Source organism: Panicum virgatum, chromosome 7N (genome assembly GCF_016808335.1).
Source record: "Panicum virgatum strain AP13 chromosome 7N, P.virgatum_v5, whole genome shotgun sequence".
Taxonomy (NCBI): Eukaryota; Viridiplantae; Streptophyta; class Magnoliopsida; order Poales; family Poaceae; genus Panicum; species Panicum virgatum.
Window position 1 is genome coordinate 45143541 of NC_053151.1, and position 67504 is coordinate 45211044.

Sequence of the window (67504 nt, forward strand, 5' to 3'; positions counted from 1 at the left end):
TCTTCCTCTCCGCCATGCTCTCTCCTCCGCCCGCGCCGCCTTTCCCCTCCACGCCCGCGGCGCCTCTCCCCTCCCCGGCCGCGCCGCCTCTCCCCTTCTCCCTCTCTCTCCCAGACCAGCCGCCGCGGCGGAGCTCGAGCTCGCTCACGCGCGGCGGCGGCCCCGCGCCGCCCCGTCCAGGCGATCGCCGCTGCGTGCAGGGTCGTCCGCACGAAAGCAGGGGCGGCGCGTGCAGGGCACCGAAGTGCGGGAGGCGCGCGGCAGCGGGCGGTGCATGCGTTCGGCGGCGGCTGGCGCGCGCGGGCGGCGCGTGGCACCGGTGGCGGGCGCACGGGCGGGGCCGCGTGCAGTGGTGGGGCGGCCAGCTCGCCTTGTTGAACTCGCCCCCGCGCCGGCAACCGCACGCCGGCACCTCCTCGCGGATCCACCACACGCGGGCGGAGCCGGCGACAACGGCGCACGGCGCGCGCGGAGCAGCGAGGCGAAGCAGGACGGCGGCGGCGCGCGGGGAGCAGCGAGGCGGGGCCGGCCGGCGGCGGCACGCGCGGAGCGGGGTGGTGAGGCGTGGCGGCCGGCAGCATCGAGTTCCGCCGCCCTCCTCCGGCCACCTCTCTATCTCTCTCTCTCCGTCCGGGTGCTCACCTTTGTTCATCCTCTCTGGCGCAGGGTGCTCACCGCCCTCCTTCCTCGCGGCGGTCCGCACGCCGCGCCTCTCTCTGTCGCGCGTCCCTCCTCCTGCTCTTCCCTAGCGGCCCCGCGCTGAGCGGTTGGGACGCGCGCGGACGCGTGGGCCCTACGCCACAGAGGCGCGTAGCAGGCGTCCGCTCTCCCCGCTTGATTTGGCATGCGTCCGGGCATCTGCAAGCATAGCGTAAGCTTTGCAGGACACCGCTGCAGCGATTTTTCACCCCACCGCCTACTCCAGGGAACTTTACAGTTCCCCGGTGCTGATAGTCTGAGAACCAGATTCCCCTTTCACATCGCAATACGAGCAAAACGTTGCACTGGATCGATCGAGCTTGGCGCCCGGCCGCCCGCGCCAGCATGGTCGTCGTCGACGACGAGAGATACATGGACATGTCAGGATGAGAATGGGTCGGCCCCAGTGGCGGATGCAGGATTGGAGGCAAGGGGGGCTGAAACAATAGAGATGTTGATTTGTGTGAAGATTTAATGGTGATTTGGAGGTCTTGCTACAGTGTTTTACGTGTAATTAGGGGAGCTTAGGGGGGGTTTGAGCCCCCCTAGCCACCCTCCTGTATCCGCCCCTGGTCGGCCCGGACCTGGCCTGTATGGCCTCAAGGTCAACTTCTAAGGTCATAGGTCGACCCAAATCAACGTTTTGCCTATGGCCTTGATGGCCCAATGAGCATCACGGTTCGGCCCAATCAAACTTATGCATATGCAATCATTTCAGCAGTATCGTTCATTCGTTTGGACAATTGATTTCATCTTTGATCCTAGATTATTGATTATTCACAAAGGCGACATGCCAAAAAAATGGATTAACAATGGAACCCATTTTTTTTCTCATGTTAAGAAACCACAGATCAGGTAGCTTGCAGTCGCGCGGAAGAAAATGCATCCTTCATTTTCAATCGAGTAACCATCATGTGTGAATGCAAGACTGTCAACATGCATAGTATTCTGATTAGAATTTAAGAATGTACCAGCAATGCCAGCTGCTAGATGAAATGTATACATGCGCTGCTAGTATACATATCATGTAACAAATGGTACGCCAAATGCATACATGCGCTGCTAGCCACTGAAACTTGTAGGTGCTCTTCAATTTTTGCTGGTACGTTCAGACAGTGATACGTGTTGACAGTGATCATCTAGGACCTGATCATCTAGGACACTGATTAGAATTTAAGAATTTAGCTTGCCATAGTCCGGGTTTATCCTTAGCTCAGTGATAATCTTGGACCCAAGGTAATGATACGGCAACGGGGAGGAGCCTAGCGGCACACGCACTCGTGAATGGGGTCGTGGGGGGAAGTGTCACGCCACGATCGACCCTATTTACCCATCGGGTCAACAGGTACCGGCTCTAAATGGACCGTTTCTCATTTGAGGCCGACCCGGCTGCCCACTGGCCTCGCTATCATGGGTCGGGCAAGCGACCCAATGGGTCGACCCGGCCCATTCTCATCTTGATCGACATGGCATTGGCAGAACTGGGCAACGGAATCAAGTCCCAGTCCAGTCCAGAGTTGGGCGAAGAGTCGCGTGGTGACGGCATAGCACAACAGCTGTAGTTTAGAGAACACAGAGCATGAGCCACTACCGGAGACGGTCTATTTGCCGTGTGCCTGGAGCACACGGCAAAGCCATAAAAGCGCACGGCAAAAATTTTGCTGTGCGCGACCAATGGCGAAACTCCCACGGCGAAGAGGTGTGACGGCAAAAACGGCTTTTGCCGTGTGTTTTTTGTCGAGCACACATGTTTTTTATGGCGCACGGCAAAAAAAAAGCGAGAGACAGCGCGGGACAGTGACGGCGCGCGGCAGACGGCGCCGGTAACGGCTTTGCCGTGTGTCTTCCGTTAGGCATACGGCGAATTTGTGCCACTTTGCCGTCGTTGGCCATCGTTCGGCTGTTAGGCCGATGCACGCGCTGCGCACGTGAAGAGGGTTTACCGTGTGCCTAGCTCAAGGCACACGACGAAGAGAAGAGTTTGTCGTGTGCCGCTGCAGGGCACATGGCAAAATAACCCTTTTGTCGTGTATCTGCGCGTTGTCGTGTGCTTTATTTGCAACGCACGGCAAATCGCCTTTTTGCCGTGTGCTCGATAGAAAGCGCACGGCAAAACTTTGGACACGCGACAAAGTATGAGTTTCCGGTATGAGCAATTGAGTACCTAGTATCAACTATAGAATAATAATGCATGGTATCACCTGCCCATCGGACGACGACGATATTCACTAGCATGTGTTTGGTTTGTAGATGAGTTAGGTATATTCCTGTTTTTTATGGGTTGAGTTCAACCTATACATTGTTTGGTTAGAGGGATGGATTCAACCTAATTTTTTAATTTTTTTTGTTTGGTTAGATTTTAGTTACCGTCATTCACGGGACCTACCTGTCACTCTTTTTTTTTCTGGTGTCCCTCATCTTCTTCGTCACGCCTCTACTCCCTGCTCCTCCGCTTTCAATGCCCACACTGCTCGAGCTACTCATGCTAATGGGGCAGGGCTTGACGGGTTTTTTGGGTGGGTTTTAATACGGATACTATTGGATGGGTGGAAACGGGTGACACTATGAAATGGGTTGGGGCGGGTTGGGTTGACGACACAGACGGGTTGGGACGAGTTGGGGCGGGTTGAGTTGACGACACAGACGGGTTGGGACGAGTTGGGGCGGGTTGGGTTGGGTTGACGACACAGACGGGTTGGGACGGGTTGGGGCGCTATGGTAGTAGATCGGCGCGTAAGTCGCATATCATCTTCTGTCGTGACTTCAGATTGGGGCGGGTTGGTGCATTGGGTCGACGGGGTGGGTCGGGGCGGGTGGTAGTTATGGCTCTTGAAATATGGGTAGGGGCGGATTTGGGGCGGGTTCAACCCCATTAGCAGGCGTAGCTCGAGCTCCCTATTGCCCCGCCATACCTACGCCGCCTGAGCTCCCCGCGCCGCCACGAGCCGACCTTAGCCTGAATCGCTACTCCACCCGAATTCCCTATGGCTGATCTCACGATTCCCTACGAGCTCAGCTATGCCGCCCCCCGACTGCTCCTCACTCCGTGCGCCGGCGCTCGACAACACGTTGGAGCAGACCTACTCGTCGGGGCTCGGCTTCAAGCTGGAGCGGCCCTCTGCGCTGCTCACCACCACGCGGCCTTGCCCCTGCGCGACCCGCTGCCGCCTGCGTCGGTCGTTCCTGCTCTCGCTCCCGCGAGACGGAGCGCAACGACATCAAAATGGGTTGGGGTGGTCCGCTCAATTTGCACTGCTATAAAAACGATTTATAGCAGCACCTTAAATTTTTTTCAAAAGCGGATCAAAAACTCACTCGCCCCTGTCCGGTTACTGTAGCAATATGACCCCCTCTAAAAATATATTTGTATGGAAGGATTATGCCATCAGCCGCCCCTAAAAATAAGTGATTTTTAGAGGCGGATGATGGTACCACCTGCCCCTATAAAAATTATATTTAGAGGCGGGTGAGGCCCTCACCCGCCCCTAGAAATGGACGCCTAAAAAAATTCAGAGGCGGGTGACAGCCTCACCCGCCCCTATAAAAATTGAAAAGCCGAGTCGCTAGATAGGTCCTCTCTTTCTCTTCTTATCTGCAGCAGACCATCCCCCATCTCTCCCCTCCACCGCAGACCCCCCCATGCTCTTATCTCTCGTCTCCACCGCCCAGCACCCATCTCTTCTATCTTCTCCCCATCTCTCCTCTCCCCCACGAGGTCGACCTGGTGGCCGTAGGGCGGCCATGGAGGAGCTCCGTGGGGGTGCTTGGCGCGGCGGCCGCGGAGGAGCCGGCGGCAGCGCTCGTCGAGGCGGCCGCGGAGGACCCCGACGGGGCGCTCGGCACGGCGGCCCAGGAGGAGCTCGGCGGGGGCGCTCGCGCGGCGGCCTCGAAGGAGCTGGGGGGCGCTCGGCGCGGATACGGCGGTTGCTCTGGCGGCACGGCCCGGGTCTATGGATCTGGCGGCGTGGGTGTGGGCCCGTGGATCCAGGGGACCTGTGCTAGATCCAGCGTCGGCCTGCTTTTTTTTTGTTTTTTAATCGATTTTCAGGGGCGGGTCATTCCCTCACCTGTCCCTGCAAATCCATTTCTAGGGACGGGCAGTGACGTTACCCGCCCTTGAAAATGGGTTTGTAAGGACGGGTGAGGGGGTGACCCTCCCCTACAAATAGCTATTTTTAGCTGCGGAAAACAAGACGGGTGAGACATCCGCCCTTAAAAATATTTTTTTACACGCTCCTACAAACCATTTATGTAGTAGTGTTGGGCTTACCACTCTGACCCACATCGGAGGGGAATATACTCCTTTGGGTTGAACTCAATCCACAACCAAACACTCCAAAACACAGGTTCGACCCAATCCAATCCACTTCAACCCCGAACCAAACACATGCTTATTCAGCTGGTCCTTCCATATGGAGACATTGAACACGTACAAAAGCTTAGGCAGGTCGTAGTCATGTCGTGTGCCGGTATTTCAAATTTTGGTTGGTCACGGCCTCACGGGGCAAGTGCGAGTCGTCGGGGCCACGCGCCTTGCGGGGTCCGTTCGTGAACAACGACCGTGTGTGGCGGAGCCAGCGCGCGCTGAGTTATAGGCACATGTAACACGTGATACTATATTCTATCTTTGTTTCAAAATATAAGAATTTACAGATTTGATCAAAGACAAATTTGTTCAACTTTAATCATTAATATTCTTATGAATGAGTTGTTTTAAATATAAAAATTTATATATTATGATAATTGCTTTCATAACAACACTAGTAAAATTATTTTCATCTTATAGATCTTTATAAATTATTTATTATTTATAATTAAAATTACACAAATTTGACTTTGATTAAATCTAAAATTACACAAATTTCATCTTATAGATCTTATAGTTCATGGTGAGGCGTCGCGCGTCGACGAGGGCGCCGGGCCGCATCGCCGTCGGCCTGTCTCGGGGCGCCAATTCGAGCACGGAATCAAATGATGGAAATGATTTTTTTTCGAATCGAGGCAGGCCCCATTTCCATTAAGAACGAAAGTACCGTAAAGCTTACAAGAGTTTTAGGTGGAAAGAGGAGTAGCAAAAAGGGATAACAGGAGCAGATAGGAAAGGAAATACCACCACCTGACTTTCAAGCAGTGGCATACGCAACGCCGGACACAGTACCCATCTTGGGATTCCCAAGAGAGCCTCCAAGAGAACAAAGCTATTATTACAGAGCCAACAGAATCTAAGTGATTACGGCAAAGAGCTAAAAGAAGCATCGCAGATCAACGTAACCACCATTGGACGCCAACATTCAGTGTCTTTTAGTTCTCCTCCTCTTCATCACCAGTCGCTTCAGGTGGAGCATAAAGCAGGGGTGGAGCTGGGCGTGCTTGCTGCATCAGCACCTTGTATGCACAGGATAGTACTAGCTTGACGCTGTCCATAATCTTGCTTTGTAGTTCAGCATCGTATAAATCTGCCCAAAAAGAGATAAGAGCACAAGCATGTATTACAATCTCAGCTGGGGTTTTCAGTTTTTTGTTGTCAAAGCACGTTTTGTTTCTGCACTTCCAAGTAGCCCAACAGATGGCTGCCATAATAAATGTTTAGATAAGATCTCCCCTAGCCAGCCAGATTTTTATCCAGAGCTTAAATTGCTCGGAGTTTCTAGGAGTGTTGGTAGCCCCAAAGCAGCACCCGACTATTGCCCAGACAGTTTTGGCCATACGACATTGAAAGAAGAGGTGATCGATTGACTCAGGACGCGTTTAGTTACCAAAAGTTTTTGACACCTTTTTAAACACTAATTACGAGTATTAAACATAGACTAATTATAAAACTAATTACACGGATGGACAGGAAATCGCGAGACGAATCTATTAAGTCTAATTAGTCCATCATTAGAGGTTGTTTACTGTAGCACGATATTGTCTAATCATTGCATAATTAGATTCATTAGATTCGTCTTGCGCACGATATTGTCTAATCTGGGGTTATGAAATGGGTTTTGTAAGTTATCTTTATTTAATACTCCTAATTAGTAATCAAACGTTCGAAGTTACTGTAGTGCAGGAAAAATTTTGGTAACTAAATAGGGCCTCAGGAGAGTTGCAGAAATAGCAAGTAGGATCAACTGACCATTTTTCTTTTAATCATATTATCCTTAGTTAGGACAGCACCATTCTCCAAGAGCCACATGAAAATTTTTAATTTTGTAAGTATTTTAGCTTTCTAGATATATTTAAAGTTGTTGCCCTCATCATCCGAAGAAAGATGATCATACGTAGATTTTGTGGAGAACTTTCCGTCCATAATCTCCAAGAGCGATGGAAATGATGATGGCAGGACACATGTGGCGCTAGGTACTCGACACATGTGGCGTTGTACGATCGAGCGGCTCACGGCCACTTGCTTTCCTTGCCCCAGCGGCGGCTGGCCGGGGCACACCATGCCAACACTGCTTGCTATACCTACCTACGGGCTACCGCCGGCCCGTGCACGTAGGCCACACGTGAGAAGGCTCGATCGAGCCCTCGACGACGACCACCTCCCCCAGCTTTTCCCGGCCCGTCTCCGGCATCGCCTCCGGTCGGTTGCCTAGCTACTTGGCAGTAGGTGCGTGGAAACGATGGCCAGGGCCGTGAAGCTGCTGGCTGCTGCAGGTTCCCACCCGCTGAAGGCCTGCCTCGGCTCCGGCGGCGGGCAGCGCTTGGGCTCGTTACCGCGCCGGACGACGACGATGCCGACGACGAGACGAACCAGAGCGTCCCGTCCGGGGGTGAACGGAGGTATTATTATATTTTTTTTCCTTTCTTGTTAAACTACTCCTAGGACGACCGTAGGCATGCACCTAGCACGTTACACTGACTAAGAGGCGATGGAGTGCAAACGAAAACAACACCAGCTAGCAACTCGTCCTGTAATTGAACACCAGCCTAGATATCCAGAATTGATCGGTAATGGCCAACGCCGGCAAGCTCGCCGGCCGTTCCGGGCCCAACGATTCAGCTCGTCGCCTTACGGCCCGGGGTTGTCCATAGCCGTTCACCTTGCTGTGGTCACCAGAGGTATACAATCCTGCCGTGCGTTACACCCTCGAAACCATAAGGTCAAAATTGTCCGGTTTCAACAGTTAGATGATTTTTATTATCTGATTTTGTAGTTAAAAGTTAAAAATCAGATTTTTGCGATACTTCAAAAGTGTAAACCGACTTTTTGCTAGCAGTAGGATTCTCCTCCATTGTTTCCCCTGTTGTTTAATTTGTTTCATCCAGAAAGTCGTGTGCCTTCCATTTCAAAGTGTACGTCATTCTAGTAATTCTAGATACATAGTATCTAGACGTAACGTGGTGTGAATATGTCGTATCCTTCATCTCTCTTTTTATATATATTTTTCCAACGTCAGTAATGTACATGCTAGTTGAAATCTCTAGCAGTTCATTTTTTAATGTTTTCTTTTCTTTTGTTATTTACGGAAAGAAAACGAGACTGACACCCATCTCGATCTCGTCTCTTCTTTTCTTCAAGTGACCCAGGCTCACAAGACGTTTGAGGTAGAAGAACATTCAAACAGTCCTGCCAAAAAATGTAAGAATTTAAGCTATCTTTGCGTCCAACTTAATCTGATTAAGCAAAAAGACTATTGAAACTCAGCTCTTGCTTCAGTTAGTAGCCATGGCATAAGCAGACAACATAACAAGGGCACATCGTCAGATACTGCGATGAGGAAACAGCTCGAGCAAGTCGACGTGCTTCAGAACATGGGAATTTCCCGGCATTTCGATGGTGAGATCAAACGTATCTTGGACATGACATACAGGTACCAATATATTTAGTAAGCATTAACCGTCAATGATCTGATGATCCTCTTCAGCTAGCAACTCGTCCTGTACTTGAATTTGACGGCTTGACGCTAACCATTGTACGTACAGCTGCTGGTTACAGGGAGATGAAGACATCATACTGGATGCGGGAACTTGTGCTATGGCATTTCGTATTCTTCGTATGAACGGATACGATGTTTCTGCTGGTATATTTATTTGCTGGAAATTACTACCTCGGCTACATATATACTACCTTTGGTCATGCACGAATAATTGACACCTTTTCTATCAAGATTTGTTCAAACATTTGGAAATTTAACTGCCAATATACCTTTCAGAACATTTAGTTTGGAAACACAAAACTCATATATATAATTATTAGGTGCTAATTGTATAACAATATTATAATAGAAAAATAGTTGTCAAAATTTATCCGCGAATACTAAAAAATAAACAATATAATATTTTTTCCATGGAGATACTTTTCATTTTTTTATTTTCCCTAGCTACTTGCAGGTTTCAACACGCTGACCCACATGAAAATGTTGTGCAGATGAGTTGCATCATGTTGCTGAAGCACTCGGGTTCCATCCTTCACTTGAAGGATATTTGAATGATACAAGATCCCTATTAGAGTTGCACAAGGCTTCAAAAGTCAGTATCTCAGAAGATGAGTCTATCTTGGACTTCATAGGCTCATGGTCAGGCTGCTTGCTAAAGGAACAGCTAAGATCTGGTGGACTGCAGGGAACACCACTTTTTAGAGAGGTAAACAATTTAATGATCAATATATATACTGTACTACACTATTGTTACCACGTTTGGGAGTTGGCGATTCAGCAGATTTTAATGAGGTATTGTGTATTTTCTTTCTTTAAGAATAGATATTGTGTATTTTCAGGTGGAACATGCTCTGGAATTTCCTTTCTACACCACATTGGATCGTCTTGACCACAGGTGGAACATCGAAAACTTCAATATCACAGGAGAAAAGATGCTAAAAACATCATCCATGTAAGTTACTTATCGTTCCAAAAGGTACAGTTTTATTTTATAAAACCATTTTAATTAATGTATACTTAATAGCGCCGCTATGGTATATTCATTGAAACAGGTTATGTTCTACTAACGATGATATTCTAGCATTGGGTATCCGAGATTTCAGTGCCTCCCAGGTTACTTACCAGGAAGAACTTCGTCATCTCAAAAGGTAATAAATTTGTTTGTCCAGCTCTATTATGGTGCTGTGCAAAACACCAAACAATAGTTCAACTTATTTGGGGTGCAAAATTTGTCATCGCAGCTGGGTGAAAGAGAGCAGGCTCGACCAGTTACCATTCGCAAGGCAGAAGTTGGAGTACTTCTACCTCTCTGCTGCTGGCACCATATTCACTCCTGAACTGTCAGACGCTCGCATTCTTTGGGCCAAAAACGGTGTCCTCACAACCATTGTCGATGACTTTTTTGATGTTGGAGGATCAAAAGAAGAATTGGAAAACTTAGTCACATTGGCTGAGATGTATGATCTTCATCTTTTACATCCAATGAGTTAGCATGTGATGGTTTCTTGATCTAATTCTCTACCTCTCTTTTTTTATGGTTTTACAGGTGGGACGAGCACCACAAAATTGAGTTTTACTCCGAACATGTAGAGATCGTTTTTTCTGCAATTTACATTTTAGTAACCCGTCTTGGAGAAAAGGCTTCTTTGCTACAAGACCGTGATGTTACCAAACACCTAGTAGAAATAGTAAGTCCCAAGTGCAATTTCGTTTGTCAATCTTCTTACTTATTTATTTTCTGAGTTTTTGTACTGACAAGTTCAATGGCCTTTGTAGTGGCTGGATCTGCTGAAGTCTATGATGACCGAGGTAGAGTGGCGGATTAACAAATATATCCCAACAACAGAAGAATACATAACAAATGCAGCTTTGACATTTGCACTAGGCCCCATTGTGCTCCCAGCATTGTATTTTGTTGGGCCAAAGATCCCAGAATCTGCTGTTAAAGACCTAGAATACAACGAGTTGTTCAGGCTAATGAGCACATGCGGCCGTCTTCTGAACGATGTTCAAACTTATGAGGTATGTTGCATTCCAAATTTGAAACTTCTGTAGAAGTACGACACAAATTGTTGACTGGTGTACTAATGCAGAGGGAATATAGAGAGGGCAAGGTGAACAGCGTTTCTCTTCTCATCCATCAGAGCGGCGGCTCCTTGTCCATAGCGGAGGCCAGAAGGGAGATACAAAAGCCCATCGACACCTGCAGGAGAGACCTCCTAGGACTGGTTCTCAGGAAGGAAGGCGTCGTCCCTAGGCCCTGCAAGGAGCTGTTCTGGAAGATGTGCAAGGTGTGCTACTTCTTCTACTCTCGGGGCGACGCGTTCAGCTCGCCGGATGAGAAGGCTAGAGAAGTGGACGCTGTGGTCAACCTGCCGCTACTGCTCAAGGGAAGTAGTAATGTGTCGCTGCCTATCTTGTGGGAGGGATCAAACCAACATGCATGATCTGATGCTTCTTGAATTGTTTGGTTGATCGGTCATGTGGCCGGCTTCTTTTTAAGGCACTTGAATTGTTTGGTTGATCGGTCATGTGGCTGGTTTCTTTTTAAGGCACAGTAGCTAGAAGCAGATACCAGACGCTGTAACTTGATGGAATGCCATGGTGTCATAGGAAATTTGGGGAGTTTTAGAAACTCGCGGAGACGAACTGAAAGAAAGGTCAATGTTTGCAGCAGAACTTCTGCTGTGCTATCTCATTTTGATAAACAGGGGATGGAAGTTATACTCACTGCTTACAGTCTATGTACTTATTTTGATGCAAAGGAGATAGCCATACTGTGTAGTTCTGAAGGCCAATGCTTAATGCCATTTTCTTTTATTCATAGAAGTTTGAATCATATTTTAGCAATTACCGTGACCATTCCAGAATAAGATTGCTAGTCATATTTGAGGCCCTAACTAGTTAAACCTCACATGGTTTAGAACTTCAGACAGAAAGTTTGCTCCACGCATGTGCCATACCATAACCATACACAGGCCCATGTGCCATGCACACTATGCCACATATCTGACTTGTATGCACCAGACTACGTTTTTATCCCCGCTTCATGTAAAAAGGTTAGCTCAAGGTTGCAATGCTTCCTAGAGTTGGCTATTTAAGTTAGCTTATCCCCCTCTCAACTCTCCATTTAGAACTATTTTTAAGCTACCATGCCTCACGCATGGTACTCCAATTACGGTCCAACTCGCCAATAAACTGGATGTTACAAACACCATTCAAATAAATCAAGACACAGTAGAAAAGGAAACTACATATTGCGTGATTCCTACTTGTGAAGCATGCCAACGAATGCTCAGGAAGCAGTGGGCAGAATATTCTAAATGAACAACAAATGCAGAGAGTAGTAAGGCCCTATTTAGTTCCCAAAAATTTTCCTACAGTACTAATTACATCGAATCTTCGGACACATGCATGAAGTATTAAATATAATTAAAAAATAACTAATTACACAGTTCAACTGTAAATGATGAGATGGATTTTTTAAGCCTAATTAGTCCATGTTTGGATATTAATTGTCAAATAACAACGAAAGTGCTACAGTACACAAACCCAAAAAATTTCACGAACTAAACACAGCCTAACTGAAATTATCTAAGCAGAATATGAGCCACGCGTACAGATCACCTGTGGACTGTTACACCCGATTTTAAGAAGAAAACCGAATGCATAATTATATGTATGCCATGATCAAGTTTCATACATATAGAGACATTATAAGTGAATAATCAGTAACAGTATCACGTAAAAGAGAGAATAAAACAATTAAAAGACTATCAGAGTTATACAGCTTATCCTGGAAACGAAGGCTTCAAACTTCACAGGCAATCGACTGGGGGTTGCGCATGCCTAGAACTCAGCATCATCTTCAAAATACTTCTCACACCTTCTCCTTCTGAGCAGCAGTAAGTAAGGGTGAGTACACTTATGGTTGGTACTCAGCAAGGCCACAAGAAATAACCAGAATGTGATTTATATTCATCTTTAAGTTTATTAATCATGTGAGGGTCCAAGCCGCTCTTGACCGTGAGCACGGCTAACCGGTTAGTTTTAACTCTGCAGAGGTTGTACACTTTCACCACAATTCGCGTAAAAGTTCTGAAGAACTTTGAACCCAACCACGCATGTGCTAGCTAGGCACAATACCACACTTTCGAGGTGTGATTGCATAGGGAGCTACGAGGCCTTTCCGAAGAATCCCTATATGTATGTGTTGGTCCCTGCCTTTGCGGTCCCTCAGAAGACACAGCTTCATTCACCCGCTCCACAACACAAACTCATAACCATCAAGCAAAACAACCCCAACACAACATATAGTTCATCTAATTACTTAGCCAAGACCAGAGCCATATAGTATTGTGGTTGTACGGTTTTCTTGGGTGGTTCTCCATGTTCCAATTAAATCAAGTATTCTTGTAAATAAGCATAGACAGAAGTATGGTTAGGGTCACTTGCCTTTTTCCAATGATAATCTACTCTTACTGCTCTTCAGCTTTTGCTCATACAAAGTGTCTTGATTCTTCAATCTTCAAACAACGATCCTTCTACTCGAAGCAAACACCGCGCAAACATACAAAACAAATAAAAAGTACAACTAAGAATAATACACCAAAACAAAAGAAAGGCTTAAAAAGAACGCACTAAAGGATAGTGCTCATTGTTACAGTTATGACAATGTAAGAAACGCAGAAAACGGAGCTAAAACGGCGATTCTATGGAAGAAACAAGGCTGCAGGGACCTAAATGCGATTTAACTATAGACGTGAAAGGCTAGCAAAAAGGATTTGCGAGGCACAGTAAAGTGTGCTCACAAAGGATAACAAGGTGATAAAGCTATTGCACCCGTCACAAGGATCACGTGAGTGCAAAAATTGATGAAAACGGAGCTAAAATGGAAAATTTATGGCTAAAACAAGGTTCTAAGAACATGTTTGCGATAGATTTAAACTTCCAGGGGGCTAGCTCTAAAGAAACTAGGGACTAAAACGAGATTAAACCTAAACTACAGGGGCTAGCAAGCAAAAACTAAAGCTTTGGACAGCGGGCTCGATTTTAGAAAAACTCGAGGTGTTTTCTGTAAAGATTTGGACTAAAACAGAAATAGTTTTGAACTGCGGTGGACGGCGGGTTGATTTAGGAAAAACCTAGGGTCCTTTTTGCAAAATGTACTAGGGTTGACCGGTACTTGTTTGATTGACTTGGGCCGGACTCGATCTGGACCGTCAGATTCAGATCCGACGTCTCAGAGTGGATCGGGCGAAGGGCGGCGGCCCTTGGCGCCGGCGGCGAGGCTGGGCGGCGGCGGAGCTCGCCGGCGTTGACCGAAATCACGATTCCGGCCACGATTTCGACTCGGGTTGGGCCTGGGAGCGAACTGGGGCGACGGCGAACGTGATAGAGGGGTCATCTCGGGGCGCAGATGCGGCGGAGGGCAAGCTCGGCGACGAGGGGTGGTCGGGGTGCTCCGGCGAGCAAATCCCGGCGATAGAGAGCGAAAGAGAGGGGGGAAAAGGGCCGGCGAGTATCCTCACCACAGATCGGAGCTCTTGCGGCTGCTGGACTTCGAAGAGAGGCGGCGGAGCGGGTAGGGGCAGCGGCGCGGGTAGAAGGGAGGTCGAGAGAGCGGCGCGACACTTATATAGGGCGCGGGGACCGGGTGTCCTTGGCGTGCGGGCCAAGGAAGGCCGCGGCGGCGCGTGCTGTACCCGAACTCGTGCTGAGTTCGGTTCAGCCCCGGGGAGGAAGGCGACCCCGACGGGCGGGGCCCGCCTGGCGGTGAGGGTGAGAGAGAGGAGGGCGCGAGATGGGCCAGAAAGGAAACTGGGCCGGCTCCTGGGTTGGGCTGAGCGGAGAGAAAGGGAAGGAGAGGGAGAGAGATTTGGGCTGGGCCAAAAGCAAGGGAAAAGGGAGAAAGGTTTTGCATTTTTTTAATAGAAGACCAAAACAAATTTAATTCAAATTCAATTTCAGAGAAATCAAATTTAAATTCAACAACAAGCAATAAAACAATACAAAAGCAACATGAATGCAACACAAGAAGAACAACCTCATTTAGTTTTTTTTAAAACAACATCGAATTATTTTATTTTCTTACACTAAATTCCTTGTAAAGAGAAATAAATTTTGGGAAATTTTAAAATTATGATAAAAATTATTGTTTTATTTTTACTTTTAATCACATCCTGAAATCTAAAAATTTCAGGGTGTGACAGACGAAGACGTACGTGTCTGACAGCAGCCTGTATCGAGGAACATTAGTTGGGCTCGGAAGAGCGGGCGCCGGTCCCTCGAGTACAAGCGCGGACCCTGGATCAGCAAGCTGGCGCTGAGGTGGCTGCCGCCATCCTCCACCATGGTTGTCACACGGACTAATTAAAATTAATCTAAAACCAGAACTTGTAGCTAATAATTATAATAATTTATCTTACGCTTTCTTTTATCTATTAAATATTTTAGCATATACTTTAAATACATATCTATCATTATCTAGTTGCAATATTTTTATTTTGCATCACACTCTCCACGTGTCTTTGATATATATTTTATTGAACTATTTGTTTGTGAATTGGTATTCTTATATTTTTCATCATTCATAAATACATAGCGACACAAATCATTGATGGTATTTTAATTATACAAACAATAATATAAATAATATATTAATAATGATAGAAAAAGTAATTTAGAATTTATATTGATGCATTTTAATATTTTTTATAATTATATACTTTAGATTTAGATTTAGGTGATTATTTTAATTTTTATAATGATATAGTTGGATAATTTATATGAAAATTTAGGGAATTATTTGCATTATTTTTATAATGATATAGGTGGGTAATTTACACGGAGATTTGGGGTCACTTTTGTTTTTGCTATAATAGCTAAGGTGAGTAATTTATTAGGAAAGATAATAAATCCAATGGCTATTATAATTAGAGTTTTCAAATTGATGGTTGATTGTTTCTGATTTTCATGAGAATTTCTCTATTTTTTTAAGTATCCACGTAGAATCCTAGATTGCTTCACGCGAGGTTTCAAAAGAAGCGTCCAATTACTAATAGTAAGATAATATGAGAATGGTGGTGCACTGCTAGTGTTGCAATGCATTGTCATATGTGCACGTCATCTTACATTCTTACCAAATGACACCGGTTGAACAAAAAAAATAACGCAGGACTGTTTATTGTCACGTTCACCCAGATGTTTCATGGAAACACAATGCTCGCATTGCAGAACTTTGACAGCAGGACCGTGTTTGGTTAACTTCGCGATTTTTTCGCGAAGGAATTTTGTATGCACGACATATTAAATGAAGTCTATTTGAAAAAAAAATCACAGATAGGTGCAAATTTGCGAGTCGAATTTAATGAGTCTAATGTGACCATGATTAGATACAGTAATGCTACAGTACTATATTCTAATCATCCTCCAATTGTACGATCAAAGATCTTATTAGATATAGTAACTGCTACAGTATTATGATTGCGAAGGTGATTTTGTAGTTAGACTTTATTTAATACCTCTAATTAGTGATCAAAACTAAAAAAATCACCAAAATTTTTTCACCCCAAACCAAACACCTGAAACGGCCAGAGAGGAGAGGACGGCACCTCATCTCGAGGGCGCACCAGCCGCCGGCGCGCTGCTGTCTTTATCTTGCGAGCGGACAAGTACGCGCCCGGACGGATCTCCCGACTAGCATCCCCGCACAGTCCAGCACCTTCACTTCACTTCACCAATCACGGCTGTGTGTGCTGGACGTGGACAAAACCAGGCTTGGGAGGATCTCCCAACTGGCACCGTCAACTGCTCCCCCTCCCGTCCTATCGCCGGTGCTCGCCGGCGTGACGTCTGTTCCTCTGCGACAAGAAATTCCTGCACCTGGTGGGAGTGGGCACGGACAGCATGCTCCGATGATCCCTAAAATAGTGCTTCTTCCTCTTCCTTCTCGATCGGTCCAGAAAAAAAGTGGCAGTGGGAGCGCTTTGGTGTGGGGGCGAGCAGGGCGAACGTGACAGGTGTCCTCCTCCTCCAACGCCGCCTCTGCCTCGCTTTCCTCTTTCTGCTTTCCTCTTTCTTCCTCCGATTCGATTTCTCCCCCCGCCTTCCTCCTCTCGCGCCCGCACTCCTACCTTCCTTTCGACGGTCTCACTACGGGTTCGGCGCCTGCCGCCGGAGCCTTGTCTCCTCGACAGGTGATTTCCTCGTTTGCCCGTGGCTAACCCCTGCCTTTTCTTGATTCTTTTTCTTCAGGAGATGCGAGAGATCAAGTTGAAACCTTTAGGATTTGCTCGCTGTCTGGCGCCCTACTAATGCAATCCGTTCATCAGGCCCTTCTTCAGTGTGCAAGATTTCTCTGGTGAGGTTTCACCGCGCCACAATGCCCCGCGTTACGGCCGCCGCCCCAGCCAGCTGCTCACCGCGCGGGGTGATTCCGCTGCGATCGAGCCGAGCGTCTTGTGACTCTCGTCCTTGTGCCGCTGGAGGTGCGTACACGTCGTCTTCTTCGTTCCGTTCGCTGTCACTGAATAAGCACAATGCAAATGGCACCCTACCATGTGTTCTGTTCAGTGGTGAAATGAGGATGCCAATGCGTAATATCAGTATTGAAAATGTGTGATTTGTCGTAACTTTGTAGTACTTTGTATTATGCCTTTGAGTAATTTTTCCATGGCTTGTCCCAACTGCCTCATTTTTTTTCTTCGAACAGCATATGCTGGCAAGAGGTTGATAGCAGAAAATACAAGGGTGCAAAACGTGGTATGAGCCTCATTGCCCATTATTATATCTGTGCAACTTGCCATGGACTTCAGTTAAATTAACATAAAAGTACGATGCAGCGTAGGATGGAACTGGAGACTAGAATAAGGAATCAGCTCCTGAGACCCGAATTGCCACCTTCTTCATATGACACGGCATGGGTTTCTATGGTGCCCTTGCGGGGTTCTCATCAGTCTCCATGCTTCCCACAATGTGTTGAGTGGATATTGCAGAACCAACAGGATGATGGATCTTGGGGTGTCAACCCATTTGACTCATCAGTCAACAAGGATGTTCTTTTATCCACTTTGGCATGCGTCCTTGCATTAAAGAGATGGAATGTTGGCAGGGAGAACATCTGGAGAGGTATAAATTAAGGTTACTCAAGACTTGAAGGTCTTCTTGGTTCAGTAAAAGTGATGCTGGCAGGTCACCTTTTTTTTTTTCGTTTGTGTCCTGAGCAGGACTGCATTTCATTGGAAGAAATTTTTCTGTCGCTATGGATAAGCAGACCACTGCTCCTATAGGTTTCAACATCACTTTTGCAACTATGCTTAGCCTCGCCATCGATATGGGTTTAGAATTTCCTTTAAGGCAAACTGATGTCCATGGGATTCTTCACCTCCGTGAGATGGAATTGAAAAGGTTTGACCATGAATTATGCTCTCCTGAAAAATGGTGTTATACCTGCTTTGTGTTTGCAAATCATGGGCAACTTGTTTTCTTAAGTTTGTATTGATAAATTTACCATATGAACAGAACTTTAGTCTTGACTTAGTTTATTTTACTTGTTTTTGAAGAACAAGATTTTGCATTAGTAGTTTTATGTTTTAAGAATGTCAGATAACCATGATTTTGCTGGAAAGGAGGGCTCATGATGTTGTTCTTGTTCTCTTTTTTTGTTAGATCAGAATTTGACTGGTACCTGTGAATAAAGTACTGAAAGTCCTGATAGTTGATTTAATTTAGACAGGCCGTGTACGGTTCTTGTGGAAGAAAAGCATATATGGCTTATATCGCAGAGGGGTTAGGAAACATGATGGACTGGGATGAAGTTATGAAGTTCCAGAGGGAAAATGGATCATTGTTCTGCTGCCCTTCCACAACTGCAGGTGTATTAATCCGCAAATACAATGATCAAGCCCATCAATACCTAAATTCACTTGTCAGTGAATTTGGTAGTGCAGGTGGGTCGATACTTTTCCTCGTCAAAATCTTGCTAGCACTTAGACTGTTGGTCAATACCTAATGGCATTAGAATTTTGCAGTGCCAGCAGTGTATCCTTCAAAACTACATTGCCAGCTCTTAATGGTGGATGCACTTGAAAGAATGGGAATTTCCCAGCACTTTGTCAATGAAATAAAAAACATCCTGGACATGGCATTCAGGTAATGATCTTGTTTGAAAGTTTTATGTCTTGTTTTAGTAACTTGTATACTTGACTATATCCAGCTTGCAGTCACTGGTTACAGAAAGACGAGGAAATCATGATGGACATAGCGACATGCGCGATGGCATTTCGCCTTTTAAGGATGAATGGTTATGATGTTTCCTCAGGTACTACACAACTCACATATCTGGAATTCCCTACTGCATTATTTTTATTTTTGATTTTTACCTAACTAATGCAGTAATTTACATCTGGAGCAGATGAGCTGTCTCATGTTGCTGAAGCCTCCACTTTCTCTGATTCACTTCAAGGATATTTAAATGATACAAAATCCCTACTGGAATTGTACAAGGCTTCAAAAGTCAGCTTATCAGGAAATGATTCAAGCTTAGATTGTGTGGGATTATGGACTGGCAACTTATTGAAGGATAAGTTGTGCTCCAGTACGCTGCAAAAAACTCCGATTTTTGGAGAGGTGCTGCATAAAATTTAAAAGTCATTTGACCTGGGAGATTCGATTTATGTTTAATTTTATGTTTTGTGATTCAGATTGAGTATGCTCTTAAGTTTCCCTTCCATGCGACACTGGAGCGTTTAGAACACAAGAGAAACATTGAATATTTTGATGCTTGGGGTTCTCTGATGCTAACGACAAAATGCTCGTAAGATTCTAGTTTTGCAGAAGAACATCCCATCAAATATGATCAGTTTAGATTATTGGTATCAATGTTATACATGTTTTTGTACCAGGTCTTTTCATGTTAATCAAGAATTCCTAGCTTTGGCTGTCAAAGATTTCAGTTTCTCTCAATCTGTTTACCAGGATGAACTTCAGCATCTTGATAGGTAATCTTAATGTGATGTTCCCTTGTCTTTTTAACCTTTTAATCACTTTGGTAAATTTCTTAACTTTGTTGCAGCAGTTGGGTGAAGGAGAACAAGCTGGACCAACTACAATTTGCTCGGCAGAAATTAACATATTGCTATCTGTCTGCTGCTGCTACCATATTCCCTTCTGAATTGTCTGATGCTCGCATTTCATGGGCCAAAAATGGTGTGCTCACAACAGTGGTTGATGACTTCTTTGATGTTGGGGGATCAAAAGAGGAACTAGAAAACCTGATAGAATTAGTTGAGAAGTACTGTCCTTCAACTTGATGCCTTTGTCTAATCTTTGAAATAATGCTGATCTCTTATGCATGACTAATTGATCTCCCATGTTTGGCTAATGGTTTTCATAGATGGCATGAGCACCATGCAGATAAGTACTACTCAGAGCAAGTAAGAACAGTATTTTCTGCTATTTATGCAACAACGAACCAGCTTGGAGCAAAGGCTTCTGCAGCACAAGGCCGTGATGTTACAAAACACCTAGCAGAAATTGTAAGTCTGATGTGTGTCCCAATGAGCTTGCATTGCGTTCAGTTCAGTACTGACGACTTGAAACTCATATACAGTGGCTAGATCTGTTGAGGTCTATGATGATGGAAGCAGAATGGCAGAGAAGCCAACATGTACCAACAGTTGAAGAATACATGACAAATGCTGTTGTCTCATTTGCACTGGGCCCCATTGTACTCCCAGCATTGTATTTTGTCGGGGAAGAGCTCTTAGAGCATGCTGTCAAAGATCAAGAGTATGAAAAATTATTTAGGCTAATGAGCACTTGTGGCCGGCTCCTTAATGACAGCAAAGGCTTTGAGGTATTCAGGCCCCCTTGACATATAAGAATCACTCCTTGCAAGTAGCACACATATCTGTCTGCTCGATTAGCATATCTGCTTGAAATTTTCCAACAACAATAACAATAATAATAGATTTATGCTCTAATAATTCACATATCCTTGAACATAGAGTCCTTTTTAATGCCTACAATTTGTTATAGCTAATATGTTTGACAAGACTCTTTTACAACCACGATTTATATTCATGATAAGTTTGTAATTGCATGATCTTTACAAACCATTGATCCATGCAGAGAGAAGGCAGCCAGGGGAAGCTGAATAGCATTTCGCTACTTGTTCTTCACAGTGGCAATTCTATGTCCACAGAAGCAGCTAAGAAGGTGATACAAAAGTCCATAGACAAGTCTAGGAGGGACTTGCTAAGATTGGTTCTCAGGAAAGAAAGTGTTGTCCCTAGGCCATGCAAGGAGCTCTTCTGGAAGATGTGCAAGATTCTTCACTTGTTCTACTTTCAGACCGATGGATTCAGCTCTCCAAAGGAAATGGTCGGTGCAGTGAACGCAGTCATCAACGAGCCACTCAAAATCCAAATGAGTGATGCATCCTTGTTCATTTCATCAGAAAAATGAGGATCTCCTGTAGTCTGTCATGTTCATATCAATCACAATCAGAGGCAGCAGCAGGCCAAACAGCTAGTATCATACAGTTTAATTTGGCTGATGTAGTGATGAACAATGTAGGTGTTGTACATGACCCTTTTCCAAAAAAAAAATTGTGTTGTACATGGATCATGGTCATAGGAAGAACTGTAACTCTCTGCTAGTGAAATTTCGTTGCCCTCTTACGCAAAATTTGTCAAGAACTTGCAGTATTCTTTGAGTTTCTGACCAATTCCAATACCCTATTCGTGGTCTTACTCCTTTCCCTTACCATCAGTTGTAATGTGTTATTGGGTTGTTATCCCAATATCCCATTGTGATGAGGATTATCTTGTGTCACACTTTCAGCTACAGATGCTTTGATCTCTTTCTCGACTTGTTTAGTGACATTCAGACAACAGAGATGCTCCGAGTTGGCGTGAGCACTAAGTTAAGCATATTGACTTAAACAATTAGCAAAGAAAGTTGAAAGTGAAGAGGGCAAGGAGTAGCATGTCTAAGAGCTTGTGCAACAAACATGTCAAGGAATCACCTTTCAGCTTTGCACAGTATTAGTCTTACAAAATTCAAAATAAGACTAGTGAAGAGGAGCTAGTTACAAAATCTGCAACTGGTGTGCCCTAGAAGCTAAAGGAACAATAACCCCCAATGAACATGGTGAAAAAAATGCACATCTGCAGTCTGTTCTCCTGCTGTTTGTGTGCCCTTATAGAAGGTCGAATTTGCACTTCTCATAGCCTGCAGACAGATAATATGGTTAGAATCCATCTAAAAGGACTAGGAGGAAAATGTCTAGTGCTGAAGTCGCACCTATACAGCAAGAGTATAAAGAAATTTCAAAGAAAACAACATGATTCCCCAAATTCCTATGTTCTAGATACTCTCTCGTTTTCTTTATGTAAGGCGTATTAAGATTTGGAAAAGTCTCAAGTCTACTAAACTATTAAACTTTGATTATTATTTTTCTTAAAATACATTATCATTTGTGTGGTAAGAATCTAAGTTCAGTCAGGCTCAGAGCACTTCACTAGTCCTAGTCACACTAAGCACTCTAGTTTATCAAAAGTTAAGTGTGCATGTTTCTTGTTTACTGCAAATAGATCATCCCATAATAACACCATTGGGCAGAATTGGCAGTGGTCAGCAAAGGCTGGACAACACCCTTGAGTCTTTGCTGATCACTGCCAATTCTGCACTTGGCAGTTGGAACACACATTGGAACTTTAACATTGGTGCCATGGAACACACACATCAGCGAAAGTCAAAAGTGGACAAATTTACCATGGCATGCACTTGGCAGTTGGAACACACATTGGAACTGAGTTGCTGGTGCTTACTTGGGTCTCTGGTGACAATGGTAGCGGTGCCGCCGAAATCGCAGGTGCCCCACGTGCCCTTGGTCTGTTGCCAGTAGCTGTTGAAGGCGAAGGATGCGTGCGCGAGCACGGTGTTGGGGTGGTAGCACGCGCCGCTGGGCTGGATGGAGTCGCACTCGGCGCCGGAGCCGCAGGCGTAGTCCATGGCCTCCTGGATGATCGGGTCCGGCACCGTCGGCTTCGCCACGCACCACAGCGTCTGCCCGGCCCCCGGCGGCAGCGGCGGGGCCAGCGGAGGCGGGTAGATTATCGGCGGCTGGAATGGGCCGCCGCCGCCACCGCCGCCACCACCACCACCACCCGAGCCACCGCCGGAGCCTGAGCCGGGACCGGGGCCGAATTCCGGCGGGCTCGGCACCACGACGATGGGGCTCGGCGGCGCCGACCCGAACGGCGCGCCCGGGCCGATCTGCGGCGGCGTGCTCGGCGCCGTGGAAGCCGGTGGGCCTTCCTGACCTTGACCCCCCTGGCCGCCCTGGCCTTGACCTCCACTCTGGCCACCCTGGCCTTGACCTCCGCCCTGGCCTTGACCTCCACTCTCGCCTCCGCCTGGTGCGCCGCTGTTCGGCGGGCTGGGCTCGAAGGACGGCGGCACAGGGGTGATCGGCGGCAGCGGCGGGGGTTGGTCCGGCAAGGACGGGGTGAACGGCGTCGAGACGAAGGGAGGCGCCGATGTCGACGACGGCGGCGCGTCCGGCGGGTTGACGCAGAACGGCGCGTTGGTGTCGCCGGCGGCGAGGCTCTCGGCGTCGGCGGCGGCGGTCGGAGGCGGGCGTAGGCGCGCTGGCTCCACCGTCCGGATGAAATTGAGCTTGAAGAGCGCGCTCAGCAGCGAGTTGCTGCTCCTGCCCTGCAGCCGCCTGCTGATGGCTCTCGCTTCTGCTCCATCCATGCATGAACAAACACGGCTCTTGTTGCTTAATCAGCATTACGATGATTGAGCAGAATCACATTGACCACTGGCCTCTGGCCTTATGATCACTGATCATGCATTTATGATCACTGATCATGCATGTGAGTTACATAGTGAGAGAGTGAGTGAGTGAGTTTGAGTGATGCGCACTTACCACACCGAGTGGAGCAGAGCAGGAGCAGCAACGCCGGCAGTACCAACCCGAGACTGATCACTCTGCCCTCGCGCGCCATGGCTGCCTTCTTGCTGCCTTCTTACTGATCAGTGATTGATCAGTCGCCACCGGTGCAGCCAGCAGGGCCTGTTTATATCCTTGGCTTTCGCGAGGCTGAACTGAAGGGGGTAGCAGCAGCAGTGGCAGTGTGGATCGGCCATGGATCTCCAATGCAAAGCGGCGCAGCGGGGGAAAGAGGGGAAAAGGGGAGGATCGGCCGCGGTGGCGGTGGTGGACGAGATGATCCCGTATGCGCTAGCCGGCTCCGTCCCCGCTTTCGCTTTATTTCCCAAGAAAAAACCGAAGAAATCTCTCGGCATCGGTACCTTTTTTCCCTTGTCCATCGACCGCGCCGGCGTCGACTCCAGCAGCCAGCGTGGTGCGCCGGGGTGGGGGTTAGTTGTTGCAGTGGCCGGCCATGGACGGCCGGCCGCCGCCTTTCTTGTTGTTTAGTCTTGGTATCTATGCTTGCTTGCCGCTAGGGAAAAATGCTAGTACGTCGCTCGAGGTCGCCGGACGGGGGGGACGTGCGGCGTGTCTGCATTTTCCGGCGGTTTGCTTTGCGCTCAAGGAAGGGGATGCTCGCCTCGTACTGCATGCTGTGGAGTGTGACTTGTCACTAGTAGAGTAGTACTGTAGTAGTACTCCGGAGCTGCCTCCTGGTCTCGTTGAGAAGCTGCAGTGGACGAGCGCAGCATCAGAAAAGGCCCGGTGGAAGTTGGTGACAGCGACGTGCCATGGTGATGCCGCGACGTAGTGTGCTATTACTACTTGTTACTAATTGGCTTCTACCGGATCAGATACGCGCGGTGCTTTTGTCTTCGTCTGCTGATGAGCCGAGGTTGACCGGAAACCTGAGAGAGAAGTCCATGTATGTCCTTTTTTTAATTTGACTTTTCCTGGACGGGCCGTGGGAGAGGGGTGTATCTGATTCTGAGCTGAGGAACCCTAAAAAGAAAAAAAAACTATTCTTTTTTTTGTTAGTAATTCCGTTGAGCAAAAATGAAATGGAGAGAAGACAGAACTAATAAATAATCTTAGAAGATGGGCCGGGCTGCATTCAAGTGAAAACAGAAACAAGTAAATGCAACCAGAAAAAAAAACAACTAATGGACAGAATAAAAAATGATTGACGACCGAGAAAAAAAACACTCGAGTGATGGTTAGGAATTCCGTTTTCTTAGAGAGAGAGAGAGAGAGAGAGAGAGAGAGAGAGAGAGAGAGAGAGAGAGAGAGATGAGAGGAAGAGGAAAACGACATGATGGTGTATCCATTCGGGTTCGGGCCGGGACACAGGCCAAGCAAATCGGGGGCAGAGGAGATCGCGCTTTCCTCGGTTCACTCGGCCCGACGGGGAAAAACGCGCGGAACGCTGCTGGGCCTGCACCGCAATAGCATAGTAGGGTTAGTAGCATCCTCAAAGTTTTTTTTTTTAAAAAAAAGGCTAAGTAGCATACTAGCATGTGTGTCGGTCTCGTTCCTCCCGCTCCTCGGACGACGCATCTCTGCTTGCCGGTTTGGTGGCGTGCAGTGCAGGTGCAGCCGCGGTCGGCGTCGGCCGTCGCCGCCTGTAGTGTAGGGCGGACGCGGTGGCTCCTGTAGATGCCCCTGGTCCGTGGGCACCCTCGCTCGTCGTCATCGGCGCGCGTTCAGCGTTCGACGGCGACGACAAATCGCGTTGACAAATCCAGCTAGCGGTGGCGCATGCATGCACGGCCACCGATCGATGCACGCCCTGCCCGCCGCCGCCGCTGATATGTCGGGTCAGGAATACACACCGCCGCCACGTCCTCGTCGAGAGCCGGGACGGCGACGCGCGCGTTGTCCCGGAGTTCCCTCGTTCCCAGGGCAGGCAGGCCGGGCCGCCGGGGATCGATCATGAGGCCCTATCGCAAATTAAGGCCTTGTTTAGTTGCAAAAAAGGTGAACCTGTAAAACGCTGTAGTATTTTCGTTTGTATTTGATAATTATTGTTCCGTTATGGATTAATTAGGTTCAAAAAATTCATCTCGCAAATTACAGACAAACTGTATAATTAGTTATTTTATTTAGCTACATTTAATACTTCATGCATGCGTTAAAGATTCGATGTGATGGGGAATCTTGTAAAGTTTTGGAATTTTGAAGGGAACTAAACAAGAGCTAAACAACACAGCCTGCGACAATACCCTCCACTACAAAAGATATAGGGGAATCAGAGTAGGGATGAAAACGGTCCAGAAAAATCCCATTCTATTCCACCATGATTTATATTTTACCCGCTTGTTTTTATATTTTCGAACAAATATAAAATTGGTACGAAATATGGGTTGTCAAATTCGAAAACGGGACGGAAATAGTTTGGCTTGTATCCCAATCGTTTCCGTATTTTATTGGGATATCCTGTTGTAATGTGCGCTCCGCCAACGAAACATCGAGGGAGGCCCTGCATGTATGCCTTCTCCCATCACACAGGTGACAGGTTTTTTAGATTATTGAAAAAATTCCGATCTTGAATATTCACCGTTCACATGTGAATGACTACAGCCAAAATACAAGTGACAGGTGGTGTACAACTGGAGTAAATTATCTTGGCAGCAGATATGTTGCGGGCAAGCCAGTATATATGTATAGCATACACGTGTTTATTAGATTCTTTTCAATGAAATTTATCCAACCTGCCAAAATATAATCTTTCTACTACAGGGGTAGAAAAGAAAGCAACCCTGATTAATTTCTCAAAAAATTTGCACAGTACTCGTCACATCGAATCTTTGAACACATGCATAGAACATTAAATGCAGTGAAAAAATAACTAATTACACAATCTAACTGATTAGCACGAGATGAATCTTTTAAACCTAATTAGTTCATAATTGAATATTATTTATCAAATAACAACGAAATGTGCTACAATACCAAAACCCAAACTTTTTCACCAACTAAACCCACCCTAAACAATCGCACGACGGCCGGAGGACAGGAAGATCTATCGTGATCTGTTTGCCTTGTACACAAGGGGGCTGGGGCCACGACAAAGTTCTCCCTCCTCGCAAAAGAAAAACGACAGAGTTCTCTCGCCAATGCGCACAAACAGGAACGGTGAGTTGGCATCCAGAGAGCAACAAAGAGGCAGCCACGTATTCGGTCCATACATGTGTATAGCTATTCAGTATCGTACATGCACGCACTGTGTTCAGATCGAGTTTATTTCAGACAGGTCCGTCGATCCAGCAAGTGAATGGAACCAGCACTGACGAATGAAGAGACGGAGAGATGCGTATGCATGGCTGGATGACGGGGACATGGAGGTCGGCAAGGGAAGGCGCCAAGCCGCGCTGCCCACGCCCTTCCAACGGGCAGCGCAGCCAATGCTTGATGTCGCCCGGCTTGGATCATTTGGACGGGGGACGCCGTCGCCTCCCTGTCAATCCTGCACTGTGTTCTTATTGGAAAATCCTTCGCTTATTAGTAGCTTATTAGTACTGTGCCCTGCTCGTACGGATGATAGGAGGAGGTATCCGTCCATGGATTTGTTCGATCCACTTGTAGCTGAACAAAGTCCAAGAAATGTGGCCCGGTGGATGTGATCCACTCACCACTGGTGGATCTCTTGTACTAGTAGGTTGCTACCCCTCGGAACACGGCCGGTGTCGGAAGCAAGCAAGCGCTGGTAGGCCTAGCTTAGCTGATCAGAGATCGAAATGTTTGGCTTATATACGCTTAAGAATATTCAGATTAAAATATGTAGTCTTATAAAATATGTGGTTTGATTTTTTTTATACGTAAAATTATTTTTTTGTCCTTTTGGGATTATTGAAGATTTTGTTTTATATGCTCAAGAGCTGATTAGTTTTATATTTGCAGGATCGTTCTAGGTTGTGAGACCAACACTACATCAGGTGTGTTTTGTTGATGTAATATCCTACTCCTCCATACCAAAAAAGAATGTCGCTTTGGACAAGGTTTGGGTCAAACACTGAGAACATAAATCATGAATAACTTTTAAGTTGTTGGGTTTCAAAATACAAAAAACATATGAATAGATTTGTCTTGAAAAATACTTTTATAAAAATATAAATATATCACTTTGTGATAATTATTTTTATAAAAATAAGAAGTCAAAGTTAAGCTTTGGAGACCGTGTCGCTGTCCAAAACGACATTCTTTTCAAGTATGGAGGGAGTACTCGGTACTCACCATATTTATCGAAAGTCTATTTTTAATAAGCAACCTCCTTACTCGAGATATCTATGGTCGTGACTGCGGCCTAAAATTTTGTCGTCTCCTCATGTAGTTCCACATAAAGGGAACACTTCTCTACGGCTACAATATTCTCTCAACTATCACATACGGTTTCAAACAATAACTACCATAAAGGTTTCTCCTATAGGATTCTTAGCACAGAGACTTAAAGCACACAACCAGACCAGCAGATACAGAGAAATTAAAGGAGAACTACTTTATTAAACAAACAAGCATATATATGGTTTTCTCTTTCGGAAACCCCCAACTCTTCAAACAAAGGAAAAGATTACCTTACAATAGGTATTTTACAATGGACTTGGTGGCTATCTTACAGGGATGGTACTAGGAATTTTATGGGTTTTAGGAACTCTCGCAGGAACTTCATTCTTGGAGGCTCTGGCTTCTCCTTCTGATGCCTTCGTTTTATGAAGCATGTACTCCTTATATAGTGCTGCGAAGAGCGCTGAGGCTTTTGTTGCTTCTTATCTTTTTTATCGAGCTTATCGTTCTACGGCATGGCGCTGACTTCATCGGTATGGAGGGAATTTCTTTTTCATGGCGTTAACTTGCACGGCGCATGACCTTAATTGGAGTTGCTACTTTAGTTTTCTGCAATAAGTTCCCATGTAGAATCTTTCAAAGATCCGAGTGTAGGCTTATCCATGCAATGCACCTGCGGTGCTTGTTATATCACAATCTAAGTTATTTTATTTTATATGTGTGTTCTGGATTCAGCAGAAATTTTTAGGATATGTCTTCCACGCTCAAAAATTTGATAGTAACACTATCAAATTAAGGGAATGGCGCGAAGGGGCTCACGGTGCAGTGGCAAAACCCACTGGTCGGGGTGCTCCCACCCAGGGTTCAAACCCTGGGTGCCGCACCTAATTAAGCTTTAGGGATTTCTCTTTAAGTATTTCTATCAAAATTTAAAGGAATGACAATGTCTCTCTCGTTTATTCCTTCTTGAAGAGAGAAAAATACGATGCATATATGGTTCATGGTTGAAACGAATGCAATATAGTCCTCTGAAAAATATCTGAAGATAGTGCCGAACTGCCAATATAATGACGGAGTAGGGCCCATATGCTACCATGCAAACAGATCACAAGCATACACTTGGTGCCTGCGTGTTGGAAAGAACAAAGAACATGGTGCTGCAAGACATTTGCGTTTTTTTTTTCACTTGAGACTTGAGAATGTGAGATTATTGTAACTGTTCGTTCTCTCTGTGTATGCGTAGTATGCCGCTGCTAGCTAGCTGCTAAAAGTGAGGTAAGGTTTCTCTTTTCTTTCTTTCACCCAGCCGGCCGTATGCGTGCACCAACGCGCTTGCTGCCAAGTTAACGCGTCAAGGAAAACGCAGAAAATCGATCGAAACTACAAGTCTACTCGTAGTCTCGTACAACAAAACAACCGCGCGAGTGTACGGCCGGGACGGGCCACAGTCAAAACCCGGCTGTGCGCCTCACTCAGACTCAGTAGGCTGCTGTCGATTCAACCGCGACATGGGGCGGACCCCGCGTCCTCTCAACTCTCACATGCGCGCGCGATTTCAAAGAACGAGAGGACAACTCGCCCTGACTTGGGCGTCGAAGCAACAACGACCGACGCCAGCCACAACCATGGCTGCCGAGACGAGACAGTGAGGCATGGCACCAGCTCGGCCATTGCCATTGCCGCTTCGATCGCAGCCTCACGTACGCCTATATAAGCGCTCCCCACAGCTCGCCCTGCTTCACTTGCACCACTCAAGCTGAGCTCGGTTCGGTTGTAGCCTGTAGCTTAGCTAGGTCCCCGCGCGCGCCATGGCGAAGAACCACCACCGCATTGTGGCGCTCCTGCTCTTCGCGGCCACGCTGCTGGTCGCGCAGCTCGCGCCGGCCGTGGCCTGCCCGTCCTGCCCGGCGCCTAAGCCGCCGCCGCCCCCGCCCCCGACGCCCGTGCCGTGCCCGCCGCCGCCGTCGTCCGCGCCGCCGTCCACGCCGAAGGGCAAGTGCCCCCTGAACACGCTCAAGCTGCTGGCGTGCGTGGACGCGCTCAACGGGCTGGTGCACGCCGTGGTCGGCGCCAAGGCCAGCGAGAAGTGCTGCCCGCTGCTGCAAGGCGTGGCCGACCTCGACGCCGCGCTCTGCCTCTGCACCACCATCAAGGCCAAGGCGCTCAGCATCAACCTCGTGCTCCCCATCGCCATCGAAGTGCTCGTCAACGAGTGCCACAAGAACGTGCCCGCCAGCTTCCAGTGCCCGTAATCAAACTCAACTCAGCTTCCATGCATGCTGGGTTAAGGTTATATGGTATTTGATTGATGATAAACCAGTCAAGCATTTACATGCATATATAATTTGTTTTTATAATTGTGTATCAATATTGTAACATGAACCAGTGTGAGAGTTGTGGCCTTGGGGCTTGTAGTGACTAAAAAGATTTATATATGAATAAAGCGTGTGTGTCATATATATACGAAGTTTACGGTGTAAAGTTCACGAAAATTTGTTACAGTAATATTTTTTGTACTGAGCCAAAGTTGTCATTTATTTTCCTGTAATGTACAATGCAACGCTCCCTGTTTTGTTAAAAATGTTCATTCATCCCGCTATGGAAGTATTGTGGCTTATTTCTGGGGCGACATTGAGCAATTCCAGTCTTGATTATTGGAGTCTCTGTTCATTTTCGTCTTGTTCTGGGAGACTTTTTGCCCACGAAAAGAGTAAGAATGGAGATTCTATTATACAGAAAAAGGCAACATCTTTTACTCAGCGGATAAAAATATCAGCTAAGCTGTCACTAGCAACGGTGCTACAGCTATACATTGCGCAACTGCACTGCAGCTATACATCAGGCCCTGTTCGCTTCTCTTTTTCCGACTTATTTCGGCTTGTTTTGTCTTATTTCTTTTCACATGGTACTATTGAATCAGCCGAAATCAGCCGGCTTTTAAATCAGCCGAACAGCCCCATAACACGAGGCAGTTTTGGGTTAAGCCTATGATGCAATGCTTGCCCCTTTTCCTAATCCTAATAAAAGAAATGCAAATAATTGTCCTGAAAGGAAAATTAATATGGTTCGCATTTTATGTGCAAAATGAAATGTTACACACAACATTATTCAAGATCCATTAGCAATGCAAATAAATGCGTAACAACCATCCATTGGCTCCAAGAAGCCAAGAACAATCAACGGCAGGATCAAGCAGCAGGGCCAAATCAACGATATGTTAATAAGACACAATAAGAAGCAGAGGCCAATCGTCTGCCCTCAGCTTCAGTGTTCCTCTAGTAACAAGCGTACGGCTGGCTAAGCTTGTCCGACAAGCATAAGCAGACCACCACCACGAAAAACGTCAGAATTCAGGCAGCACAGAAGACAATCAGCGTGAGGTCCAGGACGCATGAGCAAGCTGCTTATAGCCTCGCCCACAACAGGGGTTGGCAGTATTGTTCATCTGGCCACATAGCAAAATGCTGACGTTGATGACAAAAAGTAACAAATCCATATTCTACATATCTGTTTATACAGCAGTTGTTCCGGTACAGGATTGGCCAAGTAACTTTACTAATTACCACCGAGGAAATTAGACAAACAGAACCACCACTCCACTGCGTTAACACACAACAAATGGGAAACGGGATCAATGTGCTGCTTTCTGTAATCTGGATGCAGTTTGTCGTGCTCAAGCAACGGCTTGGAGGGCCCTCTCGAAGTTTGCTTCCGACGATGCTGAGTTCTTCACTAGCACATGATCAGGATGCGATAGCTTCAGCTGGCTGCAAAAAGTAATAGGAAAGTTAGAAGCAAACCACACTTGTCTGGGCACTAGTGTGCTTGCCACTGAGCAGGTTTCTAAACACCAAAACCAAGCAAGGAAAATTCTACTTGTAATGTCCATGGTGCACCAGGAAATGGTAAAAATGAATCCACCCATTAAGGATGTAAGTGGGTACATAATGGTGTTTTTTGGGTCAGCTAATTAATTACGATGGCATGCCACTCTAGTTCATTTCTCCTCCTAAATTATTTACGCATAATGCCATTCTAGTTCATTTTGTCTACTTTTTGGGTCGACCCAATGACCCAAAAATTATCTAACTTGCATCCCTACCACCCATAGTAACTATGGCCTTGATTTTGCCCTCAGCTCTTGAACATATCAATCTTCTGCGTCTTGAATATTGCATAAATACTAAACGTATTAAAATTTTAATGAAGCTTATGGTGACCCTATGTGATTTATAACACCCTTCAAAGGCAATAGAGGATCCTAGCATGATAGCCAACCACTTATTTTTCATACTACATTGGTGGCATGTAAAGCAAGTGGAGCATTCTTCTTGAATGCGCGTGAACCAAAAGTTGGACTGGCAAACACAGCCAACATACGTCAGTTTCATGTTGCTGTGGAGACATTCTCAGGACACATGAGATCAGGAACAAGTGGCTGTAAGATGTTAGTCCCAGATATGCAAAATCAGGATCAGAGGCCTATTGCCACAGCTGTGCTGCAAAAGACTAGAACAGAGGAATTCATCGAATGGAAAAAAAATATCTCATGACAACATCCCTGTGGTTCTGCTCCCAGCACGTTGCAATACGCCAAAGCCCAAAGCCCAGGTTGCAGGTTGCAGCTCTTTGTGTGACAATAGAATAAAATATTGCACCAGAATGCTAGCCTCTGATGCCTAAGTGAATTCTCACTTTATCTGCTTGACTTGAAAGTTTAAGCCTCTAAACACAAAGCTTAATACAAAGTTGACACATTAATTCTACAATCTCGTTTATCTGGAAGCCAAGCTAGTCATTTCTATGTAAGAAAAATTGTTTGCAAATAATTCCAAGAAGTAATCAGCTGATATGTTTCTAAGTCCATCAGATCAGTTTACTATGCATTTACTGGATTAGTTCAAATTCACAAGAGAAGGCATACACAATCATACCTGAGGAACCGTGATGATGGTTTGCCAAGGTGGAGATTACATACAATGAGATTGGCAAGAGTTTCTGGATCTTTTGCATCCTACAATAATAGAAAAGAGGGTTAGAGATCATTTACCCCATTATACATTTCCAAAGAAAATGAAAATAAAAAACAAGTGTCGCGTGTTTTGGAGTATCCATTGCTGGAAAGGTGGGCAATCAGTGCAAACCTTGTTTAATGCTTCAAGCAATAGAGTTTCAGCCTCCTCAAAGCTTCCCATGTGCATACAGCAAACTGCTTTCCCATTCAGAACCATCCCTGTCATTGGGTACTTTTCAGCAAAGTCTTGGAATATGAGGTAAGCTTCACGGATCTTAGAGCCACCCTGCACCATTGATTAAAATGATGTTAATCATATTGTTTCCGGTAAAAGATCAATGTGGATCAAACTTCAGTATTAATAACATTGGGCTGTGAAATTACTTACAACAGCAATGTCCAACCATGCGTTTGCAAGTTGTGTCAGTGTATGGTCTTCATCAATTTGTTGCATGATCTTCAATTGCTTCTCAGCATAGTCTGAACGATGCATCTTAATGAAGATCTGCACATTCAATGCATGCCTATAACCAAAAGAGAGTCCCATCAACAAACAGCTTTAAGCATGATAGATGCTAGACACAAATGAGGTTCAAAGCTTCACAGTTAATTTACAAAACAGCAATGTCAAAATCAAAATCACTAAAGCAATATCCTATATAACTTCCAATCACAAAATCTATCAATGATAAAATGAACATCTAAATGGCCAACTGTCACCCATTGCAATTTCAACAAGATAACCATAAAGAACATATGGGCATGAAAGGTTATAAGCACGAGCTATTAAGCACAGGAAAAGCTTCCAACGACATCAATCGCTCTGTTCAGCTGGCTGTGGCTGGTGCTGATTTGTTGTGGGAGAAAAATATTGTTGGCTGGTTGGTGGCTGGTGCTAATTTGTTGTGAGAGAAGTACTTCTGACTGACTGATGCGAACAGAGCGAATGACGTAATGAACAGTGTGAAAGAAATTGTGGTGTTTTAAGTTACTTTTTCAATTAGTAAGATTTTCAGTTTTATACCAAACAGAAAATAAACCTATACAGCATTCCCTATGGCAATCAAAATTTGAAAGTCTCATCAATGTTTCAATACTGAAAGTCTAATCTAAACCATCAAAGCACGGAGGGAATAGGTAAACATACAAATCCAGAGTTCCTCCAGAGTGTGTGTGCTTGAGGGCCTCATTATAGTCCTGCTCATGCATAAATATAATTCCAGCAATCAATCGAAGAACAGGATTGCTCCCAATTGCTGAATCGCTCAACCATTCCTTGAGACTGGAGATTGCACCTTCCTTCAGAATTGCACAGGAAAAAAAGGCATTTAGAGTGCAGAAAATAAGTATTCTATGGTAACAACTGCCTCAAGAAATATCACATGATCTAATCTATAATCTACATTATATAGTAAACATTACAGGTGGGTTTCACAAAGAAATGCTTCCAGATTTTTCTTTGATAGCATTGCATCATCAATTAAAACTTTGTTATCAAGATACGAGCTGAATGTGTCTTAATTTCCCAAATATTATACCAAAAAAAGAGGTCTGAAATTTGTAACTAAATGTCCCATTCACATGCTTTCCCCCCTGAGAGCTCATATGCAAGCACAGGTTGCAGAACAATTTGCACCCAACACATGTCTTACACCGACAAACTTGAATGGCTGATAGTGTTGAGTTAGTTTTAACTGAATCATATTTTCTATGCTATATTGTAACCCGACGGCCCTAACAGTAAGGTGAGATAAGAGAGGGCAGTTCCTGAGAGCAGTGTACACATGTTACATTATTGAAATGAAACTACTTCACACTTCAGAACGCAATCCAAACAGAGGAGCATAGTACCCATTGCGCACATGAGCTAATGCATTCAATTGAAAAATGGCACTAGCAACCAATCATCAACGACCTCATCAGTCCTTAGCCTATAGCAGTGCACATGATGCATAGGATCTAACCCCAGATCACTCTACTCAGTGTAGCAGTGACAGATCTAACCCTAGCACCACAACGATCCCGAACTCAACGACCCAGATCCAGACCCGCAGCGCACAATCAGGAAGCAGATCAGAGGCGACATAGGTCAGATCCAGCGCGCTAACCTTGTCCCCGGTGAGGTACAGCGCGAGCAGCTTCACGGCCTGCAGCGACGTCGCGGCGGAGGAGTCGATCTCGCTGATCACCAGCTGCACGAAACGAAGCACAGGGAGGCACGCGCGATCAAGAGCCGGGACAAACCGCGGCGAGCTAGGGGTGAGAACCGGACGCCACTATCGATCCGCCCGCACCTGGTAGGAGCCGAGGGCGATGTAGGAGCGGAAGACGATGGCGTCGCGCTCGGCGGCGGCGTCGGCGTCGAGGCCCGGGACGTCGCTGTTGTTGATGGCCGCCTGGTAGGCGCCCAGGTAGAAGAGGTTCCGCAGGTTGAAGAGCAGGTCCGGGGTGGCCATCGCTGCGGCGGCGGCGACGCGGAGGAGGCTGGCTGGAGATCCGGGAGGTTGCTCAACCCCGCCTGTTTGGTCTCCTCGGTTTGGTGATTCGAGTTGCTGGGGGAGAGAGGAGGAGAATGGAGCTATATTTATAAATGGGCTCTAATTGGGCCTCAATCGGAGGCAGCTGGGCCTGAGATAGTTGTTGGGTCTCGGTTTGAGCAGCAGCTGCGGTGGGCTCAGACTGTTAGCGGACTCATGTATTCCAGCCGGGCCCAAAGCCTGACACTGACGTCATGCTCGGCCGCGGCGCGCCACCGCGATGCCTTGCGAGTTACCGGTCACCGGTCGGATGTCGCTGGCGCTATAAAGAGAGCGGCCGGCAACTCATCAGAGGAAGCGTCGATTTCGACGCCACTGGCAGCAGCACCGCCGCTCCAGCTCCTCCGTTTCTCCGGTCGAACCCGTCGCCGCCCACCTCAGATCAAGCCACCGCGCGCGCGCGGCCTGGCAATGGCACTGGCACGAGGGGCGGATTCAACGTGGGGGCAGGGGGGCTAGAGCCCCCCCAACCCCCCTGAATCCAATAGAATTTTCAACCATAAATGAAGAGGAGAAAGAAAAAAAAAGGAGGAGGAAGAAAAAAAAGTGAGGAAGGAAGAAGAGAAAGAGAAAATTAATTCCTTCTAAATTGAGATTCTAGATTCGCCACTGATGGGCACCGAAGCAGGCGGAGCAGCACCCACGGAGGGCGCTGGCGCTCGCGGCGCACGACGCCTCCGGCCGGGTCACCCCCATCCGGATCCCGCGAAGGTACGTGTCATGGGTGTTGCCAGAATCTGCCTGCTCGTCGTGCTCGGCCCTAGCTAGTACCGTAATAATGTAGTAGCGGCATTAACAAATTTGAGGTTGGGGATTGATGTTAGCGCGTTTGAGCTAACATGTCGAAATTCTTATAGAGATCGATTACCATCTTTCTTTTCGCCCGCTCAATTTCAAGCTGAAATTTGAGCAACAGTATGCGGTTTTAAGCTTAAATATGCATGGCAACATGAACTGTCCCCGAGGTTTATGTGTAGTACTGCACTTCTCAGTTCTTACAGCTGAGAATACTTAACTTCATCCCTTCAGTTGCAAATAAACCACAGTTTAATCCTCTAGTCCAGCAGTAAAAAACCTTCAAGCTTATTTGTTGTACCCTTGTAGTTTTAGGTTTTAAATCCAGCAACTCGATCATTCCTGAATTGCTCTGGAATAATGGATTTTGGTGAATGGTAAAATGGCAGTATCTCAGAAAATCGACTTACATAAACATGCTTTTACCCTTTTATCCATCCATGATCCATCTATATCTATGGTTCATCCACAACTTCCTTCTACTTAAAACTGTAGGCGTGGCATAAACAGTGCACACGAGGTCTGGCCGCATCCCAACTGCATGTACCCTTTCTTAAAACTGGTTGCTGGTTCATCAATACTGGCGGTGTTTGGTTTGTGCTACTTTTGGAGTAGCACAAATTTTGACCGTTAATTACTAGTATTAAATGAAGATAGTTTGCAAAACTAACTTCACAACTCCTGCGCTATTTTGCGAGACGAATTTAATGATGCATTTGACCACACGATCCAATCATCGATTGATTATCGTCATTAGATTCGTCACGAAAAATTACACACATTCTTAAAAAAATTTTACAAATAAATTTTATTTAGTACTTCATGCATTGAAGATTCTCTGGTTGCGCTACTCGTGCCCGTGGAAACCAAACAGGACCCATGTGACAACGCCACTCCTGCTCCTGCAGGAATTTATTGAGCCCACTCTCCTTGCAGACTGCAGTTACCCTCCTCACTGTCTTCATTGTTGTGCAACCTTTTCTGGTTTCTGGTTGCTACCGTCGCAGTCACCAAGGCCTCTCAGCTCTGAGCTGCCTTCTGCTTCTGGAGCCTCGACCTCCTCGTATAGTAAATTAAATACATAATTATTCATCACGAGCGCTGGTCCGTGCGTGGATGGATCATGTGTCAAGTGTCAACTCCTAGGGCCTGACGCACATGGAGAGTTTTATGTGGGCTGCATCTCCATATTCATGGTGACTTCTTTTTTTTACTCTATCTATGACACGCGTTCCATGATGATCATTGATCAGCAGTGCTCCCCTTCGGGTCCGTGAGTTGGTGGCATCGGTGGCACAGGTGTCGAAGACGTTGCCAGATTTTGTCTGTGCAGGCCTTCCCAAATTTTCACAACCATCCAACGATCAAAATTTTCCCAAATTGTCTGTTTGTGGTGAAAATTGAAATGGCTGCTTGCCTCCTCCTCTCTGCCTGTTGGTCTCCTATTACTGCAACGATGCATTTCCAGATTTCCTTTCGGCTAAAACTTTGTAATTTATAATTTGATTGGTTTGGAGGGGCATTGTCAGATTCTAATACAAGAGTTAAACTGAAAATTATCGCAAAAAAAACGAAAACTGAAAATTGTGGTTGTCTATATTTGGGCTTTTGGGTGTCGAGCTGCCACTTCATCGCCCGCAGTCAGTCTAGGAACATAGCATGAAAGATTTTCAGACAAACATGGTAAAGCAGTCTTCTATTCTTGGAGGATCAGACTCTGATAACTAGTTGTTTTCTGACTTAAACCTTCAAATAGACTGGACAGATAGGGAGAACGGCCTTTGTTTTATACCACCTTGCTGTTTTGCAGGGACACTGGAGATGACGATGTCGCTATACAGGTACTGTACTGCGGGATATGCCACTCTGACCTGCACACTGTTAAAAAATGAGTGGAGGACTACCATCTACCCAGTTGTCCCCGGGTAAGTGTTACCACGGATTGACTAGTGCCGGACGCGCGCTATCGCGCGCGAACATGGCTTCAATTGTTTAGTTTTTTGCGTAAAAGTGGAATAGGATGGTATGCTTTTGGATAAGGTGCAACAGGCAAATAAAGGAGCTGAGTAGGAGCCGTATATTAGTTCAGCATTAGATTGTACACAATGTCCTGGAAAGTCTGCAATACAACCTCGACTGGAACCACAATTTACAGTACAATCATTAAGCGGTCGCGCGCGCGCTCAGTGTTTCTTGAAAAAAAAAATGTTTGTTGCTGGAAATGATATATCTGCAAAAGAACAATATACAAAAGTTACCCGGTCAAGGGGAATGCGTCTTGCAAAAAATTGGAATGCAAAGACGAACGGCTGTAGATAATACTGCAAAATAAAACAGATGACCTCTGCAAAATAAAACAGCTGACCTCTTTCAGCTAGGTTAAGGTTCAAATCTGAACCATGCAGACATTTCAATTCAAAATAATCTGCTTTAAACAGTCACAGCCTGCAACTGTTTGTAGGAGCATAATTGTAAATAAATAGCTCCCAAAAATTGGTGCTATGCTAAGCTTCTTATTTGGTCGTTGTGTAAAGAGCTGCTTGTAGCATAGTACCCAGCAATATGTAAGCACCATGAAGGCATCAACTACGATAATATTCAGGCCTGTTATAATGTAGAAGGTACAAATGGAAGTGGTTAGAAAGTAACACCAAACAATAAGAAGAAATTCATCTATGAAAATCATAAGCAATTGAATATGTCGCACTACTGAACAAAAGGCATGCCTTGTATGGGTGCTAGCTGAAACCTATTCATATACAATGCTTAATCGCAGAACTGGAAACTGAATAGGAAGCATAAGTTCTCTTTGCCGAGGAAACTTACAAAGATGCTGTTGCGATGGAGCTGTGGACCACGATTTCATTTGCAAGCTAAGAAGAATACAACTGCAGTAAAGCACATTAAAAATAGGTAAAATAGTCAAATAATCCTTCAACTTTGCTCCAAGGCTCAAATTAGTCCTTAAAGTATCAAATAGGAGCAACACCAATATATGTGAGATTAAGAAAAAAAGGAAATAGAGGTGCTGGATGTATAAAGGAGGAAGGTGGGCATCTGTGGTCGAGTCAGAAGGAACTTTCAAACTTGTTTCAGCATTGAGGTTAACGGATATTTCTGCTTGTCCGGTTACTAAATGGGTTTTCACGGACCTGGAAACGAGCCGCTGCGAACATATACCTGAATGGAGAATAAGTCATGTAAATGCTAGGACGAGGCATTCTTTTCTGGTTATCTGAAACATTCAGAAGGAAAGAGGTATGGCCGAGCAGGAAGAATGAACAGCATCAGATAATTTGGTAACATTGCATTCCTTAGGCAGGTGGACTAACTGAAGCTTAAATTGAATTCTGGCATATGTATTGAACATATGAGGAAAATCCTGGGTCTAGATAGTTTAAAAGTGCAGTTAACATTCTATCATTGAAGCATAAAACACAGAAAAGGTAATTCATGTGAGATTGGCACTTATAGTAAAGGTAATTCATGTGAGATTGGCACTTATAGTAATCTAGTATGCATGCAGGCCTAATGGAAGGGGAGTATCAGGACAACTGTAATTTTCTGAACCTGTGTGCTTAAATCCTTTATCTGTGAGTGACAACTAAAGCTTGGGAATATAATAATGAGGTGAGGATGTAATAACCTGTGAGATGCTGCTTAGAGGAAGATGTTGCAACTGAAGCACTCAGGGTAGGAGTTTCATATTCAGACACAGGGAACAGGTGAGCATCTCCTGCAACCTGTCAATGGGTACTATTTAGATCCAGGGCAGACAAAAAATGGAACTCAGCATTTACTTCTGCAGCGTTCGTGGGCTAATGATTTGTGAAGGAAGTATCCTATTTCAGGTAGTGCTAGCTGCATTGGGAAGGATTCGTACCTTGCTGGTCGTCTGCTGCAGCAACATGGATTCTTCGGTTACTGAAAGTTGGTACCTGCATGTGTTAACCTCTTCTGGAGGATGTATTTCCTACGTTTTTTTGTCGATTTTCAGAAGGATCGGAGTTAACAGGGATGTACGAAGAGCCATTACCTAGTTTAGGAAAATCTTAGTCGGCATGATGGGGAGGTAATAGGCCTATGTATAAATGATTTGTGATTTTAAGTCAGCATGAGAACATTTGTAGAGGAGACATTACAAATCGTGGCCACAAATGGCGAATGCACCATCAGTAAAAGATAAGACTTAAATAGGATGCAGCATTTGCTTACTTTTGGCAGCGTGAGGGAACAATGGAATGCTTTAGAAGGATCAACAAGAGCGTAGCAGTAGAACACACCTTTTTTTTTCTTTCCTGGCAGCGTAAGCAAATCTGAAAAGGAGTCCACTGGGTTCACTCAACTTCGTCAGCCCTTTTCAACCAAGCGGAAGGCAAAGTCAACTTGATACTATGTAGAATGGCATAGTTTAACAGCTCAGGAAAATGGCATGGTTAGACATACCGGAGCAGGATGAGGATTCCACAGCAACGCGTACAAGGAACTCTGTATTTGCAGAGGCATTGGACGATATTTCATTTTTTTTTGTTTGGAATTAAAAAATTGAATCCAAATCGGCTTGTACTCGCATCCAATGGAGTACAGCTTGAAGCTGACCATGACAAACCGAAGAAAACAATGGGTAGCAATCTACACAAGAATTTTTTTCCAGTCAGAAAACACTAAGGTAAGAAAACTGATGGAAGAAAAAAAACGAGCATCATTTGTCAACATTGAGTTGCTATGCAGGCAAGGAAAGTATGGAATGATTCACAGTGGCCACTCAACAGCACAATCCTTAAGATTGACACATGCAAAAGCTGCTGCTTCCAAGCAAAAGAAAGAGCATCGAGTTCAGAGATACAGGCTAAATAATTATTTTTGACAAAAAGACACATTTATACTCTATACCTAATCTACCACTACAGGAGTACACGAAGCAGCAACAAAAAGGCAAAACGGTACATGGTTTCGATCTGGTCCCATCAAATGCCATCCATGAGCATATAACTTTGTCACTTCGCTACAAAAATTCAGAATCGGCTCAGCACTTTAGCCTGTGTAATGCATATTATATGAAAGTCATAGAAACATCCGTTTTGCTGATACCTAAATATCATGAAATGCACATCTTTAAGAGATTCAAAGGTGCATGTGAGGAGATTCAGAGGTGCCTGTGCATGCAGGCAGTAGCATTCAGAGATTCAGAGGTGCATGGTGGCCATGGCGGACGATCCAGCTGGAGAATGCCTCGAGCATCCTCATGTCCGCCCTGTAGTGCCTCATGGTGAAGTCTAGCAGCGCCCGCCACATGAAGTCCGGGTACGCCCGCGGGTTGCGCGCATCCACCAGCTCCCCCGGCGGCCGCACCACCTTGTCATCTCCGGGCAGAGGAAGAAGGCCAGCGAGCGGTGCGGTACGCGGATGTTGACGACGGCCTGGTGCAGGCAGCTCCTGTAGCTGACGTTGGAGAGCGCCATGAAGGTGTCGCCGATGTTGACGACCAGGGCGCCGGCGTGGGGGCAGATGGAGCGCTAGCGTCCGGCGGCGCAGACCTGGAGGCCGCCGACGTCATCGTGGTGGAGGATGGTGAACGAGGTGGGGTCGCAATGCAGGCGGTGTCCATGGCCACCCCGACCGGAATCGCGTTCGCCGACGAGAGGAGCCGAGGCGCCGCTGGATCCGCTCCTCGGCCGCCACCAGCGTCTACACGGGCTGGTACACGGCCACGAACACCGGGCCCCCGCGGTCGATTGATCTGCACAGGGAGCCGCCGGGGAGCCGCCGGGGAGGCCACTGGATCCGGAGCAGCCGGGGAGCCGCCGCCGTGTAGGCCGCCAGCGAGGCCCCTGCCATATCGCCGCAGGCGGCTCGGACACGGGCGGCGCTCCCGCGCACGCCAGCCTACTACCGGATCCGCGCCGCAGCGGCCTCCTGCAGCGCCACCGTGGGGCCGGGGGTCACCGCGCGTCGCCAGGAGCCCCTGGAGCCCCTCCCCGTCGCGCGCCGCCGGGTCCTCGCCGCCGTCGCACGCCGGGGGCCGCAGCCGGGATCCGGGATCCGGGCCGCCGCGTCCATCCCGCGCCGACGCGCGCCCACGCCGGGCGGCCGCCGTCGCCGCGGAATCCGGCGCTGTCGCCACGGAATCCGCCGGGGAGGGAGCTGCAGGCAGTGGACCGCGCATGTCCACCACACGCCTGCCCCGTCACGTGGCTGCCGACCCGCGCCGCCGGCGAGGGTTCCAGGGGGCCGCGCGCGTGGGAGCAGGGGCACCGGCGCCGTAGTCGCGGAGAGGGAGGGACGAGGAGCCGGCCGGAGAGGGAGGGGCCGGCGGGAGGGAGCCGCCGCGCCCCATGTGGATCCGGCGGCCGCCGCCGTGGACCCGCGCGGATCCGGCGAACTCGAGGCCGGATGCGCCGGAGGGAGGGAGGAGGAAGGATGCTACACGGGCTCGCAGAGGGAGCGGAGTAGGGAGAGAGGGGCGCCGCTGGGGAGCTCGAGGCCCGCACTTCGCCGGCCGGAGACGCTCGTGCGCGCGCCATGGCTAAGCCGGTGGGCGAAGGGAGGAGGAGGGCGGCGCGGATCGAGGCCCGGTCGCAGCGCGCCGCGAGGAGGCGCGACGAGGTGGCTCTGGCCCGCGAGGAGGAGAGGGGCGGCCGCGAGAAGGAGGGGACCCCGTGGCCTCCGCGGAGTGGAGGGGCGGCAAGGAGGCCAGAGAGAGAGGCGGAGAGGGAGAGAGACCCAGCCATGTTGACGAGGGAAGACACAAAGGGTGTACAGAGAAGCAGGCGACGGACGTCGGGAGCCATCAGATGGCGAATCAGACGCCGCAAATAAAAGGATGACATGGACGGCCTCCCTATGCGCCGTGGGAAGGAACTTTCATCTATAGAAATAGTTAAGCACTTCAATCATTTTAAAAAAATACTTGAGCAATCTGGGTTATCCTCACAGCAATCCATACTTGCATGATATCGAAACCTTCCATTTAGGAGTGGCCAAAATGATAATACTCTCGGAATCTAATGATACCCTGCCTGAGTGCCTGACATGAGGCCGGCCGTCTGAAGTTTGGTGCTCTCATTTTTCAACAGGCACCTCTGATTGGTTGCGCTGCGCACAACAAATAATGCTTGTTCATGGATGCAGGCATGAGATCGCCGGGCTGGTCACCGAGGTTGGCAAGAACGTGCACAAGTTCAACGTCGGCGACAGGGTCGGCGTCGGGTGCATGGTTAACACATGCCAGTCCTGCGAGGGCTGCGAGGCAGGGCTCGAGAACTACTGCTCCCAGATTGTCTTCACCTACAACTCCCGTGACCGGGACGGCACCGTCACCTGCGGTGGCTACTCCGACGTGGTCGTCGTGAACCAGCACTTCGTCATCCGGTTCCCTGACGGCATGCCCCTCGACAAGGGCGCGCCCCTGCTCTGCGCTGGGATAACCGTGTACACCCCCATGAAGTACCACGGGCTGAACGAGCCCGGCAAGCGCATCGGCGTGATCGGCCTCGGTGGGCTTGGGCACGTCGCCGTGAAGTTCGCAAAGGCGTTCGGGATGAGGGTGACCGTGATCAGCACGTCCCCGGAGAAGAGGGAGGAGGCTATGGAGAAGCTTGGCGCGGATGACTTTGTTGTCAGCAGCGATGCTGGTCAGATGAAGGTAAGAAATGTCTGGTTGGGTTCATGAGGCCTCAAGCAGTTCAATTAAGAGATAAACTGAATGTGCAAATTGCAGATGTGATCCTCGTGTACTGCTCCGTCCATCACAAATTATTAGTCGTTTTAGCTTTTCTAAGTGCATAATTTTTATTGTGCATTTAGACATATGTTATGTCTAGATGCATAACAAAATCTATACATCTTCTTTAATTGAGTATCTACGCATGTATTTTGATCCGTGCTTTTACAGGCTGCGAAGGGCACAATGCACGGCATTACAAACACGGCCTCTGCAAGCATGTCCATGTACCCTTACCTCGCTCTCCTCAAGCCCAGGGCAAGATGATCTTGCTTGGCCTGCCTGAGAAGCCTCTGCAGATCTCTGCCTTCTCTTTGGTTGCTGGTAAGTCAGTCTCCGAATTCTGATGCAGTTCATGCAGAGAGCACTTCAGCAACATTGCACACGGCACACTTCGAACTCTTGGAAGAAAGAAAGATGGCACTTCATATAGTTTGAGCAATGCTACTCCGAGGATCTTCCATGGTGGTGAATGATGAGAATTGCTGCGTTAATCTGTGCACACAGGCGGCAAGACTCTGTCCGGGAGCTGCATGGGGAGCATCAAGGACACTCAGGAGATGATGGACTTCGCCGCTAAGCACGAGTTGATGGCAGACGTTGAGGTGGTTGGCGCCAATGATGTGAACGATGCACTGGAGCGCCTCGCCAAGGGCGAGGTCAGGTACCGCTTCGTCATCGACATCGGCAACACCATTGTTACGGCGTGACTAGCGACCTCACCGGTCTCCGCCTTATAGCTAGCTACGATTTACGACACCTGATTGTAACACCCAGACGTAAATCCTTGGTAATTAAATTAATTCAGTCATTAGTTTTAAACTCACACGGCAAAGCACAAAACCAAAACATCTCCTGTCAGCCTGAGCCGGACCGGTCTGACCGGTCTCGGCAACCGGTCTGACCGGTCTGACCGATGTCAACCGTTTTGGGTCCCACAACATTTAAATCTCTCTCTCACTCCCAACGACCCATTCACCCTTCCCAGCTCTCTCAGCTCGCCCTCCCGAGCTCTCCCCCTCCCATGTTCTCCCCCAAACCCTAGAGCCCAAAACCTCCCCTCCATTTGATTCCAAGACCTAGAACGGATCAAATTGGCGTGGGGAAGCTTCATCTCCTCGATTCCTCCCCTTGGGGTACTGTGGATTCAAGCTCTCCACGTGGGAAATCTTCTCTCAAGGTATTTTGCTTGATATGAATCGATCCCCTTTTCTAGAAGGTTTTAGGTGGTTTCCTCTAGTCAAAAGCATCATCATGAACCCCTGAACTAGATCCTAGAAGGTATTTGGCGTTGGTGGGCGATTTTCACCGCACCAAGGTTCCTAGGTTCTGGTCTAGCTAGGACCGGTCTGATCGGTGTCACGGTAGGATGAGTAGGACCGGTCTGACCGGTCGGGTGGACCGGTCTGACCGGTGCTAGCAGAGCTGACATGGTTCAATTAGGGTTAGTTGGTGCAAATAGTTACAATTTAATTTGGCTAATGGGTACTTGTAATTTTATGAAATCATGCATATATTTCTCATGTCATATGCATATGCATACGTATAGCAGTCGCGGCAGAGGAGGTCGTATACGAGGTGGTTGTGGAGCCACAGGAGCCCCAGGGGCAAGCCCCGCAGCAAGAGGATCGTGGGGAGTCGGCCCAAGGCCCCATTCACCCCAGTGTTGAGCAGCAAGCGCAAGGCAAGCCCCGGTGCACATCCTTTTATTTCAAACTATGACACCTATATTTATGTTGCTATTACTTGTGCATTAGGTTTAGGAATTGTTTGGAACCCTAGTTGCATGATCCCTAGGTTTCCTCGAGTTGTACTAGTATGTAAAAGACGATAGAAATGCTATGCTTAATAGAACTCGGTAGAAGTCGAGTGACTTCGGGTCACTCGCGAGATATAGGGCATTTAGTTAAGTTAAATATATGGAATGTTAAATTAGGCAAGAAAGGAAAAGAATTTGGAGACCGGGCGGGGAGAGGTTAGCCCCGTCTGTGTCGGTTAAGGACCATTTGTTGTCTGGCCCTGTGATTGAGTTTGAGCAGTACTAACCGCATACCGGGAGTAGGAGGTAGTCGAAACCGATAAGCCGAGTACTGCTTTGCTTCGAAAGTACAGAAATCCGCACCCAACTCCTGGGGCGAGTCGAGTAGTCGCGGAGAATTGGGATGCATATGTTTACTTTTGGTGGTCTCACGTTGAGCTCGGCTGACCATATGTCGTTGGTCTGGTTCCTGTAGTTCGAGGCGGGGAGGGGAAATGTTGGTGCGTGGGGTCCGACAGGGCTTTTGCGTGCCGTGTTGGTTAGGTCCACCTTGCAAGGTTAAATCGGATCGATTCGCCGTCAGTCGCTTTCGGATATGAGCACCTTGATCGCAACACCGCATCGTAGTAATGTCTTATGGAACTTATGTGATGATTGGAAATGACTACCATGAATTACTACTCCATGTCTGTTATGATTTCTTAGCAGGTGCAAATACTAGTTGAGAATGATAGTATATAGAATTGAGAGCTAAAAGTGGAAAAATAAGGACTCGTTTTAGAAGCTTTTTATGCAAAATAACCACCAGCCAGAAAGCCTTGCATGTCTAGATATGTGGGCTAAGTTATACCCACTGGTCGGGTAAGTCTTGCTGAGTATTAGAATACTCAGAGTTTGTTGCCACCATTATTATTACAGGACACCCAGACGTGGACTTCTGCCCCTGCTGTGTCAAGTTCATCCGCCGGGATGCAGAGGGGTGGGAGGTGGTGGAGCGAGACCCGTAGGTTAGGGGATTTTCGGGTTGAACACTTGAGGGCAGAGTGTTCAGCCTTTCTGTTTTGCACAAACCGGTCTGACCGGTCCGTGGGACCGGTCTGACCGGTGGAGGCTTCAAAGGAGAGGAGACCGGTCCGACCGGTTGGATAAACCGGTCTGACCGGTCATGAAAATTCAGAACTGGTGAAGGCTAATGTAGTATTAGATTTCTTTTCTTTTTGGACTTCGGTTACCTATATTGTAAGTTTTGTAAATTATACTATCATGTGTAAATTTGAACTCAGTTTGTAAAACTCTTGTTTATCGGTTCATTCATCCTTGTATATTTTCAAGTATTTTGTCGTGTTTGTACCATCTGCGCCCACCATCGCGTGGGACTACCGGTGTTGTTCCGATCGGGCCGTGGGTTGAGAAAGGATCGCCAAATTAAGCCGTTAAGCTAATGCGCCCGATGTGTTCAAATGACGGCCATTACGCTTAATTAGAGTTTTAATTTGGCGGTTCCGTCACACTGATCTGATCAGTAAATGTACTAATTAAGGGTGTTGCTTAAGCTGTTGTGAGTTGATGTATTGTGCAAGTCAGCAAGTGTGATAAGGGAAGGAATATTTGGAATAAAAAGAAGCTCTATGGTTTGAATGCAACTATACTGTTTGCCTTGTGCAACTGAACTTTACACTCAAAAGGAGCGAACCATTTGCATTCTCTCTCGGTCTCTCGCTCACAAACCAATGTAAGAGCTATGAATTGATGTGCTTGTGCACACGGAGAAATGGATGGACATTCCCTCGGCTTGACGAAAGATTTAGTATACAAATACAATACATCATATAGATCGTGTTCAGTTCAAGCAACAAAATCTGGCATCCATCACCTAGACATGCCAAGGGATCTTGGGAGGGACAGGGACCGGACCTCTGGAGCAGAGCTCGGGAACATGACGTTGAGCTTGTGCATGAGAACGTCGGCCTTGGAGGGTATCTCGTTGAGCAGGAACTGCTGGACGATGGGCTTCTTGAACCACTCCAGCACCGAGTCACCGGGCGCATGCAGGACGACCTTGCTCACCTCGAACGGGGACTCGAGCGATGCCAGCACCTGCGCCACCACCATCTTCAGCGTCGGCCCTGTCACCAGCTTGATGCGCCTTGGCACAACCCCGTAGTACAGCATCCGCTTCCTGAACCTGTGCAGTGTGTGCACGGTCGCCACGAGCGCCGCGCCCACGGACAGGCTCCGGACATCCAGGGACCAGGCGATGTGCTGGTCGAAGACGATCGCTTTGGCGAACAACTTGTTCTCGTAGGCGACCTTCCACACACATCGGGCGCGGTTCATCTGCCCCATGAGCACCAGGTAGTTGAGGAGGACGTTCACAAAGTACCTGGTGGCGCTCTCCTCGATGTCGTAGTCGATGCCCTGGAAGAATTCACGCACAAAGGAGAGCACAGGCTGCTTACGTTGCTCTGGACCAGTGAACAGCCAGCACATGAAGTCATGAGCCTTGTGCTTGCTGGCGCTCAGGATGTCCATGATTGCCCGCTCACTGCTCTCGTCCTGGCACCGCACCAAGTGGGCAAGGATGGATGTGTACAGAATCAAGTCTACCTTCGCTGCCCCGGCAACATATGTCTCAAGCAACGGGCGTGCTGAGTCATACAGACCTGTCTTCATGCAAGACTCAAACAGCTGCCTTATGATGAAGTTGTTGGTCCTTATGCCAGCAGAACCCATGAACCGTAGCCACCGGAGTGCAAGGTCAGTCGATCCATCCTTGATATAGATCATCAGCAGGTCACTCGCGGTCACCTCGATAGGGAACCCTGATGCCTTCATCTCCAGCAGTACCTTTGCAGCCAAATCCAGCATCCTCTTATTCGCGAGCATTGTCAGCAACGCTGTAAATGTGCTAAGCCCTGGCCTTGTCCCGGCATTCGCCATGGAGTGATACAACCGCATTGCTGCATCCACCTGCCCTGCCGAAGCATGCATTTCTACCAAACATGCATATGTGGCTGGTGTGGGGAAGAACCCAGTCTTCTCCATGTCACCAAACAACTTGGCGGCGATGTCCAGCCTTCCGGACCGAGCATTGGCCTCAACCACCATGGTGTACAACCCAAAGTTTGGTCGGAGCCCTCCCCGCCGCATCTCCTCCCAAAGTTCCATCCCAGCATCCAGCTTCCCAGACCTCACCAGCCCCTCCACCATGGCAGTGCTCACCCCTGTGCTCACCCGATGCCCCACTGCCACCATCTCTCTGTACATCCCCATGGCCGCATCAAGCCTCCCTGCCTTGGCCAGCACGTCCACCATCACGGAGTACACCCCTGCCGGCGCCCACCCGATTCCCTCCCTCTGCTTCATTTCATCAAACATCTTGCGGGCTGCGTCGATCCTCCCAGCGCGCGCCAGAGCAGGCACCGCGAGCTCGTACGTACCCTCGTCCAGGGCGCAGCCCGAGGTCGCCATTTCGTCAAGCACCTCGAAGGCCTTGAAGGCCAGGCCCCTGGTGAGGAGCAGCGAGAGGAGGGCGTTGTAGGCAGGCGTCTCGAGGCCCTTGAAGCCGGCGTCGCGGAGGCGTTTGAAGCAATAGAAGGAAGGCTCTAGGAGGCCGTGGGTGGCGAGCGCGGAGACGACGGCGTTGAGCGTCTTGGGGAAGGCGGCGGGGTCGGGGAGCCCGAGGGTGTCGTCGAAGAGCGCGAGGAGTTCGGGGGAGTGCGTGGCCGGCGGGAGACGCGATGCGAGGAGCGAGGAGAGGTCGTCGGAGGGGACGAACCAAGGCTGGAGGCGCGCCCATGCGACAAGGGAGATGAGCGGGACGGGGTCGGAGGCCGGGAGCGAGGCGGCCGCGAGGAGGAGCAGCGCGGGGTCGGGCGCCGATGGCAGCGCGGAGAGCGCGGCGGAGAGGGGCGCGCCCGAGCGGTGGCGGAGCGCGAGCGCCGCGAGGCGGGCCGCCGCGGCGGGGCGCGGGAGCGGGTGCGCGGAGGCGCCGGAGAGGATGGTGGGGTCGGCGCCCGGCACGGCCGGCCGCGCCCCGGGCGCCGAGGAGAGCAGCCCGCCCGACTCGTCCAGGTACTCCACCGTGTCCGTCCACTCGGGATCCGGCGGCGGCCCGGAGGAGAGGCCGCGCCCGCACCGCGCCAGGAACAGTGGGGTGGCGCCGCCGCGGAGGCGGGTGCTGCGCGCGAGGCCGACGCGGAGCAGCATCTCTTCTCGGTGGTTTGGGGGTTGCCCGCCGCCGCCGCCGCCGGGGGACAAGCGGCCCGAGGCCGGACGGAGTCAGACTCGGTAGCAAAGCAAACTACAAGTCGGTTTTGGGCTTTAGGCTTTGGGCTCATGTGACGCGCAAGCCCGATCTGACGGCCCAGATTGCAACGGACCGGCTTTGGGCTAACTCGAAAAGACCAAAGGGGTTTTGGGCTCATGTGAAGTTGGGCTTCTAAGCTCTGGTCCAAAGAAACCCTCTTCCCCATATCGTGTGCGTGGCAGGGCACCACGCCGCAACGCATCAGTTGAGCTTCCGATCCAATCGACGGCTCCACTGCTCTCGTCTTCTCGCTTCCGTCTCCGGCGTCGAGCCGCCTCCGGCCCCCTGGGCAAACTCTACTCCTTTGCAAGGAAGAGCGCCACCTGGAAGGAATTCTTCAGGATTAGAGGTGCCGCCGGTGTCCGCGCCTCTGCTGGGCCGGCGTCAAGCGGAGATCGAATCGGGAACCGAACTGACCTCGTCTTTCGTCGGTAAGAAATCCTTCCAGCTTGGATCCCTTCTTTACTCCGAGCGATCTAATTCCAATCTTCCTTGCTGGGCTGTGTGTATATACTCCAATCCATCCATACACTCTATTGCGCGTTTGCTTGCTATATGTGTGCGCGCTTGCGCTAAAAGCACTTCATTTTCATACTTTTGGGGCGCCAGCTGAATTGCGATATCTGTATGTTGATTCCAGAACTTCCATCAGGAGAAGCAATGTCAGGAGTGATCACAAAGTTCGCGGTTACATCCATGGTGATGTGGATGGCCCCAGTCGCCATCATGTATGGGTTCTACTACCAGGTGTTTCCAGGTTCGGCTGCTGTTTCTGTTTTCATTACTGCTTGGTGTGTTCCATCTATTATGTTCACATGAAATACGTAAATTCTTATTTGTTAATTATATGTTAGAAATTATTATTTGGTAATGATATGTCAAATCTCCTTGTTCAGGTGTGAGTCAGATGTCATCCTCAGCGCAGACACTGGCCAGTGGGTTCCTTGCCGTCATATCAGTTAATCTGGTGATCGGCTTCTACATATGCATGGCGATGAAGGAGACTCCACACCAGGAGCCACAGCCTGATCCCACCTTCTTGGCAAATGCTAAAGCGAGTGTCAACCAGCCAACATCCTCTCGAGTGAATGATGATTCCAAGGGAAAGGGGAAGGTTGAGTAAGCTGTAGCATTTTGACTTGGGTCTTGTGTATGCTATACGCATGTTGGCCATCACACAATGCCGTAACCTTTTAAATTTCTTAATTTGCTGTAAATCTTGATGGTTATGGTTATGGAACCATATGAAGATGAATCTTCTGTATCCTTTTACGATGGAAACTATGTTTGATGGGTTGTTTTGATTAGGATCCTTATCAAAATTACCAGTGGTTACGTATTAGGTCCTTTTGGTGATTTGGTTAGGTCCAATTTAGCGTATGCCTTTAACAGACATATGCTGCCAGTGGTGCCATTTTGGTTTCCTGCGAGATAATTTAATCTAACAACAAAAAACTGGTGTTCTTCCTAAAAGATGTCGAATTTCTACAACTCAACATAGCACCAAGATGCAGTAGTTCTGATAGCATTTCGGTCGTGTTTGTTAATTTTTACATCTGTTTTTATCATAGGAGGCAGGAGCATACTGCTGTTGATTAGCCTGCGTAGAGCTGTAGACCTTTGTACCTCTCTGGTGGTCATATTGTTTTCCTATAAATTCCTCTGTTTATTCTGGTTATTGCGATAAGCTATGCAGATTGGTCAATTATATATGAATAGAATGGACTCAAGCTCCCGATGGAAATTTCAGAACAGGACACACAGCAGATGACTTACATGGCTTTTAGGATATAAGACAGTTAAGTAGCTAACTAATCATGTAATCACACATTATGAAGTAGAAAAATACCATCTGACAGAAATACCATCTGAGGCTATATTGTATTGGGATATTGTATTCGAACATGGAAAACTCGTGGATTAATACGATAAATCCTTCTCCAAGAGCATCTTATTATGAGAAAATGGAGAACTCCTGGATAAATACAATCATGCCTACAACTGAGCAGGGAATACTGATGGAAACACCATTCTCTGATGGTCTGTAGATCTATGCCCATATGGCAAGCATAGACATCATCCCTGCACCTATGAAAAGTGCAAGATATGTCATCAGCTGAAGCTTTGTATTCGTCTGTAGTTTTGGGTTGTTGAAATCTGTGGCGAGAAGATCAACTAATGACATGTAGATCAAAATTCCTGCTGAGGCTGAGTTGAAAATTCCTTCGACAACGAAGGCAGTAGCGCTATGGCCATTGTAGCTAGATGATATTGCAATCCCTAATGCAATGCCCATGGGTGCAGTTAGGGAGAAAAAAATTGCCATCATGATGGTTGCCCTTAACTTGAAATTTGCCTGCAGCAAGGTGGGAATCAGATGATATTAGCATTTTATTGATGTGAAACACAATATGAAATTAATTATTTCTCCTTTGTGTTCTTTTATTTTTCCTGATGATTTTTTTTCTTGCTTTAACTTATGAAGTAACAATCATTACTGGGGTCCATTTACATTTAATAATTGGTGAAACTTTTTTTCTGTCTAAAAAAAATTAAGATTTATTTGATATTTTGATTTAGCTTTCCCAACATATCTGTTCGAAGATTGATCATTGATCAGTATTGGGATATGTTATGTGCTTTTTGTTATTATACTGAAAAAATGATTAGTAATGGTTCATGCTTTGATTGTGTTATGTTGCTGTCCAATGACCATTCCATTTCAACTTGATATATCTCCCTGTCTCCTTCCTCTTGTTCATCCCCCCGTTCTCTCCCAAAGGGCAACTTCTGGAGTTTTATTGGTATAAATTTCCTGATAGCCGAGTTATGGAATTGTCTTGTAGCTTATCATTATTTTATTCAAAAGATGGAAGCAGAGAAAATGGTTAGATTTTCAATGAGATATATGCAGGTAGTGTAGGTATGGTGCAAGCATATACCTGCACAATTGAACCACCCAAGCCTATGCCTTCAAAGAATTGATGAAAGCTAAGGGCACCAACAAGAGGCCTGATGGTGGATGACCTCACAGATGCACCCAAAGACACCCCAATAATCACTGAATGCACCAAAATTCCAAGCTCAAGGACCTGCATGATGAGAGATATACTTTGTTATTTCAAAAGGAGAACAGTGTGGAAGAGTCAATTCTTGGCTGGAGAGGAACATTATAATCTGAAGCACAAACTAACACCCAGTCAATAGGTATCATTCTCCTCAGCTCCTCGCCCCAGTATCTATTTCTTCATCAGTGTATTATGTGGAGTACCGGAGTAGCAAAACTAGATGCAATATACTGATTTGGGAGAACCTTTTAACATATCATTATGCCTTTTGTTCCCTGGAACTCTGATGGGAATTTTATATATCTACTGCCCAGTTTAAATATAATATTGATTGGAGCTAATTCAGTAAATTGCTGGATTACCTTGATTGATTATGTGGCCTACTCATGGGAAAAATAATTAATTCCTGATCCTATTTAAAATTTTGCCCTACATGTTTCTTTATGATTTTCTTTGCTGCTTGTTTTCTGAACTCGTGCATTAACAGAAACTTCAACTCTTTTCCAGTACTATTTGCAAGGGAGGCTTATGGGACAAATCAAGTAACTGCTCTTCAGGGGTGCTCTTACCTGAGATACCACCCTGTGCCGAATCATGTCAGCTATTGAAGCCTCCTCAGGTGAACTTATGACATCCGCCTCCCCATGCGAATGCCCAAGTGTTGCATGGGTGTGCACATGCACATGTTCTGCATGCCCAGCCCTCTCCTCGTCTCCAGGTTGCTCATGTATGTCTAGGTCATCGATTGGGCGTGCCTTCTTGAAGTGAGACCGGCGGTAGTACCCAGCAGCCAGTGAGTCTATCACCATTGTGGCCATTGCAGCTGACATCGCTATGAGGCCCGCGAAGGGGAAAATATTACCATCACTGCCACCTTTGTAGAGGCATGGAGATTTCAGCCCATCAAAGGCTGCTGGCAGAATGTGGACCATGCCGGTGGCAAGGATGACCCCAGCTGCAAATGCCTTGACCGCAAAAAAGATGTCACCATCAGGGTTTAGCGCAGCCATGGAGCGGCCAAGCACCGGCACCAGCACGCCAGCTGCTCCAGCTGTTAGGATGGATGCAATTGCGATCAGCTTCAGCTTCATTGCACCTCGCTTGTCAGTCGTAGTTCCTTCTGCGGCATTTGTGCAATTGGAGTTGCTGGCAACAGCCAGTTGTGCAAAGAGCAGGAGCCATGGAAGCACTTTCAAGGTATGCTTCACAGCATCCATGGCGCTGGTTATTTTTGGTCTTGTGATATGCTTTATTTCCCAGTATGAGCTGCAAGGAGATAGAGGGAATGGTTAGTGCTTTATATAGGAGGAATGTGTCGATTGGGATGGTTTGCCAAATTGCCATCCCGTGGCCACGTGGGGTCTGCTACTCTCAGTTCCCAGTTCTTGTGGCCATGTGTAAACAGCTGCAAAGTTGTTGCTCATACTGGAGCTTATACCAGTAATCAGTGTCAAGGACTGAGCCCGCACAACATAGTACTGCTGTTAGTTGCCACTTTATGATGATGCTTAATGACTGTTTGATTGTCGAACATGGAAAAAGGACCCAACCCAGACCACCAGCCTGAACCTAAGTTATCTGAATTTGATCATCAAGAGTCAGCTACCATGTCTCATGCTTGACACTGTTCATAACTGCTGCATTACGGATACACAAAAGCACAGGGCGATAGATACCACTCACCTTATGCAAGTAAGGGTGTGGAATATACTGGTGTCTGAAAACGTGAATGGATGAGTGATGCTTTATTGTATGGTCAGAGCATCGTGTAGTGCTGACACCATGTTGTCGTCAATTAGTTAATTAGATTAAACTATTTTGAGGCTTGCACTTTGCAGGTGAGTTCTTTTTAGATGGTGGGCTGAAAAGGCTGTTTCGTTCATGCATAATCATCAGTGATGAGACTAATAATATCTGCCCATGGAATGACTGGTGGAGTTATTACCGAGATTAAAAGTGACCCTTTTGCTAGGACATTCCTCCTGTTTTATTGTATCTGGAAGACGCGGCCTCACCATGCTGCTTTATGAGAGTGCTCCTGGACCAAACTGATTGGTTGATGTCCATGGTTTTGGCAGGCATCACACTTTTTCCTGGAAGATACTCGAAACTGAAGCCTCTTCCCACAGAGAAATGCATCTAGTATATGTTGATTGGGACTATTTATTCAATCCTGACATGTGGGGAAGATAAAGAGGTTACAAATAACAATCCTGCAAAAGTGGCTACACCTGATAATTGGACTGAAACTGAACTAAGAAGATCACACAATACTGAGGTGATGAATATATGGCCATCAAGTGCATGCCACTGATTAGTTCATCTGTCTGTCACTGTTGTTTCACATTTGGGCGAGCCTCACAGGTGGCATACAGTGGATTCTCATGGTCATAGGGATGTAAACGGATCGAATACGGACGAATATTGCTGATATCATATTTGTTTTCATATGTTTATTCGAATACAGATCATATGCGGATAGTGTTATTTTTTACCGGATAAGACTGTAATGGATATCGACATCATAAAAATATAACTTTTAGTATCTAGATACGGATCGGTTACGGATATTGAATATTCGAAATCGGAAAAAATCCTTCCAAATCGGATTGAAATCGAATACGGTCGGAAAATATTCGTACCATTTACATCTCTACTCATGGATCTTGGAGAAAGCCCATAGGACCTGCATACTGACTCCATTATGGTTGACTTCCCTGTGAGACAGCGCTTTTTTCTTTTTTATATTTTTAAAAAAATCAAAATTTCAAAAATATATGTTCGTTTTGAAAAATTTCAAAAATACCCCCGGTCGCCCCCCCAACGGGCGACAGGGGCCTGTCACCCACCCTAGGGGCGACAGGGTCCCCTCCCCCCTATATAAGCCCTGGCCGCCATTCCCGTTGTCATTTGAGCCTAAAAATTCACGAAAAAAGAGAGGGGTGAGGAGAAGAAAAGCGGCGAAGCTCTACCGAATTGCGTACTTGTGATCTACCGGTAACTTCCGTATGAATCCATTGATATTGTATAACAATTTAATTTAATTGGCGGATTAGCTGAATTAGATTCGGTGCTTTAGAACACTCGTTTAGTATTACAATTTCAGTACTATTACAGACTTGTTTTTAAATTAATTATGAATTAGAATAAAATTATGAAAGTACCTTATTGATATTGCAGCATAAGGCAATGGCTGCCTCCAATTGTGGAGGATTTGCATGGACCAAAGAAAAATCTAGTATAATACTTGATATCATGACCCATCTTGTTATCAGTAAGAAGTTGGATCCGTTAGCGGATGGTACGATAGAGATGGTGTTGTCCAAAGTAGTAGAGTTTAAAGATTTCACATTATTTCGAGGTATTACGACGCAAGATGTAAAGGGACACCTGCTAGAACGTCGGAAGATATACATGAGAGTATGTGAACTTGCGAATCATCCTAATATCATTGGATTCTTACAAAGTTCTTGTAAGATATGGATGCGGCCAGAGGTGCATGAGATGCACATTAAGGTAACTCTCATTCAGTTGTAATCTCGTCCGTCATTTCGAATCCATATTTATGAAACAGTAACATTATTTTTTAATTATATGCTAGGATTACCTCGAGGACACGGAGTTGATTAACAAAACGATACCAAATTTCTGTAAATTGGTATGTATCTTCGGTGGACTTATGCCGCAAACTAGACGAAGGAGGTGGATAAGATCTTCGGGTGATAGTACTTGGCCTGCGCAAGAACAGATGCCTGGAGGTTCGTCGAGTAATGCTTCAGCACCTCAACCACCAACTTGTGTTAACTGGGATGACGACATGGATGACTTCATGCCCCCCAAACCATGACCTCCAACACATGATGTTCCTCCCCCTTTACATGAGCCTAGAATCAGAAAAGAGACAAAGGGAAAGGCAAGAGGTTCGTCAAGTCATGTTGCACCACCTGCAGCACAAACTTGTGTTAACTGAGATGACGACATGGATGACTTCATGCCCCCCAAACCATGGCCTCCAACACATGATGTTCCTTCCCCTGTACATGAATGTAGATCCAAAAAAGAGAGAAAGGGAAAGGCAAGAGGTTCGTCGAGCCATACTACACCACCTGCAGCACCACCATCTGTCAACTGGGATGACGACCTAGATGATTTCATGTCATGATCTATAACATATGATGTTCATCGGTTTAAGATGTATTCACATTTAATATTATTAATGTTGTATTATACTTGTATGTATGTCTCGTACCTAACTTTGCATTCACTGGACATGTACATAATGTCGAGTTTGAATCGTACTTAGTCGTAATGGAGCATCGAAGTATAAACATACCATCTATTGTATCTAATGGAAAATACGAGAGTGATCAGAGGCGAACGTTGAAGTGTATAAATAAGCGGTCCACAGCTATCTCATTACAAATAAACATCAGAGATACAAACATCACATAATATAACGATAAAAAATAAGAACTAAGAAATACATTGCATAATGTGAACCATCAAATTTTACATCATAATACAACGATAATGAAACACACATCACACATGCAGTGGCATGGCAGAACCCGTTGCAAACTACGGTAAACAGATTCCGTACTAACCTAACATGCCTTAGGTAATTTAAAAAAAATAGAACAAACACAACGACGCAGCATGTCACTAGCACTAGGGTAGTCCTAGTAGCCGTACCCCCACGTAGCAAACTGCGTTGAGCCTTCTCCGCAGTATCCACCCATTGCAGGTGGTGCAGGCGGTGGTGCCGGAGGCGCAGGGCCCTTCTTCTTGTGACAAGGGCAGTTGCAGTAAGAAATAGTGCATGGTTCATCCTGTGAGCCGGCAGCATTGCTGGTATCATCAACTTCGTCATCTTTGTTACCCTCGCTCACTTCCTCATAATGGTTCACCTTGCATTCCAGATCAAATATCTTTATCTGGAGGTACTCGATGAACTCCTGAACAGAATCAATTGGTGCAGGATCGACCCACCTAATAAAACCACAGTTTTCTGGAGCATCGGAAGACTGCAAAACAAATTTCATGTAAGGTGTCTCATTGAAGAAAAAGAAATGAAACAACCGAGTATTACCCATGCGTGTGGACATTTAAAGAAACGCCGACCGCCATCCATCCCGTCGGTGCACATCTGCACTAAGTAGTCATCACCATGTCTGCATTTTGGCCACGGTTCTCTACGGTTATCGTATTGTCGAAGAGGAGTTTCAATGGTAAATTCACTCTTTTGCTGTGGCGGAAACTCAAACACTGGTTCCGGAAAGGAATCAAGTCCAAGAGGCCCCTCCCATATTATGGGGTCTCCCTTTCTTCCCCTTTTTCCTTTCCCAAAACTGTAGTAATTCTTTCCGCTAGACCCACCTCCAGAAAGGAATCCGGAATGAATACGTACCGCAAACTGTAGGAACCAGGTCTTCGAAGGACCTGCTGCTCGCGGGTGCGGGTTGATCGGACCTGCTTCTTCGACGCGGTCAACCAGAGCAAAACGGGCCTCTAGGTCATCCTTCCACGAGGCCGCCACCACACGCGGACCTACAGCCTCCCCGACGATAGGGAGGCCGAGGAGGTAGGCCACGTCCTGCAGCGTAGGAGTCATCTCCCCACACGGGAGGTGGAACGTGTGTGTCTCCGGCCTCCATCTGTCAACGAGCGCCGTCAGGAGGGATCGATCGAGCTGAATAGGCCCAACCTCGACAAGACGGCTCAGAGTCAGTAGACCGGCCTCACGTAACCTGCAATAAATAAAATTGTCGAAACAAAGGAATACCGACGAATACATATGTGATAAACAATAATATTTCATTACATACCTGTCACACCAATCGTGGTGTATAGAGATCGCCTCCCCAGGTGGACGAGGACGTAGCACCTCTAGGGCTCGGTGCTCAACTGCTGCAAAGTAAGACCTGTGGCTCGAGTCGATAACTGGGTCTAGCAAGGAGTCCATCTCCATACCTGCATTCAAAAATATATGAGAACACATAGGTACATATATGTTTCATACAAACTGGACACATAGGTACAATAATATTTCATTACATACATGCAATATTTCATTAATACATATTACAAATAATGAAATACAATTGTGGATCATGACACTGAATGCCTTCCACGAGCAATTCTGGCCGATGGTCGTCTGAACGTAGGAGGTGCTCCATCTCTGAGATTTCCGGAAGGACCGACGTCAGCAGCATCGTGAATTGCATTTTGAGGACACTTCTTGTAGTTGTGACCCAATGCTCCACATTGGTTGCAATGTTTTTGTGCCTTGCTTGCTTCGGACTCGTCCATACCATTCAGAATACGACGTGTCTGACGGGGGCCTTTGCCTTTCTTAGTGGCTAGATCAGGAATAAACATCTTATTCTCATTATCATGAATGAAAGGCCCCACTATTCCAATCCCATATATCTCATGTCCCCAGGTGGATACAGCTGCTTCCTTGCTGAAGTAAGGTGAAACAAATACTCCTGGCTGCAACCCAGACTCTGCACATGCCGCAATGAGATGGGAGCATGACAAATGCAATAACTTTGGCTTCATGCAGGAGCAGAAGGCTTTGCCATCTACTGTAATCAAACTCTCCTGTACCACCCTATCTCTACGGATACCACGATCAGTTCTATCCTTGCATAGAACCTCAAATCTATGCTCCATTGTACCTGTCGATATGACGCGGTGCAGTTTGGCCTTTTCAATCTTCTCTTATATATATTGTGTCACTCTTTTGCAAAACTGAATTTGGGGGTTGCTGATGTTTATGCTTGCAGCCGTGTAACGCTCTCTGAAATACTTCATGCACCCATACATGATGAACTCAACAATTCCCACAAGAGGAAAGGCACGGCAAGAACGCATAACTATATTGAAACACTCTGCATGGTTCATTGTCTGAATACCATACCGTATTCCGTTGGTATCATAAAGGAATGACCATTTCTCCTTAGGTGCACCTCGAATCTAATGTGAAAATGGCTTCTCAATTGAATCCCTAGCCTCTGCAGCCTGACTCGTGCCTGCTCCTGATGCCCTTACCTTCACTAGCTCTGCAGTCAACTGATCAAGCATCTGCCATAATGCATTGAATTTTCTCTGTTGATTTTGGGTGCACAACCTCTTAAACAGGTTCTTAAGATCCTTGTTCTTGAAGTGGTCATAGAAGTTTGCACCCATTTGCCTAATACGCCACATGTTTTGGACATCGGGCCACAATGGAGGCGTTGTCGCAGTTCCACGTTGCAATTTCAGTATTGATTACAGCAGACCTGCATGCCTATCACTAATAAGGCACACATCTGGACGTGCAGCAACAACATGAACCTTCACTCGTTCAAGGAACCAATACCAACTGTCTAAGTTCTCATTCTCAACAAATGCAAATGCGAGCGGAACTATTTGGTTGTTGCAATCTACCCCGATTGCGGTGAGTATCTGACCTTTATACCTTCCAGTCAGAAATATGCCATCAATGCAGATCACCGAAAGACAACACTGAAATACTCTAACACAAGCACCAATGCAAAAGAAGGCTCGTTGCATAATTCTTTGCCCCCTAGTCACGGCTGGTACGAGGTATGTGTCATAAAAGCTTCCAGGATTTCTAGCAGCAACCTGGGATAACATACGAGGTAGGTTATCATATGATGCCTCGTATGTGCCGAACCGCATCTCGAACACCCTTTGTTTAACCCGCCATGCCTTCAAATAACTAATGGTGTACTGCTAAGTCTGCTCAATGTGTCGAACAATTATTTTTGGCTCATAATTTAGGTTGTCCATAATAAACCCATACATTTGCTTTGCAATAAAGTCGCATGATATATTGCGATGCGAGGGAAGAACTTCTGACAGCAAACAAGTGTGCTCTGTCACAATGGAACATTTCCAGTTCGACTTCCATTTTCCCTTGAATGCATGTACTCGCCATGAACATCCAACATTCACACACTTCACCTCATATTCTTTACTGCCAGACTTTACGACTCTGAATTCTCGTTTCAATGATATTGCTCATAGTCTCACAGCATCTTTTACGGCTTCAATGTTTAGATATGTTGCACCTTACACTACCTCATTGCCTCTGTACTCCCACTCCTGATTTCGTGCGTCTTCTGCTACATGACTGCCAAAACCATGCTCCTTCCACTCTTTTGGCAATGAGTACTGCTCGTCATCAGATGAGCCCTCATATTCTTCCATCTCTATTGCGGTTTGGTCTTCTGCCTCCATCTCGTCCACAATGCTATGTATCCTCACTCCCTCATCAGCAAGGCCCTGTGGTCCCATGTTTTGGTTCTCTGTCTCTTCTGACTCATCTTGCTCAACATAATTGGTCTCTCTTTGAATACTCAGAGTTCCTTGATCTACACAATGTTGGATTTCATTTTGTGTCTTCTCCCGGATTTGAACAAGAATGGCCAGAGGCCACCCACGCTCTAGAGTTGCTTGCATGTACTTCTGTCAGTCATCAGTGTTGTGTATCATCATCAATTCCAATAAATCACTTTCTACCTCCCAATTAACAAGAGCCTGGACGGTGATCACATGTGTCAACGGATCAACACGGAACCCACGCTGCAGCCACTTACATATGGAACCAAAACTCCTTTCCAGAGGTTTATCTATGGCGCTAGATGTGCATTTAAAGTCAAAAAGATCTACTCCATTTGGCCCATACAAAACATTATAGTCACCATAAAATACTTGAAACTGCATCTTGCTCGACATATCTGTATATCACATAATACTTATCGAGTTATACTCTTTACTTCACTACCTTATTTAATAATCCGTAAAAACTAAGTATGAAATTCAACTACAACGTATAAGTATTTATAACTATGTGATGACACTCAAATTCTATACTGCATATGCCAAATTCTATTCTAAATCATAATTAATTTATAAACACGTCTCTAATAGTACTGCAATTGTAATAATAAATGCGTACTACTAATTTTCTAAATCAATTTACTACTATGTAACTACAAACTAAAGTATCATTAAACTCCTACTTAAATGGTTCTACTACAGCACTAATTAAATTAAATTACTCACCCTACTTAAATTACTCCTACTTAAATACGTACTACTTAAATGGAAAAATATATAAACTAAATGTACTAACCTACAGATCACAAGTGTTGAATCCGGCAGGGCTTCGCCGCTTCCCTTCTGCTCCCCCTCTCTTTTTTTCTGGATTTTTGGTGGAATTTTCGGGCTCAAATAAGGAGGGATGGGGGTTGGATGCTTATATAAGGGGTACCCCGGTCGCCCGAAGGGGGGGCGACAGGCCCCCTGCCGCGCCCGTGGGCGGGGCCCAGTGGTCGCCCGAGGGGGGGGCGACAGGCCCCCTGTCGCCCGTTAGGGAGGCGACAGACTCTTTTTTTCCAGGGACCTCGTTGCAAATTTAAAAAAAAATTACACTTAGGGCCTGTCGCCCTATGGGGGGCGACCGGGGGTATTTTTGAAAATTTTCAAAACGGACATATATTTTTGAAATTTCGATTTTTTAAAAATATTAAAAAGAAAAAAGCGCTGTGAGACAGGTCTCTGTACTACCGGTACAAATTTATAGTGACGTGCAGGGCCGTCGATTGGGCAGCGCAAATGGTGCGACAGCTCCGGGCCACCCATTTTGAGGGGCCACCAAAATTAAGTTTAATAAATAGTAATAACTAATAAACATGCTAGTTTCATTAATCGCAAGAGGCAAAAAAAGACTACAACAAATCGCCCAAAGTCAGAAGGCTCAATGGATTGGCGACAATTTCTCTTGAAAATGATGTTTTGGAAAAAAATTAAATATGCAGATTTCATTTCGAAGAATACTAGACGAATGACGCTATTTAATAGAAGTTAAGAAGATTTGGTAAGACACATTATACTCTTTAATCCTTTAGCATGCATGAATTCTTGTAGTTATGTTGTGAAGTATAACTATATTTTCATTATTAACGTTTTATAATATAGTTGTAGGGCCACCATGTAAGGAACATGGCCCCATTAGGCCATTGTTTTGTGATTTTGGTGATTGAGTAACAACACAATCAATGTGACTAATGAGTTTGTTAAGTGAACATTAATAGATCCCAGGGATGAAGCAAAAAGGCCAAGCAAAGCAAACCACGAAGAAAGAACTCAAAGAAAGAATGAAATGGACGAGTTCTGCAGTTCACAGTGGCACCGGATGATCCGATGCATATGCACCGGTGCATCCAGTTGGCACCGGATAAACCGACGAGGAGGCGTTGGTGCAATTTGCAGCACTGGTGGAAAAAAACCAAGGTGCACCGGATGAACCGATGCACAGGCGTCGGATAAATGAGATACAACGGTGCATGGCCACGTGGAGAAAGCCCAGTGGCACCGGATGAACCGACGGGGCCAAATTGGAGCGTCGGAGCATTGATCGGAGGATTGTTCAGAACCGATGTCAAGTGAGCTGAAGCAGAGTCTTCAGCACCGGATGATCCGACGAGCGTCAGACTAATGCATCGGTTTATCCGGTGACACCTACAGAAGACCCAACGGCAACTTCGGGCACAGAGTGACCGGATGCACCGGTGCTATACCGTCGGATATTCCGGTGCCTACACAGAAAGTTGGGTAACGGCTCTAAACGGTTAGTTCGACTTGATGGCCTATATATATGCCATCCCCCGGCCATTTGAAGTTTGCTGGAGTTCAAGGACATCACACCCACACCCAAAAACATCTCCAAGCCATCCAAGAGCTTAGTGTTCATATTTTTAGTCTCTAGCACACTTTGAGAGTGTTGTGTAAAGATTAGCTCCTTAGTGAGTGAGAAAGCAAAGCCTTGAGCCCTTGTGTTGTGGTTCTTTGTTGAACCAAGAAGACATTTCAGTGCGCCGGCACCTTGGAGCATTGGTGACTCGCCGGCACGTCATCGACCCCTCCGACTTGGTGTGGAGCGGCGACGACAACCTTGTGCGGGGGGCGTGGAAACCCCCATCATTTGTGAAGAAGCTCCTTAGTGGAACCCGGAATCAAGGTGACCGTGGTTGAGTCCGCGGAAGAGACTTGATTTCCAAGAAGCAATACTCGTGAGTGCTTCAACAACGTGGATGTAGGCGTGCCTTTGTGGCTAACCGAACCACGGGATAAACACCCGCGTCAAGAGTTTGCTTCCTCCCATCCCGCTTTTAAGCTTCCGCATTTCATACTAGCAATGTTTGTATGTCTTTATTTTCATAGAGTAATTTCTTGATAGGAAAGACTATAGGTTGTTAAACTCTTTTGGGATAGGAGTTTCACACTAGAATAACCTTAATTGCACATATAGATTGCATGTTTTAGTTTAATATTGTGCATTTTAGTTGGAGCCAAGGGTCTAGGTTTTTAGTTGCCTAATTTAGTCCCTCCCCCTCTTAGGCTAGAGCACCCGATTCGGTCAATCACACCATTTGTGTTTTGAACCAGAGCCATCAAAACTTTGGTACGGCCCTGGTGACGTGGTATGGCAATCTGGCTCTAACTGCCGAATGGCTTGGATCGCATGATTGCAACTTTGGATACTTCAGAGTTCCACTAACCCCTTGGCATTGCAGAGGTCTCCTTGTCCAGTGTTCAGTGTCGAGGATATTTGTGGATACACCAAACAGTAGCCATCGAATTAGGAGGGACCCTTTCGTTGGACAGCTGATAGTGAAAGCTCGCACTTTTTTTATTGGGAAAAGAACGCTCCAAATTGATGGAAAAGAGAGCATGAATGACTTGCAGGATTCTGGCCACAATATGGATAAGATCTCTTCAGACTTGCCATAGGTTCCGGCATGCTTCGCCAGTGTTGCCGCCATGGATTTACTGGTTCTGCACAGACAACTTGGATGAAAAGGCGCCACCATTGTTGAAGAGTCCTCCCTCTTCACTTCGATGGATTGAATGTAGGAAGTGATAGCCATCTGCATCTTTTATCAGAATGGATACCCCAATTGCTTGCTTCATTTCACCTTTCCCTGGCACGAATTTGCCGCGTCATTGGAGGCATAACAATTGATGCATACATGCAATGAACAACACTCGGAAAGTTGCTGGTCCGTGTGGGGCTGTGGTGTTTGGACCTTCCAAAAATTCATCGAGGTTTGTGGCTTCGACTGTTGAGAAGGATCTATGCCGGATTTTTCCTGCTCCATATCATCCTTGGATTGAACCATTCCGGTCCTCAGAGAATGACATTTCAGTGAAGTGGCTCGCCCATGCCTTCCCTACCAGTGAATATTGCAGTGGCAGTGGGCCTAAAGAGTAAAGGTGGCAGATGATAAATATCAAGCTTAGTTGACGCGCTTTGCATAAATATCGCAGCTGTCATCTGTCATAAGTCAGTTAAGTTTATATGGTCTACGGAGCAGTGTCCAAGTGGTGTACGGAACATTGTCCAAGTTATCATCCTAGGATCAACACGTTCTAATGACCAGAGAATGATAGTTCGTTGAAGTGGATGCCAAACTTATCAGCCAAGTCACAAAGGAAGTTGGCCTAAAAGATGAACTTGAATGTCCAAGCTTGATAACTGACAAACAAGCACGCGTTTCACATAAACGTGGAACATGGTAATGCCCGTCACTCTGTGGTCGTGTAAGCTAGCTCAGTTCACATCACTTTTTTTTTTGAAAATTAGGCAGGAGCACTGCCAATGCATTTAAAAAGGAAGCAAGCGGTTCAATAGTGCCAGAATATTACATGAAACTTTAGAAACACAATACTCATTGGGAACTAACTAAAACACCACGGGTGTCCCACAGGCCACCCTTCTCAGGTGAACCTCTTCCTTAATCAGCTGAACGACTTGATGTGGTTGCAGAAGTTCACATCACATGGCCTACTGGTGGTAAAAAAGATCACATCAGACACTGTAGTATTTTTTCATTTGTTTGTCCTATCATGACCTAACTAGACTCAAAAGATTCATGTCGTCGTATACATCAAAACTATACAATTAGTTTTTTTATTTACCTACATTTAATGCTTCATGAGGTAAGAGATTTGATGTGATAGGTGAATAGTAAAGTTTGGAAAGAGAAATTTTGAAATAACATAGCCTGAGGGAAAACCCACTGTTGGGGGGGGGGGAGGCAATAATGCTGGCGAGATCGTGTCACACGATGATGGTGCGCTTGACTTGACGCCGGGAATTCTTCAGAAGCTGAAGGTGCCTAATTCTTCAGGCGGCGGCGGCAGAATAAGGCTCAAGCGCAAATTTTTTTTACGTTGGAATCTTACTAATTTGAAGTACTAAATGAAATCTATTTACAAAACTTTTTGCACAGATAAGTTGTAAATCGCGAGATGAATCTAATGATGCTAATTAATCCATAATTAATCAATAATTAGCGGATGGTTACTATAGCATTACTGTTGCAAAATCATGGATTAAGTAGGCTCATTAGATCCGTCTCGCGATTTACAACTCATCTATGCAAAAATTTTTGTAAATAGACTTCATTTAATACTCCATACATGTGTCGAAACATTCGATGTGACGGTTTTTTTGCGTTTACAGGGTTTATGGAGTGGGAACTAAACAAAGCCTTGGATATGCCAATCTCAGGGACCTGTTGTGCCGATGTGTTTTTTACTCTCTTGATTTTTAGAGCAATCTGTGCAGTTATTGAAGTGTCGAGCACTCATAGGCAAAAGAGAGGAGAAATGTAGAAACTTCGTTCGTTTTTCTTAACCAAAAAAGTTTGTGCACTTTTCATGCAAAGTAGTGACGAGTAAGATGTGCCATCAATTACTAAACTGCATTAATTCTCTTTTTGTAAGGTGTACGTGTACGAAAGAGTTTGGAACAAACTTAGGGCGTGTTTAGTTCGCGAAATTTTTTGGATTTGGCTACTGTAGCACTTTCGTTTTTATTTAGTAATTAGTGTTCAATTATAGACTAATTAAGCTTAAAAGATTCATCTCATCATTTACAACTAAACTGTGCAATTGGTTATTTTTTAAACTACATTTAATGCTTCATGCATGTGTCCAAAAATTCGATGTGATGAGAAATTTTGAAAAAATTTTGGAACTAAGGCCTCCTTTGGCTCACGGGCGAAACGGAGGGCAAACACAGGATAGGATAGGATTGGGATTGATGATGTCAGCATGTCTTTGGTTTCACGGAAAACTTTCCGGAGGAAATCGACGGGGAAAGGAATTGCTCTCACTGTGCACGCAGGGAAAGAAAAATCCGGTCAGACCTCATGTTCGTCGCGGCTGGCGCGTGGTGGCTTGTGTCCGAGGCAAATCAAAGAAATGATTCCAGAGGAACGAGCTTGCTTTACTATCCTGCGGTTCTCAATTCCTATCCTTTTTCCTGTGATCCACCCGAGAGCAAAGAGGGCCTAAACATGCTCTTAACGGTTTGATAAAAAAATCACCCCACTAATCCCAGTGCGGATGTGATAATTGGCGACAGATCCACCTCAAAGAGAATTCAGCCAGTGCGCGTCACTGGTAGCTCTGAACGTTGCCGTCTT

At 46.5% G+C, this 67504-nt stretch overlaps 9 protein-coding genes and 1 pseudogene across 24 annotated transcripts; 5 read left to right on the forward strand and 5 right to left on the reverse strand.

The window, feature by feature from the left end:
• The first annotated feature begins 7122 nt into the window (after window positions 1-7122).
• On the forward strand, window positions 7123-11356 carry LOC120683675 (acyclic sesquiterpene synthase-like). Of its 2 annotated transcripts, none has more exons than XM_039965767.1 (11): window positions 7123-7467; window positions 8207-8266; window positions 8345-8498; window positions 8611-8708; window positions 9056-9270; window positions 9404-9516; window positions 9617-9712; window positions 9806-10021; window positions 10111-10252; window positions 10341-10586; window positions 10658-11356. In XM_039965767.1, exons 1-11 carry the CDS (start codon window positions 7308-7310, stop codon window positions 11009-11011), a joined length of 1854 nt encoding a protein of 617 aa, XP_039821701.1. In that variant the 5' UTR covers window positions 7123-7307; the 3' UTR covers window positions 11012-11356. The 2 variants fall into 2 exon arrangements, with proteins under 2 accessions (XP_039821701.1, XP_039821700.1); XM_039965766.1 differs by lacking the exon at window positions 7123-7467 and adding an exon at window positions 7491-7746.
• Window positions 11357-16300: 4944 nt separating this feature from the next.
• Window positions 16301-21319, forward strand: LOC120682376 (ent-kaur-16-ene synthase, chloroplastic-like). 7 transcript variants are annotated; one of them, XM_039964240.1, is made up of 15 exons: window positions 16301-16585; window positions 16821-17053; window positions 17278-17327; window positions 17408-17693; window positions 17792-17972; window positions 18297-18514; window positions 18596-18716; window positions 18788-18885; window positions 18979-19193; window positions 19268-19380; window positions 19469-19564; window positions 19639-19857; window positions 19960-20101; window positions 20176-20421; window positions 20697-21076. In XM_039964240.1, the coding sequence occupies exons 2-15, from the start codon at window positions 16948-16950 to the stop codon at window positions 21030-21032; spliced, it is 2427 nt and encodes an 808-aa protein (XP_039820174.1). In that variant the 5' UTR covers window positions 16301-16585; window positions 16821-16947; the 3' UTR covers window positions 21033-21076. The 7 variants fall into 7 exon arrangements, with proteins under 7 accessions (XP_039820174.1, XP_039820172.1, XP_039820176.1 ...); XM_039964238.1 differs by lacking the exon at window positions 16301-16585 and adding an exon at window positions 16605-16762 and having other exon boundaries at window positions 16898-17053; XM_039964241.1 differs by lacking the exon at window positions 16301-16585 and adding an exon at window positions 16629-16724.
• A 169-nt stretch (window positions 21320-21488) lies between these two features.
• Window positions 21489-24095, reverse strand: LOC120682377 (cuticle collagen 1-like). Its single transcript, XM_039964246.1, has 3 exons — window positions 23506-24095; window positions 22400-23317; window positions 21489-21800 (listed from the first exon to the last, which is right to left on the reverse strand). The coding sequence occupies exons 1-3, from the start codon at window positions 23582-23584 to the stop codon at window positions 21769-21771; spliced, it is 1029 nt and encodes a 342-aa protein (XP_039820180.1). The 5' UTR covers window positions 23585-24095; the 3' UTR covers window positions 21489-21768.
• Window positions 24096-29517: 5422 nt separating this feature from the next.
• On the forward strand, window positions 29518-30318 carry LOC120683299 (36.4 kDa proline-rich protein-like). Its single transcript, XM_039965370.1, has one exon. It carries the CDS (start codon window positions 29601-29603, stop codon window positions 30042-30044), a length of 444 nt encoding a protein of 147 aa, XP_039821304.1. The 5' UTR covers window positions 29518-29600; the 3' UTR covers window positions 30045-30318.
• Window positions 30319-31168: 850 nt separating this feature from the next.
• On the reverse strand, window positions 31169-35434 carry LOC120682183 (coatomer subunit epsilon-1). Its single transcript, XM_039963964.1, has 7 exons — window positions 35101-35434; window positions 34915-34998; window positions 33954-34105; window positions 33195-33330; window positions 32937-33092; window positions 32727-32806; window positions 31169-31559 (listed from the first exon to the last, which is right to left on the reverse strand). The coding sequence occupies exons 1-7, from the start codon at window positions 35260-35262 to the stop codon at window positions 31466-31468; spliced, it is 864 nt and encodes a 287-aa protein (XP_039819898.1). The 5' UTR covers window positions 35263-35434; the 3' UTR covers window positions 31169-31465.
• A 1568-nt stretch (window positions 35435-37002) lies between these two features.
• LOC120682109 lies at window positions 37003-44646 on the forward strand (annotated as a pseudogene).
• Window positions 38187-42920, reverse strand: LOC120682110. Of its 8 annotated transcripts, XR_005678226.1 has the most exons (7): window positions 41230-42916; window positions 41086-41143; window positions 40585-40770; window positions 40022-40494; window positions 39785-39881; window positions 38965-39318; window positions 38433-38742 (listed from the first exon to the last, which is right to left on the reverse strand). XR_005678226.1 is itself a non-coding variant. In XM_039963863.1 (6 exons), exons 2-6 carry the CDS (start codon window positions 40046-40048, stop codon window positions 38549-38551), a joined length of 435 nt encoding a protein of 144 aa, XP_039819797.1. In that variant the 5' UTR covers window positions 40049-40494; window positions 40585-42916; the 3' UTR covers window positions 38427-38548. The 8 variants fall into 8 exon arrangements, 1 of the variants encoding a protein (XP_039819797.1); XR_005678223.1 differs by adding an exon at window positions 38187-38368 and having other exon boundaries at window positions 38504-38742; window positions 40585-42906; XM_039963863.1 differs by adding an exon at window positions 39319-39373 and having other exon boundaries at window positions 38427-38742; window positions 38965-39026; window positions 40585-42916.
• A 2606-nt stretch (window positions 44647-47252) lies between the features above and the next one.
• LOC120680855 (pentatricopeptide repeat-containing protein At1g79490, mitochondrial-like) lies at window positions 47253-49899 on the reverse strand. Its single transcript, XM_039962435.1, has one exon. The coding sequence runs from the start codon at window positions 49827-49829 to the stop codon at window positions 47490-47492; it is 2340 nt and encodes a 779-aa protein (XP_039818369.1). The 5' UTR covers window positions 49830-49899; the 3' UTR covers window positions 47253-47489.
• A 201-nt stretch (window positions 49900-50100) lies between these two features.
• Window positions 50101-51271, forward strand: LOC120680857. 2 transcript variants are annotated; one of them, XM_039962437.1, is made up of 3 exons: window positions 50101-50360; window positions 50570-50686; window positions 50826-51271. In XM_039962437.1, exons 2-3 carry the CDS (start codon window positions 50590-50592, stop codon window positions 51050-51052), a joined length of 324 nt encoding a protein of 107 aa, XP_039818371.1. In that variant the 5' UTR covers window positions 50101-50360; window positions 50570-50589; the 3' UTR covers window positions 51053-51271. The 2 variants fall into 2 exon arrangements, with proteins under 2 accessions (XP_039818371.1, XP_039818373.1); XM_039962439.1 differs by having other exon boundaries at window positions 50110-50360; window positions 50582-50686.
• A 511-nt stretch (window positions 51272-51782) lies between these two features.
• On the reverse strand, window positions 51783-54304 carry LOC120680856 (zinc transporter 3-like). Its single transcript, XM_039962436.1, has 3 exons — window positions 53567-54304; window positions 52872-53021; window positions 51783-52285 (listed from the first exon to the last, which is right to left on the reverse strand). Exons 1-3 carry the CDS (start codon window positions 54212-54214, stop codon window positions 51980-51982), a joined length of 1104 nt encoding a protein of 367 aa, XP_039818370.1. The 5' UTR covers window positions 54215-54304; the 3' UTR covers window positions 51783-51979.
• Window positions 54305-67504: the final 13200 nt, after the last annotated feature.

Excerpts from the sequence above, each read along its gene's own strand:
- LOC120683675 (XM_039965766.1), top strand. The coding sequence starts at position 7,557 with ATGGAGTGCAAACGAAAACAACACCAGCTAGCAACTCGTCCTGTAATT. Across the intron at positions 7,747-8,206 it reads CCTTGCTGTGGTCACCAGAG|TGACCCAGGCTCACAAGACG; the intron begins GTATACAATCCT and ends CTTTTCTTCAAG. Across the intron at positions 8,499-8,610 it reads ATCTTGGACATGACATACAG|CTGCTGGTTACAGGGAGATG; the intron begins GTACCAATATAT and ends TTGTACGTACAG.
- LOC120682376 (XM_039964240.1), top strand. The coding sequence starts at position 16,948 with ATGCCCCGCGTTACGGCCGCCGCCCCAGCCAGCTGCTCACCGCGCGGG. Across the intron at positions 17,694-17,791 it reads CAGGGAGAACATCTGGAGAG|GACTGCATTTCATTGGAAGA; the intron begins GTATAAATTAAG and ends TGTCCTGAGCAG. Across the intron at positions 20,102-20,175 it reads CAAAACACCTAGCAGAAATT|TGGCTAGATCTGTTGAGGTC; the intron begins GTAAGTCTGATG and ends ACTCATATACAG.
- LOC120682377 (XM_039964246.1), bottom strand. The coding sequence starts at position 23,584 with ATGGCGCGCGAGGGCAGAGTGATCAGTCTCGGGTTGGTACTGCCGGCG. Across the intron at positions 23,318-23,505 it reads GCTCTGCTCCACTCGGTGTG|AAGCGAGAGCCATCAGCAGG; the intron begins GTAAGTGCGCAT and ends TGGATGGAGCAG. Across the intron at positions 21,801-22,399 it reads CATTGTCACCAGAGACCCAA|GCTATGAGAAGTGCAAATTC; the intron begins GTAAGCACCAGC and ends ATCTGTCTGCAG.
- LOC120683299 (XM_039965370.1), top strand. The coding sequence starts at position 29,601 with ATGGCGAAGAACCACCACCGCATTGTGGCGCTCCTGCTCTTCGCGGCC.
- LOC120682183 (XM_039963964.1), bottom strand. The coding sequence starts at position 35,262 with ATGGCCACCCCGGACCTGCTCTTCAACCTGCGGAACCTCTTCTACCTG. Across the intron at positions 34,106-34,914 it reads TGTACCTCACCGGGGACAAG|GAAGGTGCAATCTCCAGTCT; the intron begins GTTAGCGCGCTG and ends GCAATTCTGAAG. Across the intron at positions 31,560-32,726 it reads CCATCATCACGGTTCCTCAG|CCAGCTGAAGCTATCGCATC; the intron begins GTATGATTGTGT and ends TACTTTTTGCAG.
- LOC120682110 (XM_039963863.1), bottom strand. The coding sequence starts at position 40,048 with ATGTTGCTGCAGCAGACGACCAGCAAG. Across the intron at positions 39,882-40,021 it reads TGCAGCAGACGACCAGCAAG|GTTGCAGGAGATGCTCACCT; the intron begins GTACGAATCCTT and ends ACCCATTGACAG. Across the intron at positions 39,027-39,318 it reads ATGACTTATTCTCCATTCAG|TTGTATTCTTCTTAGCTTGC; the intron begins GTATATGTTCGC and ends GCTTTACTGCAG.
- LOC120680855 (XM_039962435.1), bottom strand. The coding sequence starts at position 49,829 with ATGCTGCTCCGCGTCGGCCTCGCGCGCAGCACCCGCCTCCGCGGCGGC.
- LOC120680857 (XM_039962437.1), top strand. The coding sequence starts at position 50,590 with ATGTCAGGAGTGATCACAAAGTTCGCGGTTACATCCATGGTGATGTGG. Across the intron at positions 50,687-50,825 it reads CTACTACCAGGTGTTTCCAG|GTGTGAGTCAGATGTCATCC; the intron begins GTTCGGCTGCTG and ends CTCCTTGTTCAG.
- LOC120680856 (XM_039962436.1), bottom strand. The coding sequence starts at position 54,214 with ATGGATGCTGTGAAGCATACCTTGAAAGTGCTTCCATGGCTCCTGCTC. Across the intron at positions 53,022-53,566 it reads GGCACAGGGTGGTATCTCAG|GTCCTTGAGCTTGGAATTTT; the intron begins GTAAGAGCACCC and ends CTCATCATGCAG. Across the intron at positions 52,286-52,871 it reads TGGGTGGTTCAATTGTGCAG|GCAAATTTCAAGTTAAGGGC; the intron begins GTATATGCTTGC and ends ACCTTGCTGCAG.